Source organism: Conger conger, chromosome 13 (genome assembly GCF_963514075.1).
Source record: "Conger conger chromosome 13, fConCon1.1, whole genome shotgun sequence".
Taxonomy (NCBI): Eukaryota; Metazoa; Chordata; class Actinopteri; order Anguilliformes; family Congridae; genus Conger; species Conger conger.
Genome location: NC_083772.1, coordinates 22157755 through 22229843, shown reverse-complemented (window position 1 = coordinate 22229843; position 72089 = coordinate 22157755). Strand labels below are relative to the sequence as shown.

Genomic DNA, 72089 nt, shown 5'->3' with positions numbered 1-72089 from the left:
GCGGCGACCCCACGTGACCAGTTCGGGCTGTGCCCGGCCGGGCCCCATGGGATAAGGCCCGGCCCCCAGACGCTCGCCGCCGAGCTCCCCTCCCGGGTCTGGCTCCAGCAGGGGGCCCCGGTTTCCCTTTTCCGGGCGAGGTAACTGGGTCGATGCGTGGCCGTGTCATGGGAGTCTTTGAATCGCTCTTAGTCCGGCCCCTCCCCCGGGACCAATTTGCCTTGGGAGACCCTACTGGGGGCTAACAGTGCCCCCGACAACCTAGCTCCCAGGATCACCGGGACACACAAACCCCTCCACCATGGTAAGGTGGCGATTCCTCGGAGGGGACAACAAATAATTAACCTTTTAAATATTGTATTCAGTAAACCATGAACATTACACAATATTCATTGTTCTCAATGAGCAAAATCACAACTTCATTGCTGGTCAATGAATCTTAACATTTTTAACCTTAAATGCTATTTATTAAACTATGAACTTATTTATTCCTTTGTATTCTTATGAATAAATTTCAACAGGGTTACACTTGTTAAAAGACTGCTTTGTTTATCTGAGACTGAAGAGATCAATGCCCCAATTTAAAAGAATACAAATGCATCTGAATGAAAGTCTATTTCTTTAGGTGCTTGTATTACAGAACTGCTGATTGTGCCATCTAGTGGTTACGTAGGCACAGGGATGAAAGGATACTATTCAATGTTGACTCCACGACGTCTCCACAACAGACCCACACAGGTTCTAACTGAGGCAATAAAGCAATAAACCGGCGCAGTGTCACACAACCAGGTGTCAAAAATATTTTATTTTGAAAAACAAAGTATAATGGGGAAATGAAACTTTGAGCCTGGCTAACACCACAGGTCATAAAGTAATTAAGTAAAAGCAGACAGTGTCACAAATGAAAGAGGATGAGATATCAAATAATGGGTCTGATGGCCTGTGCTTTAAAAAGTATCTACCATCCAGGGAATGTCTCATACAATTTTGCTTCCTCTGAATTATCATCTTTAATTTAATTACATTTTCTTGGTACATTTATAATTGCTGTGTAAATACTTGCCACTTGAAAAACCTTTCTCCCAATGTACGGTAGACTCCAGCAATGCTGTGAGCAATTTAGTGTTTCTTAAAATCATTGCTTTTTGCTACCTTAGTTAGGTCTCTTTCACTGTTTTGATAACTTGGTGATAACGGATTTAAAAGAAAATATAAATTACAGAGACAAAAAAATATCACCTTTCCTGGACATTAGTGTATTCTTTTACCACTAAACAGTTTGTAAATCTGACCTCTTATGTTGTGAAGGCAAATTCCATAAACTACAGGATTAAATATTGGGGTAAATATCAAAGCATAAATGGAAAAGAATATGCGAGCTTTATGAGGAATGTGATTCATGCGAAGCCTACTTTGAGCAACCTCAAAAAACCCTGCCACTGCATAGCTAATCACAGCCAGGATGTGAGGGCTGCATGTCTGAAGAGCTTTGGTCTGAGAGTCCTTCGAAGAAAATATGCAGATTCTCAGTATTTGTGCATAGGAAAATAGTATCACCAGAAGCAATGGAATAATCATCAAAATGATTACAAAAAAACCAACTATGCTCTGAATTGAAGTTTGAAAGCAAGACAGTTTGATTAATGCAAAGTTAATACAATACACCTTTTCTATGATCCTGCCACAAAATGTAAGCTGTACAGTGAGCATGAAATACAGTCCAAAAACAATACAAGGATAAGTCCAGCACATTGAAATAAGTATGCCTACTTTTCTAGGAGACGTGAGGAGGTGATAGTGTAGTGGACGACAAATGGCAACATACCGGTCATAGCTCATCAATGCTAAAATGGTAAATTCAACTGAACCATATAGGTGAATGCAAAAGATCTGCAATAGACAAAATGTAAGTGATATTTCATAATTACGAGATAATAAATGACCAAGAATTGATGGTAATAAAGATGTGCTGCCATAAAGTTCATTCATGGCTAAATTACAAACAAACAAATACATGGGTTCATGTAGAGTTCTGTTAATGAAAATGACCATGATCAGAACTGAATTGGCCAATAATATAAGAATGTAAACCAGGAGAAAACATGTGAAGTATAAATATTTATGATCTTCCAGTTCAGTGTATGCTGTCAATATGAAGGATGTCACTGCTGATACATTTTCCATGATCACCTGGATGTAGAGGCAGCACTGTGGAGAAGAATGTGAGGGCTTATGAACACATTTTCCAACAATATTTACATTCTACTGATAATACCTGAAGTCAAATAACATTTTGCCATTGTTTACTTAATGAATTATCATTGTTGTTCGTTTCGCCGTTGTATACTTTGATAAAAGCCCTTGTACATAGCCTTGTTTTGTATAGGCTCTCTCGAACACGATGAGCCCAAGTACAACCTTCTCTGAACAGTATTTGTCATTTCATTGCAGAAAAAATGTGATACACCCATCCGTTTGCAAGAAAATTCTGTATAACTTCAGCTCATTAAAAAACCATCTACCGGCACGTTATTGAAGTGACGACTAAAAAGCATTTTCCCTAATGACATTATGTTTACAATGATGGATAATTTGTAGCCTTGCATAAAACAACACAGCATTTTTTCGCATGCGTTACAAAAATGTAGCGTTTTCAATACTTCAAGTCTGTTGCACTTCGGCAAAAACGATTTTTGAGATTTTATATCAAAGGTTGACGTTTTACCACACTTCCTTTGGAGGAGTTCCAAGGAATTTATTTTCTGAATGAATATTTCTGAGGAAGATATTTTCATTGACGTGGCCCCATTTTAAATCGCTGAGCATCTAAATACATTTTCAAAAATATTCAGTATGCTTATAAATAAGGAGCCTGCTTTTGAATAATAAATAGCTTTTTGATGGGGGTTGGGTATTTGACAAATTCAACCAGTGGACCTAAATGAATATATTAGTATCCTAGATGTTATTGTGATTATTGTACTTATTTTTCATGATCTTCTTAACCTGTTGCTATCTGAGGATAGCTACAAGGAGAGGCAGTTTGGTACAGAGAGGTAGGGCAAGGTGACAGGCGTGGGGAAGGGCAAACACTTCTGTTCAGGATAAAAAGTGTTGTATAGTTTAGAAAGCAAAATGCAGCATTTTACACATCATAATGTAATTTGTGTCCTTTTGGAGTCTCCAAATGTCATTTTGGAAAACTGCCGAGACATACATTAGAAAACACAATACAGAATGCTACATTTTTGGTGATATTGAGATTTGAGAAATCTTTCCAGTGAGGAAAAATAACTTCTGTAACTTTGTTTCAATAATATATGGAGTAATTCTGACTCTTGGAAAACATTCCCAAAATGGTTATTCCAGGACTATGCCTGTAGTCAAGAGGGTTCAAGAATAGTAACTATTTTATTTTGGGTATGTCATTTAAATCTTATGTGAAGAAAAGGGGCAATACTTAACAGACACAAATTAACCCAGTAGCCTACATTTATTGGCACATAATTATAATAAAGTATAATACATGTTTAAAAGTGTGCAGAATTGTGTAAAACCAGCTTTTAATGAATTAACTGAAGAATAGAATTATACATCTTTTAAATAAAATAATTTCTCTGGCATAACTGAAGTATCCTTTTGATATCCAACATTTCCCAACTGGTGTGTTGAGGTGAACGCAGGTGTGCTGCATGAAATCTTTTTTAAAATTTAACTGAATTTCAGAAACTTAAATGAACATTTTCCATTCACAAAGGATAAAATTCAATGTAATTCAAATGTGTTTTGCTTAATTAATACTCACCCCAAAATAGCATTTAGGCCTACTGTTAACACACCACATCAACACCAGTTCATCACTTGCTTTTGAGAGTGTGCCATGAGATTCTGTACATTTGGAAACTGTTTCAAGGAAGGTTTGGAATTGTTGTCCACATATCTAGGCCTATATATCACACACATGGTGGTTGTCCTTATCCTCAAAAGATACTCTAATTTGATTTGTATTCAATTACGTTATATTGATGTTAAGTACAGGATACAATTTGAGAACAAAAGTTATTATTAAATGTAATAAATGTGTGAATAATTATTAGAAAAATAATAGTAATAATAAAGTATATACAGTACAATACTAATCCTATTTGTTTATTTTACTTATATACATATATACTATATTATTATAATTATTATATTAATAAAATAATATCTCATTACCATTCTTATTATGGATTTAATCCAGGCGGTTGTACCAGACTGTATTAAAAATATGCAGAACACATATGCTACAGCTCTGACACAGGCTTAGTTATTTACCTTTTTCCTCTGAAAAGGTTTTGATAGCTTCAGCAAAGGAGTTCTTGCAGTTCTGCTGTTATACAGCACATCTGAATGACTGAAAGAGACGTCTATGTTGGAGTCTTTTATAATAACACAGCAAGGTAAAAATACACACCAATGTGTGTCATTACAGCTCCTACCAATGCGTTCATGCCTGTGTGATATTGCATCAGGATACAATATATCATATTAAGCTTGGTCATGCTATTAATACTGTGTAAATATTAATACTAATACTTAGACAATTTTAAAAAGTTATGTTCCTGTGTTCTGTCTGTTAGTTTATCATTGTTTATTATCATTATTCTTGTAATTTATTATTTTTCTTATTTCATGTCTGGTGTTCTGTTTACATTTATTAGTCTTTACACTCGTCTTCCCCTGTGATGTCTGAGTCTGAATGTTTACTAGCCCAGTCACTCCCCTGTCTGCGTGCCCCACTATTTGGGTGTTTACGGTAGTTCCGGGGTTCAACCTTCCTTCCAATCTTGCATTCCTTACTTCTGTCGTGTCTAGGAAACGATTTTCCCCTACACTTCCTGCTTTCTCTCCATTCCATGTTTGTACATAGCACTAATATACTAATCCCAACTAACATAGAAGTTGTACAGTACTAATTATACTAACACACTAATATGTTTGTCAAACTAAGAAACTAACATTCACTAGTTTTGGGTATTTGTAATTTAAATCACTTAACTAACTTACTAACGCATCTCCAGTTTCAATTCTGTTCTGTAACTCTGCCTCCCTATTCTATCACTGATTATTCGCACCTGTCTCTCCGTATCTCTGCATCTCCTGATTCTCTGCAAATTGTCTACTCCCTAGTCCGGAGCCGTTTGTATTACATGTCTGTCTTTGTGAATCCAGTCCACGTTTTTCGTTTCCCCCTCGTTATTGTCCTATTACCCTTTCATGTGTCTCACCTGATGTTTATTGGTTAGACCGCCCTCACTCCCATGCCCCGCCTAGTTTGTCTCATTTCCCTGTGTATTTATACCTGTCCTTTTCAGTTGCACGCTGCTAGTTCGTCTTATCCTGTTTTTTGTTCCCGAGTCCTTTATTCCTTCCCCCAGTTCTAGCCCCCAGTTCTAGGCTGCCTGTAGCGTCGTGGTTAAGGTAAATGACTGGGACATGCAAGGTCGGTGATTCTAATCCCGGTGTAGCCACAATAAGACCAGCACAGCCGTTGGGCCCTTGAGCAAGGCCCTTAACTCTGCATTGCTCCAGGGGAGGATTGTCTCCTGCTTAGTCTAATCAACTGTATGTGGCTCTGGATAAGAGCATCTGCCAAATGCCAATAATGTAATGTAATAATTGTTCCTGAGTCCTTGCCCTTGTTTTTCTGGATTTCTTGTTTTGAGCCCTGCCTGCTTCCCTGGACTCTTCTTTCGTTGTTGTGGATATCTGTACCTCTGCCTTGTTGGACTGACCCCCTGGTGTTTGACCCTGGCCTGTTTTTTCACATTAGGTGATCCATTTAGAAATTGCATCCCTTTTTATACAGTCCCCCCATTTTAGGGGGCCAAAGGCCATTTTGAGGCAGAGAAATAAGAAAAAAGCTGTCATTATCAATGAAGGAAAATGAGCCAGCACCTGTGGCAGCTATACATGCCCAAACTATACTGACTCCTTCATGTTTCACAGATGAAGAGTTTCTTTGGTATAGACCTGTTTCCAGAACTTCGCAGGCTCTTTTAGGTACTACTAACTGTAACCTGGCCATCCTGTTTTTGCAACATCTAGTGGCTTGCATCTTGCCTCTCTAGATCTGTGAAGTCTTCTGCGGAAATAATTGTTTCATTTCAAATCTTGCTTTTGGCTGCTTGGTTGTATCGCAACTAAAAAGGGTGAAAAGAGCCAGGAAGAGTAGCTTGAGGTGTACAATAAGACGAGGCCTACCAGAGCCTGAAAGATGCTCTGTGTTCACACCCTCCACACTCCTATTTCTTGCTTATCCAGACAGACTGGGTGACCCTGGCATCACAACAAACAAGAACATCCATTATATTACTTGACTTATTTAGCTGTTGCTTTCAGCCAAAGTGACTGACAATTGATTAGACTAAGCAGGGGCCAACCCATTACTCAATATCAACTTGCATGCAGCCACCAACTGTCTTGGGCTACAGCTCATCCTGCCCAGCCTCCACTTCCTATAAAAACCCTCATTTCAGGGAACCATTTATTAGTTACTATGTGTAGAGACTGGATCAGGCAATAAGTTGAAAAACCTGTAGTAACACTCTGGCTCCAGCATTATGCCTTTTGGTGTATTAGCACATTTTAAGGGATGGAATCCTATCAATATTAAGCATGCCCGCTTCAGGTTTGCTAGGTCACCCAACCACACACACTGACAGGTGTACATTTTTTCAAGGACAATTTTGCCCACATACTGTATGTGTTATGGCAGGGGGAAAATATCGCAAAAGGATAATACAAAAAACAGGCAGAGTTCGAAAACCGGGAGGTCAGTCCAAATAAGGCAGAGGTACAGAGATAACAAAAACCAAACAAGAGTCCAGAGAAGCAGGCAGGGGTCAAACACGAGAATCCAGGAAACATGACAGAATGCCACAAGGACAATTGTGATAGTTTATCAATTCGTTAGTTTAACAGACAGAACTCTGGAACATTGTCATGTTTCATGCTTGTCATGTCATGTTTGTCCTTATTGACCAAAGATTATTGACTTCTGTTTTGTTGACCATTGCCTGCCTGTACCATGACTTTGCCTGCTGTTTTTGTACTTTTGCCCCACGGAGCAGACTTCGGTCTTGACTCTTGCGCCATCATCGACCCTGAGCCTGCTTACCTCCCCCCTGTACTTCTGCCACGCTGACAGCTTTCCTGGCTACCGGACTTCTTGCATGGTGTTACCGACTACGAGACTCCCTTTCCCTCGGTACTGCGCTTTGGTTTTTTGGCTGGATTTTACGTGTACGAACATTGCTTGTTTTTGACGACGCTCTCTGGATATTCCCCGAATAAAGCCCTGACGGGTCTTTACTACACCATTGTTCCTGAGTTGTGCATTTTGGGTCCAAACACCCCCCCACGCACCCGTCTCAAACATAACAGTATGAAAGCATATTTTGGTCCATTAATAGAGGTGCTTACAAAGACTCTGGATTGCTGGGGTGGTAAAGAAAATGACAGTATTAAAAACGTGACTGAGTGTAATATGAGATTTACTGATGCAATACCTCACAGGTGTTGATGTATCTGAGCTGTACCGCCACATGTTTGTGTGTATTTTTACATAATTCAGTCGTTATAAAAGACTGAAAGGTAGACGCATCTCTTTCAGTCATCCAGATGTGGTGTATGACTGCAGAACAGCAATAACTCCGAAAGCTTCTCTGAAACTCTCAGAATCCTTTCAAAGGAAAGAGGTAAATTACTAACCAGAGCTGTAGCCATGTTCTGTTTTTCAGAAGATCTGACTCGTACAGCGTCCTGTTTTAAATCCATTATGATGGATGAGAGATGAGATATAATAATAATAAAATGACATAAAGCATATTAAAATATGCATCTTTATTTTTATTCATATTATCATATTAATAATAATAATAATTATAATGTATGATGATTTTATGTTTTGTTTACAAGCATGAGGATGAAAAGGTCCTCAATGCATAAAGGCAATTAACAAAATGAGAGGATTTTCAGTCAGCAGTTTAATAAGTGTAAAATATATTATACTTTATTCTATCTAGACAATATTAAAGAGGGAGACCTATGGGATGTTTGGCTGGATACAGAGATGCTGCTCTTGATGTGCCATCAACTGAGTTGGGCTGAATCATCTATCCTCAAAATTATAATGCATATTATAAAATAAAAGTTTTTAAAAGTACAGGTAAAAAGGGCTTCATAAACATAGTGGTTGAGATTAAAATCATCCAACTTACCAAATTGAGGTAGTGAACAAGAATAAGCATTGCATTATTTTTAAGTCAACAAGAGGACACGTTCTCTGAAATCAGGACAAAATGTTGACATTATTATTGGTAGAATGTTTTAAAATATGTTCACATTCGCTCTCACATTCTTCTCCACAGAGCTGACTCAACATCCAAGTAACCATGGAAAATGTATCAGCAGTGACATCCTTCATATTGACAGCATACACTGAACTGGAAGATCATAGATATTTATACTTCATTGGTTTCCTCCTCCTGTACATTCTTACATTATCGGCCAATTCAGTACTGCTTTTGGTCATTTACATTGAGAAGAGTCTGCATGAACCCATGTATTTTTTTATTTGTAATTTAGCAGCCAGTCAAATTTATGGCAGCACATCTATTCTGCCATCAATTCTTTGCCATTTATTATCTCATAATCATGAAATATCACTGGTCTTCTGCTTGTTGCAGATCTTTTGTATACATCTATACAGTTCCACTGAATTTGCTACTCTCGGAGTAATGGGCTATGACCGGTATGTTGCCATTTGTTTTCCATTACACTATCATCTCCTCATGTCTCCTAGAAAAGTGTGCATACTTATGTCAATGTGCTGGATTTATCCTTGTATTATTCTTGGGCTGTACTTCATGCTCACTGTACAACGTAAATTTTGTGACAGGTTTATGGATAAGATGTTTTGTATGAATTTTGCCTTAGTCAGACTGTCTTGTTTTGAAATTTATTTTCAAAGCATAGTTGGGCTTTTTGTAACTGTTTGCATGGTTGTTCCTGTGCTTCTCATGATATTATATTCCTATGCACAAATACTCAGAATCTGCCTGTTTGCTTCAAAGGAATCTCAGGCCAAAGCCATTAAAACATGTACTCCACACATACTGACTGTGATTAGCTATGCAATGGCAGGGTTTTATGAAGTGGTTCAAAGTAGATTGAACATGAGTCATTTGTCTGGTAAAGTTCTGGTTTTTTTGTCCCTTTTTTCTGTCATATTTATCTTGATCATTAATCCTGTAATTTATGGAATTTGCGTTCAAACCATAAGAGTTCAGATTCACAAACTGTTTAGTGGTAAAATAATAAGTTAACTCCAGGGGTGCTGATGATAAAATAATTGTCTGTCTCTTTTTCATTCATATTTTATGGAATCCCACTGTCGGTCACTCAGTGATCAAAACAGCGAAAGGGATTTTAATCAATTAGTAAAAAGAAGGAATATTAAACATCACTGAAATTTTTAAAAATGTGTTGATGTCTGAATGTTATCCATCTATTTTATAAACTGCTTATTCCTGGTCAGGATCATGGGGGACTGGAGTCTATCACAACAAAAGTCTTAGGCACCCTAGATTTATCATGTGAATTTGGTTCTTGGGTGTTTATTTAAATTTTAATTTCACTGAGTTTTATATTTTGTTTAATAAAGTGACATATGAAGTAATAGATCACTTTTCAGATTGAAAATTTGATCAAGGACGTCTGGCATTATCTGGAGAGCCTGAGGCAATGGAGAGGGACCAAGCCTGCAGAGAAACTCTGCCAAGATCTCCAAAATGTTTCTTACAACCTACCAGTGACCAACAAAATAATACAGTTTCAAGACAAAGGGTGGTCACAACAAATTTAGATTTCATTTAATTTTTATTGTATATACTATATATACAGTGAGGTCCATAATTATTTGGACAGTGGTACAGTGTCTGTTCTTTTGGCTCTGTACTCCAGCACATTGTATTTGAAGCAATGAGGTTGAAGTGCAGACTCACTTTTCATTCTAAGGTAATTACATCCATATCGGGTGATCTGTGTAGAAATTGCATCAATTTTTATACATCGTCCCCACATTTTAGGTGGCCAAAAGTAATTGGACGGTTGGCAGTTTTTGTGTGTGTCATAATAATTTACGAAAAACAAACAAAATCCATTTCAGCATACAGTGACATGGTAATAGTGCTTCACTGTGACATTGTGGTGGGGAAGCTGTTGCTAATGAGAGACTACGTACCAAGTAGGCTGAAATGGCGGTGTTCAGACCATCTAACCAGCTAACACGGTTTTCCAAATACAGGGACGTTGTGCAGTTACTTTTAGTTTTCTCTATGATTATTGGTCAAATTCACAAAGTGTTTAGTGTCTGAGATAGTCAGTAAGCAACCATAATCATAAACCCCATTCCTCAGGAGAAAAACTACCATTGAATGGACATTCAATTCTGGTGGAAGTGGTGGCTTCCTCGTATTCTGTTTACATTACTACATGTTGCCATGGGATGGTTGCCTCCTGATGTAGAAGCTAAAGGTTAATGGTTCCACTACTCCTGCTAAGGCTGTATCTTTATCTCAAATTAGTATTAGCTGGTAATTCAGACCAATGTAATATGTTAATTGGTACAGCCTCGGGGTGAGCGAGTACTGCATTACTCATATCTGTATCTGTATCTGTTCAACCAATTAAATTATCCGTAACCGGGTTACTTTTACTCAGAAGGGAGCGTGACAACCTGGAAGTGGTGCTGTTTAAACAGTCTCCTGTACTACAGTTTTGTACTCTATTATGCAGGTAAATCTCAATGAAATCTTTAATGAGAGGGCTATGTACTGTGTGTGTGCTTGCGTTTGTGTCTGTACGCAAGGCTCAAGCTGAGGTAGGCTTACGATCAGTCACGGAATACACAATAATACAAACTCTGGCCAACAGATCTAATGTATTGCTTAATAGGCAACAAAACATAGATGTAAATAAACAGACAAACAAATAATTACAAACTATCGCAAATTGTTCTGACACAACGACTGATTCCCTCAAATGAGGAAGTTAATAATTAAATTGTCATGTATGTATACCATGGTCTGAGTAAATTAAACTATTTGCATTTAAAAATTGTGAACCGATATGTAACATCTTCTTCTTCTTCTTGCGTATATCATCAGATCCTCAGCTCCGTTGCAGCAAGCCAGTCCAGCGTCTCGTCATCCAGGTTCATCAGGCCTAGGTCACCATGTGGTGGGCGGTGTTTCGGGCAGCTGGTCATAATGTGTTCCACAGTCTGTAGGGGGTCTCCACATTCACAGTGGGCACTGTCCGTGAGGTCCCACCGTTGCATTGCTTCACTGAAGCGTCCCACGCCTGTCCTCAGGCGGTTGAGGGTTGTCCACTGCTTACGGGGCAGGTGCTGACCAGGGACGTCTGTGGGATCCTCGATGTAGTTGTGAAGCCTAGATGGTTCTGCTGCTTTCCACTGTTCCCTCCACCTTGCCTTGACCCAGGACGCCTTGCTGATGTCAGCTGGTGTTGTACTGAGCAGTTCCTGGGCCTGTATCGCAAAGGGACGCCGGGACTGGAGGCGCTTGCGCTGCGGTCTCTCCGTGATGGTCTTGTGGAGGAGGTGGGATTCACTCATCTGTGCCTTCCGAACAAGGGCCAGCATGGCTCCTTCCCGTCTGACCTCTGCTGGGGCGATACCAGCTAGGACAGGTAGTTGGTGAGTTGGAGTGGCTCGTAGGCATCCAGAGACAGTCCGTAAGGCGTTGTTGAGGGCAGTGTCCTGTTTCTTCACGTGGGAGCTGCGGCACCAGACTAGGGCGCAGTACTCGGCAGCCGTGAAAACCAGGGCCTCGGTGGAGATGCGCAGTGTCTTCTGTGTGGCTCCCCATGTGGTACCGGCTAAGCGGCATATAAGTGCAGTGCGGGTGGTGGTCTTTGCCTTGGCACTGTCCAGGTGTTGTTTGAATGACAGTGTTCTGTCGAGCTTCACGCCTAGGTACGTAGGGGAGGCTTGGGACTGTAGCCAGGCGCTGTCAACCATGACGTTAATTTCGCGGGTTGCTTCCCTGTTGTTGAGGTGGAACATTGTAGACACGGTCTTGTCCACACTGAGCTTGAGGCGCCAGTCCTTCAGGTACGAAGACAGGATACTCATGTCCTACATTACATTACATTATTGGCATTTGGCAGACGCTCTTATCCAGAGCGACGTACAACAAAGTGCATACCCATAACCAGGGATAAGTTCGCTGAAAAACCCTAGAGGGAAGTACAATTTGAACTGCTACCTGTACAACAAAGATAAGGACGAGGACAAATAAACAAACAAACAGAGCAAAAGTGACCAAAGTGAACTATCCAAACACTGCTTACCTAGCCAACTAAAAATACCGATACACAAAGCACATCACAGAGACAACAATTAAGGTTCACAGGGAGGTAGGGAGGGACGGGGAGAGGTGCTGCTTGAAGAGGTGTGTCTTCAGCTTGCGCTTGAAGGTGGGGAGAGATTCTACAGTTCTGACCTCAACGGGGAGTTCGTTCGAGCCAGAACAGACAGTAGTCGTGAGCGTGAGGTGGAGGTTCAGAGAGGGGGAGGTGCCAAGCGGCCTGTGGAGGCTGAACGAAGAGGTCTGGCAGGGGTGTAGGGTCTGATGATTTTTTGTAGATAAGCTGGGGAAGACCCTTTAACTGCTTGGAATGCTAGCACCAATGTTTTGAATTTGATGCGAGCCATGACAGGCAGCCAGTGGAGGGAAGTAAGCAGGGGGGTGACGTGTGAGTATTTGGGAAGGTTGAAGACCAGACGAGCTGCTGCATTCTGGATGAGTTGGAGGGGTCTGATGGCAGACGCTGGGAGGCCAGCCAAGAGGGAATTGCAGTAGTCCAGGCGGGACAGAACCATCGCTTGGACCAGGAGCTGGGTCGAGTAGGGGGTGAGAAAGGGGCGGATTCTCCGTAAGTTGTATAGGAAGAACCTGCAAGACCGGGTCACCGCCGACAGTCTGCTGTCCATCACCACACCAAGGTTCCTTGCACTGGGTGACTGCGTGAGTGTGGTATCCCTGAGGGAAATGGAGAGATCCAGATGGGGAGGTTTTAGCAGGGATTTTAGCAGGTTTTAGCAGGGATGAATATCATTTCAGTCTTGCCTGGGTTGAGCTTTAGATGGTGGTTGTCCATCCAGCTCTGGATGTCCCTCAAACCTGCGTATCAGACGGCGGGAACAAGACGAAGAGTTGGGTATCGTCCGCGTAGCAGTGGTAGGATAGCCCATGTGCAGTCACAGGGCCAAGGGAGCGAGTGTAAAGAGAAAAAAGAAGCGGGCCTAGGACTGAGCCCTGGGGAACTCCTGTGGCAAGGGGCCGAGGTGTCGATACCGAACCAGCCCAGGCAACGTGGAAGGAGCGACCAGAGAGGTAGGACGCAATCCAGTCCAGGGCTTTGCCACAGATGCCCGTTGCTGACAGGGCAGACAGGAGGATGGAGTGATCCACAGTGTCGAAGGCAGCAGAGAGATCTAGGAGAATGAGGACAGAGGAGAGGGAGGCTGCTCGTGCGGCATGGAGTGACTCACTGACGGAGAGGAGCGCAGTCTCTGTCGAGTGGCCCGATCTGAAGCCAGACTGATGGGGGTCTAGCAGGTTGCTGTTAGAAAAGAAAGAAGAAAGTTGAGTAGAAGCGGCTCGTTCTATAGTTTTAGAAAGGAAAGGAAGAAGAGATACCGGGCGGTAGTTCTGGATGATGGAGGGATCCAGAGTAGGCTTTTTTAGCAGCGGAGTGATGTGGGCCCTCTTGGAGGATGCCGGAAAACAGCCGGAAGACAGGGAGGAGTTGACAAGGGAGGTGACAAATGGGAGAATGTCAGGTGTGATAGTTTGGAGAAGAGAAGAGGGGATAGGGTCAAGGGCACAGGTTGTAGGGCGGTGGCAGAGCAGGAGTTGAGAAACATCAGAGTCTGTAAGGGGGGAGAAAGTGGAAAAGGAAGGGATGGGCCTCGAGGGGAGGAAGGGCACAGTGAGGGGGGCGGTGGTTGTAAAGGATCTGCGGATGACTGTGACTTTCTCATCGAAGAAATCAGCAAAGTCATCAGCAGCGAACGAGGACTGAGGAGGAGGAGGTGCTGCGTTGAGGAGAGAGGAGAAAATAGAGAAAAGTTCCCGGGGGTTTGAACCGGAGTTCTGAATTTGTGTTTGATAGTATTTCGCTTTGGCGGCAGTGACAGCGGAAGAGAATGCCGCCAGGAGAGACTGGTAAGTAGTGAGGTCTGAAGCGTCTCTGGATTTCCCCCACTTCCTCTCCGCTGCGCGGAGGCTGGCCCTGGAGGTACAGAGGGGCCCTCCTCCAGTGCCTGCCAAGATGGTTTGCTGGTTAGGATGGCCAGGTCATCTGCATAGCCATACTTCCTTGATGTTGTTAGGGGTAGGTCATAGATGTAGATGTTAAACAGCATAGGTGCCAACACCGAACCCCGTGGGACACCGTTCTTGAGCTTTCTCACCCTGCTGCTCTGGCCGTTGCTGGTCAGTAGCCGGAAGCTGCGGTTGCTCAGCGTCTCCATTATAAAGCTCACCATGTGCTCATCTGGGATGGTTTCCAGAAGCTTCATGTGTAGCCCATGTAGCCAGACCATGTCGTAGGCAGCTGTGAGGTCCAGAAAGACGGCACCAGCCTTCTCTCCTGCCTGGAAGCTGTCCTCTATGTCTTGGCATAAGAGGGTTACCTGGTCTGTTGTTGACCTGCCACTTCGAAACCCTGCTTGTTCTTTGGGTAGCTGGGGGTCGATCACTGGGGTGATGCGAGCCAGAATGAGGCGTTCCAGGAGCTTGAAAGGAATGCACAACAGTGAGATGGGCCGGTATCCCTTGGGGCCGTCGCTCGGCTTGTTAGGCTTCAGCAGGGCGATCATCTTAGCACGACGCCAGATCTTCGGCAACTTCGAGTGGTGAAAACATGCGGAGAGGAAGGAGCAAAGCCAATCGGTTGCCTTCTTGCCTTGATGTTTAATATACTCCGCATGGATACCATCTATGCCTGGCACCTTGCCAGTCTTCAGGCATTGGATGGCCTGCTCGATTTCCTGAGCCGTGAAGTCAGTGGATAAGTTTAAGTCGCATCCTGGGTTCCTGAGCAGCTCATGGACTCTTGCTGATGTTGTTCTGGTGAAGTCCTTATCTGCATTAGGGAACCGGCCATTACTCAGCAGAAGCGACGCAATGGAGTTTGCTGTGATGGGACACTGTGCTGGGGTTGTTGACCTTCCAGTCAGCTTGTTCAGGGTCTGCCACGCCCGGCGGCCGGAGTGTGTGAAGTCGATTGACTCCACGGTCTCAGTCCATCTTTGCCTGCGATTCTCGTTCAGCCTGCTGAAGAGCTCATCTGCTGCTTTGTCCCTGTCCTCAGTGTTTTGAGCTTCTGCGTGGGCGCGAAGTAGGTGTTCACATTCGTCGTCCCAGCAGGGGACATAGGCTTTGCGGATGCCGCGGGGATGTTCTTCTTGGCAGCATTCAGAAGCATCTTACAGTATGACTCGTAGGCATCATTCAGGTTGTTGGGGCACGGGGGTGGCAGACTAGCAGCTGCCCTGTTCACTTCTTTAGAGAAACCTTCCCAGTTTGCTTTCTGGAAGTTCCATCTCTTCACATCCCTCCCTTGTATAGGCTGGACCACAGATGGAATGGTGATGAGGGAGGGTCAATGGTGTGACCGGGGAAACATGTCCAGGATGTGTCTCACTGGAAGTGACTGGTTGTTGTGCCATTTCGCAAAAGCCAGGTCTGGGTTGGTGGTACTGTTCCAGCATGCAGAGTAGAAGGTGGCGGGCTCCTTTGGGTCGTATAGGAGTGCCGCATTAACCGTTGAGGCCCAGTCTAACAGGGAATCACCATCAGCATTGGAACTGCTGTACCCCCAGTCAGTATGATGACTATTGAAGTCGCCAGCATACACGGCAGGGGCTGGGGCATCTGGTAGTGATGTTGGCACCAACCTACTTGGAGGTGGTTTGTAGATGTTGACGATGGTAATGTCTTGTACTTTGGTTGAGATCCATTCTAGCTCTGCGCCCTCTGGAGATTGTCCTGCAGCTGACCAGGCTATATCCTCGCGGACAAATGTGGCGATGCCGTGGTGTTTGTCAGTGGTGTGGCCGGCCGGTGTGTACCCAGGAACCCTTAGGATGTTCTTGTTTTCCTGGTGGGTCTCCTGCAGGGCGATCACAGTCACATCATTTTTGCTGGCTAGTTGCGCAAGGATGTCGATCTTGGCGATGGTGAGACCTTCGACGTTGAGCTGGAGGAGTGCTAGCGCTGGGGCTAGGGTCTGTAGACGCTTTGAAGACATTTGTTTCACTTAAGAGCATGCAACCTTGCAGCTACTCTTTAGCCACGTGGAGTCTGTCTTCATCCCCCCCATGTAACATCTGATATAACTGAATGTTTTTGAAGTATGTTAACGTTACATCGAGTTTGCTCATTTTATGTGATGTCCTGAAATGGTTGTTTGTAAATGAACAACTCACAATTAGCTATAATCTTTCCCTATATTGGCTATCACCAGCACAAAATGGAGAAGCTGGCTATGTTGGCTAAATTGTGTGATATGTGTGGTCCAAGACGATTTTTCCTCTTCTGTGACCCAGCAGGAAGTATGCGGAGGGCAGGACAAAAAAGCAGGGTAGAAGATGAGTGCTAGGAGTCACTGACAATGGTCACTGCTCTAGCAAAGGCACTGGGTGGGAATAGAATGTCTGTTGGCCTGAATTGTAAAAATATTTGTGGCAGCAGCCAATCAGTGTGGCACAAAAATGTCACCCAAAACAGAAAACATGCCCCTCCAATTGCACACCGGCGTGTTAACTTTGTTACCATTCGTCATTGATGTACAGCTACTGCAGCCAATGAAAAAAATAAAAATAAATAAAGCAGGCCAATTTTCTGATCACAGATAATGATCCAATTACTCGTACAACACTTGTGCTTGGAAAACAGTCAATAATCCTTACGGGTATTCGTCTAAAACAAGTGCTAGCCTTAATTCAAACATGTTGAAGATGTATGTATTACTGCTTGACTTCATTTTTGCCTATTTTAAAAAATATTTCTGTGTACCTAAATTATAAAAACAAACTGAACTAAGTAGTAGAAATGGACCAAGTGTCTTGCTTCATTAAAGCCTTTTTCCATGTCTCTGTGATGCTAACATCCAGAGTTATAAAGCCCTTAATTATCACCCTTTTTCTTAACACAAGCTTGAAACTGACATAATAAAATAAAAAAATGCTTACTATTCTTGAACCCTTTTGACTACACCAGGGGTGCACATGAAGAACACTTCACTCAGCTATTCATGATTAGCCAGGTATTCAATCATATAATTTGTGCAGGTAAACTTTCAGTATCTAGTCTTTAAAGCCTGGCATTAGAGCTTGTCAATTTGAGGATGAAAGATGTGCCAAGGAAGCCATTATGATCCAGTGAACTAATTTTTAAAAAGACACATACACCAAACAATCAGCTCACCAAAACTGCTTGGAACGAAAGAAGGAGTACTGATGAGCTCAGTAATTGTAAAGGGGCTGGTAGGCCAAGGAAGACCTCTACAGTTGATGACCTAAGAATTTTCATCATAATGAAGAAAAAAACCCCAACAGTGTGGACAGTTCTGGACAGATGAGACCAGGAGGTTGACCAAGTAACTGTGACCTAAAGCCAGTAATCAGCCGATCAAAATTCTAAATATGCGAATATGGGGGCATTGCAGTGATATAGCGGCAGTGAGTTTCATGGCATTGCAGACAAAGTTTGCTTGATGGGTATGGATGTACATACCTTCACATTAAAGGTGGCAGTCTGCACTTTAACCTCATACTCATAGTTTCATTTCAAATACAATGTGCTGGAGTACAGAACCAAACAAAGAGAAACTGTACCAATGTGGAAATACTTACCAGACTGCACTATATAGTGATGCAATACCACAGGTATTGACTGGTATGAGCTGTGATGTCTCACATTGGTATCAATTTTACAGGGCTGTTTCATTATAAAAGACTCAAAGGTAGACACACCTCGTTCAGTCATTCAGATGTGCTGCATGACTATAGAACTGCAAGAACTCCGGAAGATTCTCTGAAGCCATCAAAATCCCTTTCAAAGGAAAAAGGTAATTAATGAGGTATGTGGCTGTGTTATAGTAGTATGTTGTAGTTGTAGTTGTAGTATATGTTCTGCATATGCTTCAGAAACAATGTTTTGAATCAATTATCATAATGGTAGCGTTTAATATTATTATGAATAATAATCATAATAATCATAATAATTTTGACTGTTTGGAGAACAATATAGTTAGCCTGCCCATAATACCATCACAATTTGATACAATAACGGATAACTTGTAGTTTTGTAGATAAGATTAACCACTCGATGTTCAATATACTGTAGATATTTGTTTACTGAGCACTTTATTGGGTAGACCAGTACACTAGCTTGTTTTTTTGCAAATATTTAATCAGCCAATAATGTGGCATCAACTAAATGCATAAAAGCATGCAGACATGGTCAATTTGATCTTTGACTTTGACCGTGGAATGATTTATTATCGATGGATTATTATGAACCAACTAAGAAACTATTCAATAACTCTTATGCTTTAAAATATTGTGATCTAGTTGCTCTTAAAACTGCACAGATTATGTACAAACTGTATTCAGAGGCTGTTTGAAATTAGAAAGAGCCAGTTTGAATTCAGGGGAGTAGGTTTGTTTAAAAAAAACAAGGGTAAGGACAAATATAAACAATAGATGTATATCTGTGAAAGGGGTTAACTTGTGGAATATTTGATGTTTAAAAAAAAAGGGGAAAAAATAAGGTGTTTAACAACTATAAAACTGAAGCATGATTATTGTGTATGAAATATTTTGAACTTTTGTTTTTGTTTCTATTATGTTTTGCGTACACCTTTTCTATGTGCATTCATTCTGTAAAAATTGTTAATAAGGACTGAAATAACTACTACTACTACTACTACTACTACTAACTACAACTATTTGCTGCTGTCTGTCAATAAGGGCTACTTTGTATTACATTTAAGTAAACATGTTGACTGAATACAGGGCAAAATATTATTTGACTTTGAGTATTATAAGTAGAATGCACGTCTTGTTTTAAAATATGTTAAAAATCCCTCACATTATTCTCCACAGCACTGACTCTACATCCACGTGACCATGGAAAATGTATCAGCAGTGACATCCTTCATATTGATGGCATACACTGAACTGGAAGATCATAGATATTTATATTTCATTGGTTTCCTCCTCCTGTACATTCTTACATTATCGGCCAATTCAGTACTGCTTCTGGTCATTTACATTGAGAAGGGTCTGCATGAACCCATGTATTTTTTTATTTGTAATTTAGCAGCCAGTCAGATTTATGGCAGCACATCTTTTTTACCATCATTTCTTTGCCATTTATTATCTCATAATCATGAAATATCACTGGTCTTCTGCCTGTTGCAGATCTTTTGTGTGCATCTATACAGTTCCACTGAATTTGTTACTCTAGGAATGATGGGCTATGACCGGTATGTTGCCATTTGTTGTCCACTTCACTACCACCTCCTAATGTCTCATAGAAAAGTATGCATACTTATTTCAATGTCCTGGATTTATCCTTGTATTGTTTTTGGGCTGTATTTCATGCTCACTGTACAGCGTACATTTTGTGACAGGTTTATGGATAAGATGTTTTGTATGAATTTTGCCTTAGTCAGACTGTCTTGTAATGAAATTTCTTTTCAAAGCATAGTTGGGCTTATTGTAACTGTCTGTATGGTTGTTCCTGTGCTTTTCATGATACTATTTTCCTATGCACAAATACTCAGAATCTGCCTGTTTGCTTCTAAGGAATCTCAGGCCAAAGCCATTCAAACATGCACTCCACACATACTGACTGTGATTAGCTATGCAGTGGCAGGGTTTTATGAAGTCATCCAAAGTAGATTGAACATGAGTCATTTATCTGGAAAAGCTCGGGTTTTTTTATCTCTTTTTCCTGTCATATTTACCCTGATTGTTAATCCAGTAATTTATGGAATGTCTCTTCAAACCATAAGAGTTCAGATTTACAAAATATTTAGTGGCAAAATAATATAAGTTATCCCCACGGAATGTGAATTATTTTGTTTTTGTCATTTATATTTTCTTAAATAAAGGCAAAAGGGAATTTGAACAGTTGGTAAAGCAGAAACAATAAAAAAAGCACTGAAATATTTACAATGTGTTGATGTGTGAATATTATCTGGCCATTTAAAAAAACCGTTTACTCCTGGTCAGGATCATGGGGGGCTGGAGCAGGTCCCAGAAGACATGGGTGAAAGGTGTGTCATTCCATTTCACTAGAGCATAGAAAATGAGGTAATGAGCATGCAACATTTGTCAACCATCAGCATTGGAAAGTCCAAAGACCTGTCAGTTCAGAAGACACTGGTAGTAATTGACCATCACAAGTCGGGTGATCTCCATCTGTCTGCCTGGCTTCTGATCATCGCCCGTCCAATCGTTACAAACTTTTCCTTATCCTTGTTGCTACTGTTTGCCGGTTATTGACCTTATCACTGTATGGACTGCGGTTGGTTCTGCTAGAGCCGGATGAGTACAGATTTTAAAATGCTAAATTGTACAGCTTCTTTCGTGTAACATCAGAGGTCCAACTCGATGTCGTGCAGCCATGCCCTTCTCTGGTCCTACGTCAAAGAGGCTGGCTTCCGAGGGTGGTCTGTATCGGGGGCAGGTGGTAATTATGTGTTCGGCAGTCTGCTCAGGCTCGCCGCACTCACATGCAGCGCTGTCTGCCAGGCCCCACTTCTTCATAGATGATTTAAAGTGACCGACCCCAATTCGTAGACGGTTCAATAAGGTCCATTGCCGGCGTGGTAGGTCATCTCCTCCTATGGCACCACCTCCCGAGTCCCAGATGTAGCCGTGGATGCGGGTGGGCCCGGCCATCTCCCACTCCTGCTTCCAAGCTGCCACCAGCCATGCATTTCTGGACAGGTCCTGAGGGACAGAGTGAAGCATCTCTTGTGCCGCCTTGTTGTAGGGGTGGCGGGACTTGAGTCTACTTGGAGGCGCCGCTGTCGTTGTGGTGTTATGCAGGATGTGCCAGTCGTGTTTCTGTGCCAGTGCCAGGGTGGCAGCCTCCCACCGGAGACCGGCCGGAGCGATTCCCGCAAGGACTGGCAAGAGGAAGACAGGGGTAGGTTTCAGGCATCCAGTTATGATCCGGAGGGCGTTGTTAATAGCCACATCCACCTTTCTCGCATGCGGGCTCCTGCTCCAAGCTGGGGCGCAGTATTCCGCTGCAGAAAAGACTGGGTAGATATACGTAGTGTCTTAGCAGAGGCTCCCCAGGTCGTGCTGGCGAGGCGACGGATCAGCGAGACCCTTGAAGTTACCTTGGCCTTAACTTCTTCAAGATGTTGTTTGAAGGACAGTATCCGATCCAGACGTACGCCGAGGTACCTCGGGGCTTGCTGAAACTCCAAATTGTACAGCTGAGGTTGGAGCGTTGAGCTAGTTTGTTTTATATGCATGCGGCTAATCACTGAAACTGGTAGGCTACCTGGTGTCAGTGACTTTTATCAGTAGGTTGACTGTTGATTACTTCATACCACGGGTGTTTCTCACTAGATTAGCTTTGATTGTGGAATGTCTTTCAAGCGAGTAGCTAATAGTAAACTAATTAAGCATAGCCTATGGGTGTACTTAGAGCGACGCTGAGTCCTAGTTTGTTATGTTATGTGTCACCCCATTCCAGTCTGCTCTCTCCCCCACAGAACGCACTCGTTTACCCCACAGAGCCCCCACCCCCGCTAACCCCATTGATGAAGTAGACACCCTTGTCATCTCCTTCCCTGCTGCCTTCCTACTTTTACATCACTCCTATAACCTTCCCCCCAACCCACAAGGCCAGCAACCTCCTAGACCTGGTCTCCATGAGGAACTGCTCCTGCTCTGCTTGCACAGTTACCACTCAGATATTAGATTTGATCACCACTTCATTTCCTTCTCTCTCCCTCTGTGCCCTCCATCTTTTGATTTGTTTGCTATTTGGATTGTGACCATTGCTTCAACATTTTTTAGCATGATTCTTGTGTAGCCTTTTTTGCTTTGTTTGCCCCAGTATATCACTCACGCTATACTGTATTTGCCCACCTCGACTTGACTTGACTTGCTTTGCTCTCTGCTCGGCGTATAGTATAAAATTCTGTGGAGAATCCATACTAAATGTTGGCGTACATAGAAAGGAGGAAATGTACGTATGCCAAAAAATATTGTGATTTAATAAATTATAAAACCTTGCGTAAGCCTGCCAGTGTGCAATTTCCTTTTATAAATCCCCAATCAACTTGGAATTGTCCATACATGCACAAGCCCAACACACCCTAGTTCACTCCCACAATTACCCATAAATTACCCATTCAAGAAACGCCCTTAATTAATATTGATTGATAAGCATAGAAATGTCTTTGATAATCCCTATGTAGGCTATGTCTGTGAATGGCAATGTCATAAATGTGAGAAATTTAGAAAGATAAATAAGAAAGATAATTTGGACATTGATGGAATTGATTCACAAAACCTTGTTTAAACGTTTATTTCCTAACCAATAACAGACACTGTATTATACTGCATACTTACACTGTATATATATATATATATATATATATATATATATATTATGTATTGCAGCTATATTATTGCGGTTTCAGCAATATTGCAATACACTGTTTAGATTCTACACTAGCAATCAATCTGCGGCCATTTCAGGGGGTTAAGAATGCAAACTCCACAGGGAATGCAACAGTACCATAGTTATCAAAGAATGTCTGTGTGTTTTAAATCTGTAGCTGTTGGGTATCTACATAAAAATAAATAAAGCAATACATTATCATTAGGCTATTTATCCATCGGATATTGAAAGCGAAAATCTGACCATGTTAATCTCACAGCCACAATTGTCCCACGCCATATAAAATGCATTGGCAAAGTTTATCGTCACATAAAAATATATCAAATTGTATAGAGACATGTATTGGCATAAATGTAAAATCATTAGACCAGTCTCCTATGGTAAAATAGACTCCGTGTTAACATATTATATCAGGCAAATATTGCACTCCCAACAGAGTGCACAACCATGTCTATAAATTCTTAACAGCAGCATATTTACAGATTTTATGCCAATTTAATCTGGCAGGCAGAAGCCAAAAGGAAGAGGCATGAAAACATGAAGAATTCTTATTTTAACTGATGCATTTTTGAAAATGACACGCGATCATCTAGCATGCCTGGACATAATCTATAGGGATTTAACTAGCCTACAGACTGCTGTAAATGCGAGGTTACACTGCACGATGTCAATGTAAATGTCAATCTTTAATTTGGTAATTAGGCTATAATCTGGTTTACAATGCTGAATTTAACTATTAAGATGGCCCAAATAAAGTTTGAAAATGCTATTAAATTGTTCAGAGATGCACTTATGCATACCACTGTTGTAATATGTGGGTATTTGTGTTACTGTCACCTTTCTGTCAACTTTGATCAGTCTGGCCATTGTCCTCTGACGTCTATCATTAACAAGGCGCTTCTTGTTGCATTTATCTACATTCTGATGCTTGATGTAAACATTAACTGAAGCTCCTGATGATTGTATGCATTGCTCTGCTGCCACACGATTGGCTGATTAGAAAATCACATGCATAACTAGGTGTAATAAAGTGCTCAGTGAGTGTATTTTCTCCATTTTACTACTTTGCCTGCAGAGTCACTATTTCCCTCTGCCTCCATAATTTGCGTACGCATGGGTCAACGTTTCCGTAAATGTACGCCAATTTCCTTGTCAAGGTTTTTTTTTTATGCTTAGAAAGTGGCGTATGCACATTTCAAGCCCTTTGGGCATACACAACAGTTATAAACAAGGCCCCAGTTATTTCGAGTGAATAGCATCCTTTCATCCAGACACTATTTGTTATTTTGCTTTCTTATTTTTCCCACTCCCCATTCTACACTTAATCTCTCTATTCTTTTTTCCTGTTATGGCCTGACTCTAGACTGGGTCATAACAGGTGATGCCATGGGACGACTGCTAAAATTAAATTAAGTTGCTTTTATCCAAAGTAACATACAGTTGACAAGACTAAGCATATGCTTATATAAATAGCCTAACACTGTAAGGTTATGCTAAGGTTGAGTTATCATCCAAAACAAATGGAAAAAATCACAGAATCCTTGATACCCGTAACTTCCATGTCAAAACCTAGCATTAATAATTATAATGCAAAAGTGCTGAAGAGAAGGGTAAATTATTATTGAACAACCTGCAGCATAAACGCTGAGCATCAGTAGTCCTATCTGGCATGTCGATTAGAGGCCACATTTAAACAGAATTTCAGTGTCTGCATTGGAAATCATAAATAAATAACACGTAGGCAAAGGGCTTTGGTAAATCGCCACAGTTAGTCTAAAAAGAGAGCAACAAATGTTCAAACATGTCATGACTGGAAGGATTTCTGAATTTTCTTGTCGCTTTTTGCACCAGTTTTATACCAGGTTAAACTCAATTTGGCTAGCAGCAACTTTTCTCGCATGTTTTTGGTGGCAAAAAAAAGAATAGCTACACTAGCTCCAAAGGATCTTCATGTTGTTCCAATCATATGGTTTATGTAAATGTAAATAAAAGCTTTTTTCCTCCTGCCTGCGTCATTGGTTTGGTTTGGTGCTTCATGGTCTCAGTTAACGTGGACCTGGGGCTGGGGAAACATCCAAGGGTGTGTCCCATACATTTCACTCCTCAACTGCGTGGAAACATAAAACATGAAATCTGCCTTGAATGAATGCCAGCAAAATATGTATACTGATGCAATTCCACAAAGGTTTTGACTGGTATGAGCTGAAACATCAGTAATTGGAGTGTATTTTTACACACGGATGTGTTATTTTAAAAGACTGAAGGGTAGACACATCTCTTTCAGTCATCCAGATATGCTGTACGACTGCAGAACTGCAAGAACTCTGAAAAATTATCCGAAGCCATCAAGACCCTTTCAGAGGAAAAAGGTAAATAACTAAACATGTCTCAGAGCTGTAGTAGCCTATTATTATTATTATTATTATTATTATTATTGTATTTTTGACTGTTTTGAGAATAGAAGTTATCTTGTCCATAATATCATCATCATTAACATACAATACAATTCAAGTCAATTTAAAGGATCTTCAGTTTTGTCGATAAGGACAATCACTCTATGAGTGTAAGTATATAGACAGGGTTTCCCAACACTCGTGATGGACTGACATTGACACAGGTTTTAATTGAGACGTGTGTATTTTAAAGACATTTATTTTTGTCATTTGTTAATGGAATTTGTTAAAATGAATTTGAATTTCATTAGCATTTTTTTATTGCATTTCTTTATTCAAAAATGTTTTTCTGATGGAACATTCAATGTTTTTCCAAACCTGACGGCTGTATTAGAATGTGTCAATTATGCAGACAAACATTTTATTTACAAAAAAAAGCATTATATTTAACAGATTTATTTTGACTTCACAAATCAAATCAATTTGTGCAAATCAATTTATACCTCTGGTTTTGGTGCTGTCTGTCAATTAAGTAAGTAAATTAAGTAAACATGTTGACTGAATACAGGGGAAAGTGTTATTTGACTTCAAGTATTATCAGTAGAATGAAAATCTTGTTTTAAAATATATTCAAATACTCTCACTTATTCTCCACAGCACTGACTCTAAATCCAGGTGACCATGGAAAATATATCAGCAGTGACATCCTTCATATTGACAGCATACACTGAACTGGAAGATCACAGATATTTATACTTCACATGTTTCCTCCTTGTGTACATCCTTACAATATTGGCCAACTCTGGTATTTTTGTGGTAATTTTCATTGACAGAGGTCTGCATGAACCCATGTATTTATTCATTTGTAATTTAGCAGTGAATCAAATTTATGGCAGCACATCTTTATTACCACCAATTCTTTGTAATTTATTATCTGACAATTATGAAATATCACTCACAATTTGCCTGGTGCAGATATTTTGTATACACCTGTACAGTTCAACTGAATTTACTATTTTAGCAGTGATGAGCTATGACCGGTATGTTGCCATTTGTCATCCGTTACACTATCACCTCCTCATGTCTCATAGAAAAGTGTGCACACTTATTTCAATGTCCTGGATTTATCCTTGTACTATGTTTGGGCTGTATTTCATTCTCACTGTACAGCGTACATTTTGTGACAGGTATATAGATAAGATGTTTTGTATAAATTTTGCATTAGTCAGACTGTCTTGTTTTGAAATTTCATTTCAAAGCATAGTTGGGCTTTTTGTAACTGTCTGTATGGTTGTCCCTGTGCTTCTCATGATACTATTTTCCTATGCACAAATACTCAGAATCTGCCTGTTTGCTTCCAAGGAATCTCAGGCCAAGGCCATTCAAACCTGTACTCCACACATACTGACTGTGATTAGCTATGCAATGGCAGGGTTTTATGAAGTCATCCAAAGTAGAATGAACATGATTCAGTTATCTGGTAAAGCTCAGATATTTTTATCTCTTTTTTCGGTCATATTTATTCTGATCATGAATCCTGTAATTTATGGTATTTGCCTTCAAACCATTAGAGTTCAGATTTTCAAACTGTTTAGTGGTAAAATAATAAGTTAACTTATGGTGTTAAGGTGATGATAAAATTAATTTATATTTTATATTTTATCATTCATATTTTATAAAATCCTCTGATCACTCAGTGCTCAGTGAAAGAGAATTTAATCAGTATCAGCAATATCACTGAAATGTCTGAAGATGTGTTGATGTCTGAATGTTATCCATCCATTTTATACATTTTATGCATACTCCTGGTCAGGATCGTGGGGGTCCGGAGCCTATTCTTCAATACATTAGGCAGAAATACAACCTGGATTGCTTTGTCTAAATAATATTTTCTAGCATGTTTATTTTTAAATTAATATCTATTATAGTAACATGTGCTGTCATGGACTAGACTGTGTTGTAAGGCAGACCACACGCTCCAGTTAACTCCAACCATTTCAATAGTAAGTACTAACTTATCAGTAATCAAAGCATATTTATAATTCCACACAAGAACTACAGTATGTGCATGAACACAAGTTTTGAAAATTCAGTGGAAGCAAACCAATAGGGGAGTGAGACGTGCCCTTATTTTTAGAATCACTTTTTAAAGGAGAGGCTCCAGAACCCAGGACATAATGCCATCTTCATTAATACAGTGTATATCCCCACCTTCTGCTTGTTGTTGGAAGTGTGGGGAGACTCCAGTAAGGGCAGACTGGAGTGGCTGTGTGTGACATTTATGTTATGGTGACTGTACTTGGTAGGTTTTCTGTGTCTTTGTAGCGGTGTCTTATTTTATTAATGACTTTATCACACCTTGCGGTGTTGGCCAGGCCCAAACTGCAGCAGATTCACATTCCTCATTAAACTCTGTATTTTAAAATAAAAGCTTTTTTCTGTGTGTCATTGGGTTGGTTTGTTACTTTATGCTCTCAGTTAGAACCTGTGTGGGTCTGGAGTAGAGTTGTGGCTGGGTCACAATCTCAGCGTATCCTCATGTCCATGAATACCCACTGGGTGGCATGATCAGCAGTTCAACTTTTTCCTGGAATACAAGCGCCAAAACAAGGGAGCAGGGATATTGTCTGAGAAGCTTATAGACTCCAGTGGTCACTGTGGTATTGCAGTTTTGTATGCCTCATTTTCTTATTGAAGTCTTATTGAAAATTACAATGGCCAAATTATATAATTTGGGACAGTGCTTTTCTAAGTTGTTCTCCGTTATTTTGCAATGACATACTGAGAGTCACAAACCTACATACAGTATTTTCTGAATCATAAACTCTTTCACCAAAAGTGTGCAAAATCCGAAGGTGGTATGCTAAAGATATAGTTTCACGGCGGGGAGGACAGAGGAACCAGAAGCAGACAGGTGCAGAAAAAATGGCAGGTTTAATTGGTAAATGCAAATGCAGGGGCAGACAGAGCAGAGTCAAAAAACAGGTCAAGGTCAAAAGCCAGGGGGTCAGTCCAACAAGGCAGAGGTACCAATATCCACAATAACCAAAGAAGAGACCAGGGAAGCAGGCAGGGGTCAAAACCGGAATCGAGATAAACAAGGGCAAGGACTCAGGGGCAGGGGCAGGGGCAGGGGCAGGGGCAAGGGCAAGGGCAAGGGCAAGGGCAAGGGCAAGGGCAAGGGCAAGGGCAAGGGCAAGAAAACAGGACAAGATGAACTAGCAGCGTGCAACTGAAAAGGACAGGTATAAATACACAGGGGAATGAAGCAAACTAGGCGGGGCATGGGAGTGAGGGCGGTCTAACAAATAAACATCAGGTGAGACACATGAAAGGGTAATAGGACAATAATGAGGGGGAAATGAAAACGCGGACTGGATTCACAAAGACACACATGTAATACAAACGGCTCCGGACTAGAGAGTAGACAATTGCAGAGAATCAGGAGATGCAGAGCTAAGGAGAGACAGGTGCGAATACTTTGCTGAAACTAAGCAAGTAGTCAGTGATAGAATAGGGAGGCGGAGTTACAGAACAGAATTGAAACTGGAGATGTGTTAGTAAGTTAAGTGATTTAAATTACAAATACCCAAAACAAGTGAATGTTAGTTTGTTAGTTTGACAAACATATTGATGTGTTAGTATAATTAGTACTGTACAAATTCTATATTAGTTGGGATTAGTATATTAGTGCTATGTACAAACATGAAATGGAGAGAAAGCAGGAAGTAAGGAATGCAAGATTGAAAGGAAGGTTGAACTGCGGAACTACCGTAAACACCAGAATGGTGGAGCACACAGACAGGGGAGTGACTGGGCTAGTAAACATTCAGACTCAGAAATCACAGGGGAAGACGAGTGCAAACTAATGACTATAAACAGAACACCAGACATGAATATGAAAAATAATAAATAACAAGAATAACAATAGCAATGATAAACTAACAGACAGAACACAGGAACATAACATATACAAAGCAAAATTTAAGCAGTGTACCCTGGTTTCACTTAATGTAAATCCATTACATTACGGGGCTACATTTTATATTTCTAAATTTTATATTGCTGTAAATTATAAAATAAAAAAATAAAAACATTTTTAAAAATGTTCTAGCGGGAATTACTATATTTTCATTAGTATAGGGTCTAATTCAATTTCATTTTATTTGTATTCACTTGTTTCTGGTGGTGGGTATGCACTTTGTTGTATGTCGCTCTGGATAAGAGCGTCTGCCAAATGTCAATAATGTGATGTAATGTAGTGGTCCAAAAACCTCAGCGGAAATTAATACAATTATTTTTGTCCATTAAAAGCATATCACATCTGTATTTTGGATGAGACATTAAACTGGCTACAAAGAGTCTCCATTAGTGTGATTGTGATTTTATGATCAGCATACAATACAATGATAAATCACTATTCCCTCCACCTCCCCACCTCACTGTAACATTTAGGCATGTATGTTATGTGTAATGATCGCACTTGCATTTAATTATTTTAATATTTGTGGTGTTCTCATTGCCAAAACTGTGGTATTGCTACTTGTTCAGCTATCTGATTATTCAACAAGGGTTCAAGTGTTTATTGATGTGATCAGTCATGGAACCATACTTCCCTATTGGCTTGTCCCTGGTTATGATTTGCACTTTATTGTACATCGCTCTGGATAAGAACATCTGCTAAATGACTATAATGTAATGCATATAATGTAGTATTAGCTAGAACAAAGTCAAACAAAATGAATGGTAATAAAAATAATTTATTGTGAGGGCAAATGTGTCGATGTACCATTAGGTATTAGACAAACAGGAACAGAATGCTTTGAATTGGATGGCTGGTTATTTATTTATTTGTTACTCTCGGCAGGTTGTGCATCTGCCGGGACCAGAGTCAAAAAGTTCTGTCCACTGCTTGTTAGTTGTTGAACCCAGCTAGCCTAATTCCTGAGCTAAAAAATTATGAGTAAAATTTCAATATCAATGAAGTCCCTCTCCCATGGGTGAAGCGACAATAACTACAAAAAAGATTGTATTTTCAGCCATTAGCACAGTATCGTTTACAAAGGCTACCCGTTGTTGTTCATTCATGATTATTCTAGGCTCATAGTGCTAATGAAAGGGGAGGATAGGTGACTTAAGAGAGACCAAAATGTGGCACGTCATTGACTATTTTAGCTAGCCTAGCTAACATTAACTTAGCTTCCGTGAGAATACCTGTCATGTCACCTACATTTGCTACAAAACTAATTTTGTTGTTTTAGCCTATTTATACACAGTATGAAAGTAAAGCATATATTAAATACAAACAAAACTCCTCCTTACTGTCGCTGTCCCAATTCAAATGTCCCCATCTTCATGAACATCATCTGAACTAGGCTATTGTTAGCTCTTATTTACACTTTTATAATGACATTATATATGAAAATTACAGCCATACATTTGGACATCAGGTTATGGTTTATTTGGCTAGTAACAGAATTTTGATTGGATTTTAAAAAGTTCTCACTGTTTAGGCAAGTAGCCTACAGCAACAGCACATCCCCAAAGTGCTTAGGAGATTGCTGCTCACTGACAAAGCTGTCCGAAAATAATTTATTTCATTATCGCAATGTCTTTGAGATCTCTCCGCAGCATATTTATTATACTATTGAGTGAGGACTGTTTTTCATCTGTGTATTGGAATACCTTCAGGCTATTTTTGGCTTTATTGTTTTGCCGACAGAATATGATTTTTTGGCGGTGAAATGCTTGTACGTATCCTTGAATTCATGTTCTGAGATAGACCCTATTTTCCAATATGTCACGCTAGTTGCAGATAATAAGAGGTAGGGGGTGCTTATTAACTGGCCGAACTATGTGACAGTGCTGTCACTTAACATAACGTAACATAAGGTAATGAGGAGAACTGGCCAATCAGCCCAGCAATGCTTCCTTTTTCCTCCCCCTAAGTGTACCTACTGCCTAGTTTGCCTAGAAAGCTAAATTGAATCAAACACCGTATCAAGCCTGGTCTTGAAAATCCCCAGTGTTTCTGCCTCCACACATTGACCACTCGCTGTGTGAAAAAGTACTTCCTAATATCTGTATGGAAATTCATAATTTGCTTGCAGGAACAATGAATGTCTCAGTTGAGCAGTCACGTGGCACTGGTGCCACGGCCACTAGGGGGCTTGTTAAAAGGGGTTAAAGCTAATTGGTGGTATGAGTTATAACGTCACACGCTTGTGTGTATTTTTACATGGCTGTGCCATGATGAAAGACTCAGAGGTAGAAATATCTATTTTGGTCATCCAGATGTAGCATATGACTGCAGAACTGCAGGATCTCTAATCCTTCTCAGAACATTCAAGCCTCACCAAGAACTTTGGAAAAGGAAAAGGAAAACTGTAAATAATTGACCATAACTAACAAACGCTCTCAGTCATGTACAGAAGCCTGTTTTAAATCCATTATGGAGATGGCAATGAGAGATGATATTAGCAATAATAATAATACTAAAAAGAATATAATAATACCCTATATATTTCGGTTTTAATCTTTATTCAATTGATTTATTTTACATCGTGCTACTTATTTAAAAAACTACTTATTCTTTTCCACAGCACTGACTACATCCAGGTAACCATGGAAAATGTATCAGCAGTGACATCCTTCATATTGACAGCATACGCTGAACTGGAAGATCACAGATATTTATACTTCACGTGTCTCCTTCTTGCGTACATTCTTATCTTATTGAGCAATTCAGTTCTGATTGTAGTCATTTATATTGATGCAGGTCTGCATGAACCCATGTATCTGTTTATTTGTAATTTAGCAGTGAATCAAATGTATGGCAGCACATCTTTTCTACCATCAATTCTTTATTATTTAGTATCTCACAATTATGAAATATCACTGGCCTTTTGTCTGTTGCAGATATTTTGCATTCACCTATATGGTACAGTTGAATTTTTCATTTTAGCAGCGATGAGCTATGACCGGTATGTTGCCATTTGTCATCCATTACACTATCACCTCCTCATGTCTCATAGAAAAGTATGTATACTTATGTCAATGTGCTGGATTTATCCTTGTTTTTTTTTTGGCCTGTATTTCATGCTCACTGTACAGCTTACCTTTTGTGGCAGGATCATAGAAAAGGTGTATTGTATTAATTTTTCATTAGTCAAACTGTCTTGTTATGAAATTTCTATTCAAAGTATAGTTGGGCTTCTTTTTACTTTTGTTACTCTTGTTCCTCCGCTTCTCATGATACTTTTTTCCTACGCTCAAATCCTCAGAGTCTGCCTGTTTGCTTCAAAGGAGTCTCAGACCAAAGCTCTTCAAACATGCACCCCACACATACTGGCTGTGATGAACTATGCAGTGGGAGCCTTTTATGAAATCAGCCAAACTAGATTTGACATGAGCCATGTACCTGGTAAAGCTAGTGTATTCTTGGCTCTTTTTTCTTTGATATTTATCCTAATGTTTAATCCCATAGTTTATGGAATTTGTATTCAAGCCATAAGAATTCGGATTTACAAACTGTTCATTGGTAAAAAGAAGTGAGAAGTGAACTCCAGGGAAGGTGTGGATAAAGTTTCTTAAGCCCTGCACCGTTAATCACTGAAAGGACTAATAATAATAAATAGCAGATACAGAAAACAAAAAAATACTTTTTGTCAGGCTTGCTGTTAGGCTCACTGACAAAGCTCTCCGAAATAATTTATTTCTCTCATTATCGCAATGTCTTCGAGCATCTCGGAGTTCACACGCTTGCATGTATTTTTACATGGCCGTGCCATGATGAAATACTCAGATGTAAAAATATCTCTTTTGGTCATCCAGATGTAGCATATGACTGCAGAACGGCAGGATCTCTAATCCTTCTCAGAAGATTCAAGATTCACCAAGAACTTTTCAAAGGAAAAATGAAAATAATGAACCGTAACTAACAATCACTCTCAGTCATGTACAGAAGCGTGTTTTAAATCCATTATGGAGATGGCAATGAGAGATGATATTTGCAATAATAATAATTTTTAAAAATTATACTAATTATACAAGAATATATACCGTATATATTTCACTGTTTCATTTTTAATCTTTATTCAATTGATTTATTTTACATCATGCTACTTATTTAAAAAACCATCACATTCTTCTCCACAGCACTGACTATGTCCAGGTGACCATGGAAAATGTATTAGCAGTGACATCCTTCATAGTGACAGCATATGCTGAACTGGAAGATCACAGATATTTATACTTCATGTGTCTCCTTCTTGTGTAAATTCTTATCTTATTGAGCAATTCAGTTCTGATTGTAGTCATTTACATTGATGGAGGTCTACATGAGCCCATGTATCTGTTTATTTGTAATTTAGCAGTGAATCAAATTTGGCAGCACATCTTTTCTACCATCAATTATTATTTATTATTTATTATCACACAACTTTTGTCTGTTGCAGATCTTTTGCATTCACCTATATGGCACAGTTTAATTTTTCATTTTAGCAGCGATGAGCTATGACCAGTATGTTGCCATTTGTCATCCATTACACTATCACCTCCTCATGTCTCATAGAAGTGTCCATACTTTTGTCAATGTGCTGGATTTATCCTTGGCCTGTATGTCATGCTCACTGTACAGCACATCTTTTGTGGCAGGATCATAGAAAAGGTGTATTTTAATTTTTCATTAGTCAAACTGTCTTGTTATGAAATTTCTATTCAAATTATAGTTGGGCTTTTTTTTACTTTTGTGACTCTTGTTCCTTCGCTTCTCATGATATGTTTTTCCTACGCTCAAATCCTCAGAGTCTGCCTGTTTGCTTCAAAGGATTCTCAGACCAAAGCTCTTCAAACATGCACCCCACATGGTATGGGAGTGAGGCTGTGATGAACTATGCAGTGGAAGGCTTTTATGAAATCAGCCAAACTAGATTTGACATGAGCCATGGTACATGGTAAAGCTAGGATATTTTGCTATTTATCCTGATTTTGCTGTTTAATCCCATAGTTTTTGGAATTTGTATTCAAGCCATAAGAATTTAGATTTACAAACTGTTCATTGGTAAAAATAAGTGAGAAGTGAACTCCAGGGAAGGTGTTGATAAAATCTGTAAAAATGTTTAGGTCCTGCACTGTTAATCACTGAATGAACAAATAATAATAAATAGCAGCAGATTCTTTATGAAAGCGGTTTCTCTCTTTTCCTTACAATGCCCGTTTGCAGATTATTTATACTTTTAATTGAAATATGGTTCCGTAGGATAATTGACAATCATTGTGCAATTATTTTCCTTTCTGTTTGCTGCTTCCCTATGATCATACAATAGGATGACTTCAAAAGTCTGCACCTGTTAAGCCTGGACTGCAGTGCTGTTGGACATCATAGTGTTCACTTCGTACTGACAAATTCATCAAAAACAGGCGGAGTTCAAAAACCGGGAGGTCAGTCCAAATAAGGCAGAGGTACAGAGATCCACAAAACCAGGGAAGAGTCCAGAGAAGCAGGCAGGGGTCATAAACGAGAATCCAGGAAAGAAAAACCAACAAGACAGAATGCCACAAGGGCAAGGGCTTGGGAACTAGAGGCTAGAACTGGGGTAAAGAAATAAAAGAGCTTGGGACTCGAAAAGCAGGATATGATGAACTAGCAAAGTGCAACTGAGAAGGACAGGTATAAATACACTGGGGAATGAGACAGCCTAGGCGGGGTATGGGAGTGAGGGCGGTCTAACAAATAAACATCAGGTGAGAAACATGAAAGGGCAATAATACAATAACAAGGGGGAAACGAAAAGCGGACTGGATTCACAAAGACACACGTGTAATACAAACGGCTCCGGACTAGGGAGTAGACAATCGTACACAGAATTTAGGAACGTAGTGATAGGGGAGAGCAGGTGTGAACATTTCGCTGAATCGAGGCAAGCAATTTAGGGATCGAACAGGGAGGCGGAGTTATAGAGCAGTATTGAAGTAAAGGTAGAGTTAGTCTGTTAGTTACGTGATTAAATTACAAATTCCCAAAACTAGTGAATGTTAGTTTGTTAGTTAGACAAACATATTAGTGTGTTAATATAATTAGTACTGTACAAATTCCATGTTAGTTGGGATTGCCACTCAGGAACATTCGGTCGGGAATGGGACAGGAATGAGGCATAGGATCTGGGATTCCATTGTAGCGCTCAGGTGGAGGCAGATGGGGCTCCAGTCAGGACTGCCGCACCTCAATACATGGGTCACAAACAGGCCCATGCAGCTTTGATTACCTTCCAAGCTGCTGTCTCAATCGGTAGGCATTTATGGCCCACTTGTTTGTAGCAATGGAGCACAAGTGGGACACCAGCTGTCCTTTTGCAGTGAATTTTACTTGTACTGTGTATTTTACCTTACAGGTCTTAATGTAATCTGGCTAAATCCTATTTAGATAAAATCTGGATCCTAGATGCATTTATCTGCATGCTGCTGCTGGTACACTGGTACTGGTGTGAACCCAATACTGCAGAGAACAAAACGGAATTTCCTGGACTAAATGTCAACAGCATGTACATGTTCATAGTATGTCGTTAGGTGTCTGTGGAAAATGATTTGCATCACAACAGGAGTGATTCTGTTGACATTTGGAAGGCTACATGCGATTTGCCTTGTGGAATGTCATGTAATTTGGCTGACACGTTTATCTAACAGGACGTACAGTTGATTTAGACTAAGCGGGAGACAATCCTCCCCTGGAACAATGCAATGGCTGTGAAGATCTTATTGTGGCTACACCGGGGATCGAACGGCCGACCTTGCCTACAGGCCACCCAAATTACCACCTACCATTGCAAATGTCAGTAAAACCACCAAAATGATAATCTTACATATGGTCACTTTAGATACGTAGGCACATGGACAGGTGATGAGTCATCAACAGAAACAACTTGAGAGTAAACACAATACCACATGGTATGAGCTGGAACATCACACATTGGTGTGTGTGTGTGTTTTTTTTGTTTTTTTTTACATGGCCATGCCATTATAAAAGAAATATCTCTTTCACTCATCCAGATGTGGTGCATGACTGTCAAACTGCAAGAACTCAAGTCTTTCCCTGAAGCCTTCAAAACATTTTCAAAGGAAAGAGGTAAATGACATGAGATCTTCGTATCAATAACAATACTATGACTGCTACTACTGATAATAATAATAGTAATAGTTACTTTGTGGCGGCATGGATGGTGCAGTGGGTAGCACTGCTGCCTCACCGCAAGGAGGTCCTGGGTTCGAATTCCAGTCGGCCGGGGCCTCTCTGTGTGGAGTTTGCATGTTCTCCCCTTGTACATGTGGGTTTCCTCCAGGTACTCCGGTTTCCTCCCACAGTCAGGTTTGGCTGATTGGAGTCTAAATTGCCCGTGGGTATGAGTGGCTGAGTAAATGCTGTGTGTGCCCTGCAATGGATTGGGACCTGTCCAGGGTGTATTCCTGCCTTTCACCCAATGTATGCTGGGATAGGCTCCAGCCCCCCTGCGACCCTGTTCCGGATAAGCAGGTTAAGATAATGGATGGATGGATAGTTACTTTGTGATTTATTTTATACTGTGGGCTAGAATTACGTACATGAAAGGCTAAAGCTAATTACGCAATCAGTGAATCGGGCTGTCTAGTAATCATATTTTGTTAATTAAGCAGAGCTGAAGAGGTGCAGCTAAAAAACTCCTGTTTAGTGCCCTGTTAATTTTGTGCCATATAAGACTGTGTCCGGCACATCAAGCTACAGTGAAAGCCTCACATTCTTCTCCACAGCACTGACTACATCCAGGTGACCATGGAAAATATATCAGCAGTGACATCCTTCATAATGACAGCATACGCTGAACTGCAAGATCACAGATATTTATACTTCACATGTCTCCTTCTTGTGTACATTCTTCTATTATTTCTCAATTCAGTTCTGATTGTGGTCATTTACAGGGGTCTACATGAACCCATGTATTTGTTTATTTGCAATTTAGTAGCAAATCAGATTTACGGCAGCACAGCTTTTCTACCATCAATTCTTTGTCTTTTATTATCTCATAATTTTGAAATGTCACTGGCCTTTTGTCTGTTGCAGATCTTTTGTATACACCTATATGGTGCAGTTGAATTTAATACGTTAGCGATGATGGGCTATGACCGGTATGTTGCTATTTGTTTTCCATTACACTATCACCTCCTCATGTCTCATAGAAAAGTGAGCATACTTATTTCAATGTGCTGGATTTATCCTTGTTTTGGTTTTGGACTATATTTCATGCTCACTGTACAGCTTACATTTTGTGGCAGGATCATAGAAAAGATGTATTGTATTAATTTTGCATTAGTCAAACTGTCTTGTCATGAAATTTCTATTCTAAGTATAGTTGGGCTTTTTTTTACTTTTGTGACTCTTTTTCCTCCGCTTCTCATGATACTATTTTCCTACGCGCAAATCCTCAGAGTCTGTCTGTTTGCTTCAAAGGAGTCTCAGACCAAAGCTCTTCAAACATGCACCCCTCAATTACTGTCTGTGATGAACTATGCAGTGGGAGCGTTTTTTGAAATCATCCAAAGTAGATTTGACATGAGTCATGTACCTGGTAAAGCTCGGATATTCTTGTCCCTTTTTTCTTTGATATTTATCCTTTTGTTCAATCCCATAGTGTATGGCATTTGCAATCGAGCCATAAGAGCTCAGATTAACAAACTCTTTTTTGTTGAAAAGAATTAGTGAACCCCCAATTATATTTTCTTAAATCCTGCACCATTGATCACTGTATTTTTAAAAAGCAGCAAATATTAAAAATCATTAAAATATTTAGAATTTGTTGATGTCTGAATATTATTCATCCTGAACCTGGCCCTGGTTCTGATGCATTTAGCGGTGTCTCGTTTTATGAATGACTTTTATACATTGTGGTGTTGGTCAAGGCCCAAACTCCAACACATGAAAAAAAAATTAAGACCCTAAAACTGTCTGTGTGTCATTCAGTTGGTTTGGTCTCAGTTAGAACCTGTGCGGGTCTGTAGTTGTAACGACTGCCTCAAGTCGAATACAGGAAACCACGGAGACGCTGATGAAAGTATAAAAACAGGTTTATTAAAGCTATTACAAAGTCAAAAAATTACTAAACATGCTGAGTGTAGTTGGTTGCCCCCCCTGGTGTGCCGGTCTCCTAAGGCTTTGTCTGACTCGCCAGCCGCTGACAGTCCCGCAATCAGCTGGCCACACACTCCATCATCCACTCTGCAAGAGGAAAAAACACAGAGGGAGGGGGTAGACAGATAGACAGCGAGTCGTGACAGTAGTGAACCTCATGTCTCTAAATAACCCACACGGTGGTGTGATAAGTAGTTTGAACTTTTCTCCACGCAGAAGAAGGGCACCTCTGTCATTACACCATTTACTGCTTTCCTGGATTAAAATTTAAAAACTGCTGTTGAGATAATAGACCCGGTAAAACCTTAGAAACATTGCCCATGCGATCCTCATATTGTTACATTATGACATTATGTCTTATATAGTAGTAAGAGGAATTGCATGTAGAATGGTTCATCAGGAGGGAATTGTCATGACAACTACAACATAATAAAACATAATGTTAATCTGGTGGTCCAGATTTGACCACCCCTCTAAGTTAATTTATGGCACTGCCACCTGGTTCAAACGCATGATTTGGCATAAAAGTAAGGGAGACAAGCCAATCAGGGAAGATCGTAACCAACTTCCCACACTGTGCATATTCTGTGTCTGTGTATAGCTGGAGCAGGCTGGGTAAGATTATTTACTCTATATTTCCATTCTTAATGTCTGAATTATGTCATTGACTGCTGTATTCTAAGCTCATGACCTACCTGTCTGTGAATAAATTAGTTTTATTTTTAACTTCTCCATGACTCTAATCCATTTTATACCTTTTTCAGCCTAAATTATGACTGAATCCTCAGGGTCAATTTTGACCAAGAACCAATTGATCAGTGGCTTAGTACTTTAGTGGAGCTCCTTCTGTTCTAATGCTCACGTTAGAATATTGATATTTGGACGACAGATCTGATATATCCGTGATGACAACATGGCCCGTTTGCGAACGGAAGATATTAAGAATCTTACTGATCCGTTTCAGGCCTGTTTTAAGCGGGATATGGAGCAGGGCAATTAATGTCTGACTCATGGCGACGGACCGAGTATATTTCTTAATGGAATTGTGCTCTGTTCATGAACAGAGGATAACAACTAACATATTGTATTTACATCACAACAGTTGAGGGAAACAAGTTGCTCCTTCCCCTCCAGCTATTCCCTCATTGGTCTAGCTGTGTGGGTTCTACAATGGAAAATAAATTGAATTTCAATTTGCTCCATGTGGTTTGTTGATCACAGTGTGCACACTCTTTTACATGGGCACAGTGCACAAATGAGTATGAGGCAGGGATTGACTCATCCATCGATGGACTACGCTGAAAAAGCTATAGCTGAGGGCAGGGCCTAAGTAATTGGACTAAATGAATATTGACTGAATAAATAGATTCACAGACTGAACCAAAAGAATTCAATAAAAAAATCAACTGAAGGCTTTCTGACTGAGGCCCCTCTTCTGCCCTCTAAAAAGCCACAATTGGTTTATACTGTATTTTGCAGTGTGCGCCTCAGTTGCTAAAAATGAAATGACTTAAATTTCAAAGAAAGTAAATTAGATATTAGCTTAGAAATTGGACATTCAGTAATAATAGCGTATTATAGTACAATTTCTGAACGTTAGGATGCCCATTTATCTAATTTGAACTGAGTGATTAAGAAACAAGCATAAATACATAAATAAGTATTAATTATTATAATATGATAACACAATTTACCAGAATGTCATGTCCATATGTTCGTTGTGATGAAACTTGATGATTAAATGAACAATAATAAGTTAAATTGGCATAGGTTGCTCTTAAAGATGCTATCATGCGGATACAACACTGATACAACACTTTTACTTTCATACCACTCCTAAAAATATTATCAAATATTAGGCTATTTCCACCTATTTTGTACTAGTCCTATACAAGTGTCAATATCTCAAAAACTATTTACTGCACGCACATGGTTAAAGGCATGAATTAAAGAAGAGACTTGTAGCATTCAGAAATTTGAGACATACAAAAGTATACAAAAGTTTTGTATACAAAAGTTACACAAAAAAACAAATAAATTACAAAATGCCTTATGTTTTTATAGTTTAACACTGAATATCTCACTTTCTAATTCAAGGACCAACTCGGAACTCCATCCATCCATCCATTATCTGAAACTGCTTATCCTGAACAGGGTCGCAGGGGGGCTGGAGCCTATCCCAGCATACATTGGGCGAAAAGCAGGAATACACCCTGGACAGGTCGCCAGTCCATCGCAGGGCACACACACCATTCACTCACGCACTCATACCTATGGGCAATTTAGACTCTCCAATCAGCCTAACCTGCATGTCTTTGGACTGTGGGAGGAAACCGGAGTACCCGGAGGAAACCCACGCAGACACGGGGAGAACATGCAAACTCCGCACAGAGAGGCCCCGGCCGACGGGGATTCGAACCCAGGACCTCCTTGCTGTGAGGCGGCAGTGCTACCCACTGCACCATCCGTGCCGCCCCAACTCAGAACTATTATACTATTTATATTTGTGCACATACTTCATGTAAACTTGTGTACAAAATATGGTAAAGATATCCACAGGCTTTCAAATTCCGCATGATCTTTCCCAAAACTGCACTCAGATGTCCTCAAGTGTCCCTAAATCTCTCCAAATATATATTTGAATGATCAGAAAAGCTTATTTGTCAACACTAATTTTTTTATCATAAATATAATGAAAATTAACCTTCACATGTGTGTTATTCACATATATGAGTATGTTTTCATAAAGCATGCCCAAAGTGTTAAAAAAATTGTTTGCTTTCTAACAAATCTGCATCCCATTTAAAATAGAACTTTATTTCAAAATTAAACCTCGGCCTTGGGAACTCTTATGGTATTACCAGACATGAGAAGTATATATATTTTTTTAAGCAAAGAAATCACCAGTTATTAGCCAAAAGCATTTCTGCTTATTGCAGCCCCCCAGTGGTCAAATGACAGAAAATGTGGTGCTTCCTCACAATGGGGTCCCGAGTCCATGTACCAAGTTTGGTTTTCATACAAACAATGTCCTCAAAAGGCTATGCACGTGCAGAGTCTCAAGCTCCACCATTTCGTCTATGGTGACCTTGAAGCCAGACAGGAACCTGCACACAAGCAGGGAAGAACAAGAACCCCAAGGCATTAGTCGGTAGTTGCTGCAGCATATTTATCGGCCTCCTGAAATGATTGATATGTGTGTCAGCAAACCAGATACCTGAATGCATGTTAACCTAGCCTATTTGCTAGTTAGGGTGTTTAGTCAGCAGTAAATAGTAAGCTGTTACAGATACATATAGGTGGGTGATGAGTACGTGTGAAAGTTATCAGTCCTGATTACTCATAAAGACCCATCATGGGAATGCTGGTCATAAACCGAAGCAACTAGAGACCATTACATTACATTACATTATTGGCATTTGGCAGACGCTCTTATCCAGAGCGACGTACAACAAAGTGCATACCCATAACCAGGGATAAGTTCGCTGAAAGACCCTAGAGGTAAGTACAATTTCAACTGCTACCTGTACAACAAAGATAAGGACAAGGGCCATTTTTTTTTTTTTTTTTTTTTTTTTTTTTTTTTCGTCATTGCCTGGTATGGGCTGGAACGTCACATGTTGGTGTGTGTTTTCTTACATACCTGTGTCATTATAAAAGACTCAAAGGTAGGAATATATATGTTAGTCATCCAGATGTGGTGTATGACTGCAGAACTGCAAGAACTCATATCTTTCTTTGAAGCCATCAAAACCTTCAGAAAACAAAAAAGAAAAAGATAAATAGCTAACCATAACTAACAATCAGTCTCTTGTCTTGAAAAGCAGCCTGTTTTAAATCCATTATGATTGTGGTCATGATATATTATTATAAATAATATTACTACTATGACTACTACTGCAAATAATAATATTTATTTTTTCATGTGTTTTATACTGTGGGCTAGAGTTATGTACATAAAACTTGTAATGCAAAATGCGGCCTGAATGAGGGTATGTTGATGCAGCTTTCCTGAAATGAATGTCTTATTCACAAAGGCTGAAGCTAAAATGCAATGAGTCAATGGGGCTGCCTACTAATCAGGTTTTGTGAATGAAGCAGAGCTGAAAATGCACAGGTAACTCTTGGGTAGTGCACTGGATACCTCCATCAGATATGGGGAAATGAATGTATCTTCTGGTGCTGCATAAGCACTCAAGACTGTGAAGGTTTGACATGCACTTTCTTCTCCACAGCTCTGACTACATCCAGCCAACCATGGAAAATATATCAGCAGTGACATCCTTCATATTGACAGCATATACTGAACTGGAAGATCACAGATATTTATACTTCACGTGTCTCCTTGTGTACATTCTTATAGTATTTCTCAATTCAGTACTTATTGTGGTAATTTATATTGACAGAGGTCTGCATGAACCCATGTATTTGTTTATTTGTAATTTATCAGTGAATCAAATTTATGGCAGCACATCTTTTCTACCATCAATCAATTACTTATTTGCATGTAATTATGAAATATCACTGGCCTTTTGTCTGCTGCAGATCTTGTGCATTCACCTGTATGGTGCAGTTGAAATTATTACTTCAGCAGTGATGAGCTATGACCGATATGTTGCTATCTGTCACCCATTACACTATCACCTCCTCATGTCTCATAGAAAAATGTGCATACTTTTGCTAATGTGCTGGATTTATCCTTGCTTTTTTTTGGGCCTGCATTTCATGTTCACTGTACAGCTTACATTTTGTGGCAGGATCGTAGAAAAGATCCTTTGTATTAATTTTGCATTAGTCAAACTGTCTTGTTATGCAATTACCTTTCAAAGCATAGTTGGGTTTTTTATAACAGTTGTGCTTCTTGTTCCTCCGATTCTCATGATACTATTTTCCTATGCACAAATACTCAGAATCTGCCTGTTTGCTTCAAAGGAATCTCAGACCAAAGCTCTTCAAACATGCACCCCTCACTTACTGTCTGTGATTAACTATGCAGTGGGAGCGTTTTACGAAATCATCCAAAGTAGATTTGACATGAGTAATGTATCTGTTAAAGTTCAGATATTGTTGTACGTCGCTCTGGATAAGAGCGTCTGCCAAATGCCAATAATGTAATGTAATGTAATGTAATGTTGTCTCTTTTTGTTTTTTTATGTATCCTGATATTTAATCCCATAGTCTATGGAATTTGCAATACAGCCATTAGAGTTCAGATTTACAAACTGTTTGTTGGTATAAAGAATAAGTGAACCCCAGGAATGGTGATAAAACATTTCTTTGTCATTTTTACTTTCTTAAATCCAGCAGCATTGGTCACTCAATTGTCAAAACAGTGAAAGAGAAGTTCAGTTTGTAAAAAGCAGGAATTTTAAAATGTGTTGATGTCTGAATAGTATTCATCCTTCCACTTTATAAACAGTTTACTCCTGGACAGGATCGGGGTAGGGGGGACTTCCTTGAAGTTCCCTTTACTTTTGTCACTGATGCATTTAGCGGTGTCTGGTTTTATGAATGACTATCATACATTGTCGTGTTGGTCAGGCCCAAACTGCAACAGATTCCCGCTCCCCCATTTTACTCTGCATTTAAAAATAAAAGCATCTTTACCTACTGTTACGTCCCAGTGTTTTGGGATGTATAATGCTGCTGCTTTTTGGCTGTTTTGGGCTGGGTACTGCTGTGTTTTTGTGTTTCCCTATACAGGTGGAGGGGAGCATGCATTCCGTTGCTGAGAGACACACTTGGACGAAGAGGATGCAGCATCTCGTCACGTTGGAGCCCGGACCAGATGCAGCCGTTGCTAAGAATGCCGACGGTCGTCGCGGAGCAACACATGCCAAGAAGAATGCAACTATATAGGAGCTGCATGCTGTCAAGAGCGTGTCTACATCAATTCACATGCAGCTGGAAGCTACGCCGCTTTGACCTCCGTTACCAACAAGTTGTCTGTGACTTTAAGAGACCGAACTTTGGAGAAGTTTCACCCCCGTTGTAGAACAACTTAGACGGTGAGATTTCCGAATCACGGACCTTTAATTAACAAGGATATTATTATTATAGGACTCTGTTTAGCGTTGTAATTATTAAACATTCTCTTACTTCCTTATAACTCTGCGTACTGGTTACTTCTTTCTGAAGGGTTTGTGACAGTGAATGTTACGCCGTAATCAACTCTCTTTGTTATTGAAACATCGGTGAGTACCAGGTCGTAACACCTACCCTAAACCTGTCTGTGTGTTATTGGTTTGGTTTTGTCTCAGTTAGAACCTGTGTGGGTCTGTAGTGAACCTCACATCCCTAGATAACCCACCATGTGCTCAGATAAGCAGTTTGCCTTTTTCCCCTCACAGAAGATATAAAAATAATGTACTTCCAATTTGGTCCATGTGGTTTAATGTTACATTGCACATACTCTTTTACATTACATTACATGGCATTTAGCAGACGCTCTTATCCAGAGCGACGTACAACAAAGTGCAAATCAAACACAAGAACAAGTGCAAAGAGGACCTGAGAGGACAGTACAGTTCCGAGTCCTAGTGTAAACATACAGAAAATCTGAACCCTTGAAGAGTACAATCAACTTTCAAACTAGCATACCACAGTTGGCAGCTAGAATAAAACAATACAATAGCCAATAAAAAAACAACAATACCTATACACGTAACAATACAATCTATACATAAGTGCCATTACAGTCTAAGGCTAATCATGGTGGTGAGTTGGGGAGGGAAAAGTATAGCCTGAAGAGATGGGTCTTCAGTCTGCGCTTGAAGGAGGTCAGAAACTCTGCCGTTCTGACATCCACCGGGAGGTCATTCCACCACCGTGGGACCAGGACAGACAGCAGTCGTGAGCGTGAAGTGCAGGTGTGGCGAGGGGGAGGCGCCAGACGGCACGAAGTGGCAGAACAGAGGGGTCTTGTTGGTGTATAGGTCTTGATAAGGGATTGAATATATACAGGGGCTGATCGTTTAACTGCCTGGTATGCGAGCAGGGATGAAGATTACCTCCATCTTACCTGGGTTGAGCTTTAGATGGTGGTTGCCCATCCAGCTCTGGATGTCTCTCAGGCAGGCAGAGATACGGGTAGAGACCTGTGTGTCTGATGGGGGGAAGGAGAGAAAGAGTTGGGTGTCATCGGCATAACAATGATAGGAGATGAGCCCTGGACTGAGCCCTGGGGGACTCCTGTAACAAGGGGGCGAGGGGTTGACACTTTTCCAGCCCAGGACACCTGGGAGGACCGGCAAGAGAGATAAGATTTGATCCACTCTAAGAGGATGGAGTGGTTGACCGTGTTGGTTGGAGGCAGCTTGTTCAATAGATTTGGATAGAAAAGGAAGGAGAGATACCGGATGGTAGTTTTGAATGCAGGAGGGGTCTAGAGTGGGTTTCTTTAGGAGCGGGGTGATGTAGACCCTCTTGAATGATGAGGGAAAACAGCCTGAGGACAGAGAGGAGTTAACAAGGGAGGTGACAAATGGGAGGATGTCAGGCTTGATTGCCTGAAAGAGGTTTGAGGGGATGGGGTCCAGGGCACAAGTAATAGGGCGGTGGGAGAGCAGGAGGTGAGACATCAGCATCAGTAAGGGGACAGAAAGAGGAGAAACAGGGGGCAGACACAGAAAGGGAGGCAGGCATAGAAGTGGTGGTGGTCGCGAAGGTGCTGCAGATATCTGCAACCTTCCCGTCAAAAAATACCGGAGTTGGAGTTATGGAATAATGGAGTTGACGAGGGTTAGAAGTGGAATTCTGGATTTTTGTTTGGAAGTAATTTATTTTGGCAGTGGTGATAGCGGAGGAGAATTCCGCTGGTAGGAAGACAGGTCCGATGGGTCTTTTGATTTCCTCCACTTCCTCTCAGCTGCACGTAGGCTGGGCCTGGAGGAACATATAAGGTCAGAAACCCATGGGCTGGGAGGGGAGGATCGAGCAGGCCGGGAGACAAGAGGACAGAGAGAGTCAGGGGCTGAGGAGAGAGGGCCTGGGGGGTGTGTGAGAAGGAGAAGGATGATAAGAGGGCAGCGGGGGTGGCAGTGTTCTCTGGTGTAATCCAGATCTCGGTGAGGGCAAGGAACTGTAGGGACAGGAGGGAGGCATAACCAGTAATGAAGTCAGCCTTCCGTGTGGCAGTTTGGCAGTTCCATAGCCCCCCTGCAACTGTGAAGTTGTCACAGGGGGTCAGTGAGGGGTAGCAGAGGTTGGTGGGGTTTCGTCGCCGTGGAGGGCCACATCGCTGGAAGCGCGTTCTGAAGGGGAGAGAGCAGACTGTAATGGGGTGCTGACATACCATACCATTCCAAAATGGGAGGGAGCTGAGCACGTCTATATAAACTGCATCTACATAAACTTTTACAAGGGGACAACAGCACACAAGAGTATGAGGATTGACGATGCTGAAAAAACTTAAGCTGAGAGACTTAACTTACATAATTGAATTCAAGTCATTATTACTGCTACCACATTCTGTTGTATGCTCAATATCTAACTTAGCCTAACATTCTACACGTCTAGCTTGAGACAAATGCATGTATTTATCTCAAGAAAAAAGATAAATAAAATAAAATAAATAAAAACAAATAAAAATAATAATTTTTAATTGAAAAAGTAATTACTTTTTCCCCTCTCCATCCTGTCCATTTCTCACAAATAACAGTACAAAAAGAATATAATTTTATATGAACAACGAAGGTTTAAACTTATCTGAGCTGGATCAATCTGTATGATTCAGGATTCACCATTATGGAATGGTCATAACACAGACATGCCGCACCTAGCTCAAGCAAGACAGACTTCAAGTTTAAATTTAAGATTTATTAAGCCTGCGATATCTAAACACTGCTGTGTGTGTGTGCGTACTGCAGAGAACAAAACTGAATTTCCTGGACTAAATGTCAATAGCATAAGCAAGTTCATAGTATGTACTCATTATGGGTATGGATTACATCCTCTAGTGTAGAAGTTAAGGTGTTATGTTCCTATTATCTGTCTGTTAGTTTTTATCATTATTATTTTTCATATTCATGTCCGGTGGCAGCACGGATGGTGCAGTGGGTAGCACTGCCGCCTCACAGCAAGGAGGTCCTGGGTTCGAATCCCCATCGGCCGGGGCCTCTCTGTGCGGTGTTTGCATGTTCTCCCCGTGTTTGCGTGGGTTTCCTCCGGGTACTCCGGTTTCCTCCCACAGTCCAAAGACATGCAGGTTAGGCTGATTGGAGAGTCTAAATTGCCCATAGGTATGAGTGTGTAAGTGAATGGTGTGTGTGCCCTGCGATGGACTGGCGACCTTCCAGGGTGTATTCCTGCCTTTCGCCCAATGTATGCTGGGATAGGCCCCCCGCGACCCTGTTCAGGATAAGCGAGTTAGGATAATGAATGAATGAATATTCATGTCTGGTGTTCAGTTTACATTCCTTAGTCTTTGCACTCGTCTTCCTCAGTGATGTCTGAGTCTGAATGTTTACGAGCCCAAGTCACTGCCCTGACTGCATGCTCCACTATTTGGGTGTTTACAGTAGTAGTTCTGGGGTTCAAACTTCCTTCCAATCTTGCATTCCTTACTTCCGGCTTCTTTCGCTAGTTAATGTTGTAAAGCACTATTCTTGCTAACAACTACTAATTTAGATATTGTACAGTACTCGTATTAATACACTTACTGTCTAACTAACAAACTAACAGTCACTTAATTTGGGTAGTTTAGATTTAATCACATAACTAACATACTCACGCATCTCCAGTTTCAATTCTGTTCTGTAACTCCACCCCCCTATTCTATCACTGATTACTTGCTTAGTTTCAGCGACGTGTTCGCACCTGTCTCTTGTATCTCTACATCTCCTGATTCTGTGCAATTATCTACGCCCTAGTCCGGAGTTGTTTGTATTATATGTGTGCCTTTGTGAATCCGGTCCGCGATTTCGTTGTTGTGTTATTACCCTTTCATGTGTCTCACCTGATGTTTATTTGTTAGACTGCCCATGCCCGCCTAGTTTGTCTCATTCTCCTGTGTATTTATATCTGTCCTTTTCAGTTGCACCTTGCTAGTTCGCCTTGTTCTGTTGTTGAGTCCCAAGCCCTTTATTCCTTTACCCTGTTCTAGCACCTTCTTCCCAAGCGCTTGTTTCCCGAGCCCTTGCCCTTGTTGCATTCTGCCTTGTTTATTTTTGTCTCTGGATTCCTTGTGTATATGACCCCTGCCTACTCTTGGCTTGTCTTGTTGGATCATGCCTCTGGACTGACCTCCCGGTTTTTGGACTTTATCTGTTTTTTTATTACGCTCCGTCTGCCCCTTTATCTGCCATTCAACCTGCCATTTTTCACATCCCAGTGTCTGCGCATGGTTCCTCTGCTCCGCCCTACCGTGACATAAGGTGCATGATTGGGTCCCACAAGGTCGGCAGTTCGATCCCCGGTGTAGACACAATAAGATCCACACAGCCATTGGCCAAGCCCTTAACCCTGCAGTGCTCCAGGGGAGGATTGTTTCCTGCTTAGTCTAATCAACTGTATGTCGCTCTGGATAAGAGCGTCTGCCAAATGCCATTAATGTAATGTAATGTGATGCATTAATTACAATTGACTTAATCCTTATACTCCCTCCCGAATACTCCGTTCCCAGGGTGCAGGCCTCCTTGTTATTTCTAGAATAACTAAAATCCCATAGGTGGCAGAGCGTTTTCCTATCGTGCTCCTTTCCTGTGGAACAAATTGCCTGCTCATGTTCGGGGTGCAGACACTATCACCTTATTTAAAGCTAGGCTAAAAACGTATCTATTTCGCCTGTCCTATAGTTGAGGGGCAGGAGTGGGTGACTGGCATAAGCTATAGAGTCTCTGCTTTGCGACAAAGGCCCTTTGTAAAAAGCGCTATACAAATAAAATTGAATTGAATTGAATTAATGGCAAGTTAATAATCAAGTAATGCATATCATTTCTTATATAAGGTCCAGTTGATTCCAGACATTCTCACTTTAGATGTGTATGTAAATTGATTTGCATCACAACACGAGCGATACTGTTGACATTTGGAAGGCTACATGGGATTTGCAGTGTGGAATTACCATCTACCATTGCAGATGTCACTAAAACAACCATAAATGACAATCTTACATATGGTCATTTTGGATAGGCACCATAGGCACATGGACAGGTGATGAGTAAAACAAGAAGGGTTTTGAGGGTTTGCGCCCTGCCCGGGCCTTTCTGTGTGGAGTTTGCATGTTCTCCCTGTGTCCGCCTGGGTTTCCGCCTATTTCCTTTATATAAATAAATAAATTCCCCTCTGGTGCTCATCAACAACTGGAGACCAAACACAATACCACGTGGTGTGTCTGTGTGTCTTTACATGGCCATGTCATTATAAAAGACTCAAAGGTGCAAATATATCTTTCAGTCATCCAGATGTGGTGCATGACTGCAGAACTGCAAGAACTCAAGTCTGTCTCTGAAGCCATCAAAACATTTTCAAAGGAAAGAGGTAAATAACTAACCAACACTCTCAATCTTATACGGCAGTTTTAAATCCATTATGATGATGATAATGAGATATTATCAATAATAAAATTGATATTACTACTAATAATATTTATTTGATCATTTATTGTATATAAAACTTGCAATGCCTGTAGCATAGCGGTTAATGTGCATGACAGGGACCTGCAAGGTCGGTGGTTCTAATCCCGGTGTAGCCAAAATAAGATCCACACAGCTGTAAGGCCCTTAACGCTGCATTGCTCCAGGGGAGGATTGTCTCCTGCTTAGTCTAATCAACTGTACGTTGCTCTGGATAAAAGCATCTGCCAAATGCCATTAATGTAATAATTTGGCCTTGATGCGGTTTTCCTGAAATGAATGTCTTATTTACGAAGGATATGTGACTGTCTACTAAACACATTTATGAATGAAGCAGAGCAATTAAAATTAAGTGCAGGAGGAGCCGTGGACCGAGGACCAGGTTCGATTCCTGGTGCTGCCAAAAGCCAAGTTTGGCCAGCTCTCGTAGAGCAGCACAATTGACTCGCTGCTCCAGAGGGAGGGACTTGGCAGTCTGCGGATTGTCGCATACAACAGCAGCCCGGGTGCCTCAGGTCACGAGCATGGGACGAGACGGCTTGAAGAAGGCGTCACGGGACGGGGTGTGGGCCGTATATCCCCAGCTAACACAAATTGGATTAGATAGGGTACAATTGGCTACCAAATTGGGAGAAAAAGGGTCAAATGTGAAAAAAATGCGGATACCTGGAATGGGATGGGGAAATTAATGTATATTCCGGTGCCACATTAGAGTGTATCCAGCACTACAGACAGTGCACGTCAAACCTTCACATTCTTCTCCACAGTTCTGACTACATCCAGCCGACCATGGAAAATATATCAGCGGTGACATCCTTCATATTGACAGCCTACACTGAACTGGAAGATCACAGATATTTATATTTCACATGTCTCCTTCTTGTATACATTCTTCTAATATTTCTCAATTCAGTTCTGATTGTGGTCATTTACAGGGGTCTACATGAGCCCATGTATTTGTTTATTTGTAATTTATCAGTGAATCAAATTTATGGCAGCACATCTTTTCTACCATCAATTCTTTGTAATTTATTATTTCATAATTATGAAATATCACTGGCCTTTTGTCTATTGCAGATTTATTGTATACACCTATATGGAACAGTTGAATTTATCACTTTAGCCGTGATGGGCTATGACCGGTATGTTGCTATTAGTTTTCCATTACACTATCACCTCCTCATGTCTCATAGAAAAGTATGCATACTTATTTCAATGTGCTGGATTTATCCTTGTATTGTTTTTGGAATATATTTCATGTTTACTGTTCAGCTTACATTTTGTGGCAGAATCATAGATAAGGTGTATTGTATGAATTTTGCATTAGTCAGACTGTCTTGTTATGACATTTCTATTCACAGCATAGTTGGGTTTTTTGTAACAGTTTTGAATCTTATTCCTCCACTTCTCATGATACTATTTTCCTATGCCCAAATACTCAGAATCTGCCTGTTTGCTTCAAAGGAATCTCAGGCCAAAGCTCTTCAAACATGCACCCCTCACTTACTATCTGTGATGAACTACGCAGTGGGAGCATTTTATGAAATCATCCAAAGTAGATTTGACATGAGTCATGTACCTGGTAAAGCTAAGGTATTCTTGTCTCTTTTTACTTTGATATTTATCCTTATGTTTAATCCCATAGTGTATGGAATTTGCATTCGAACCATAAGATTTCAGATTTACAAACTGTTCATTGGTAAAAAAGAATAAGTTAACTCTGATACAGTAATTTAAATGGAATGGACCCAAGACCACCCATTCTGTGGCTAATTCAGAATACATTATTTTTGTAATTTCAAAATGATAGATTTCGACAATTCATTTTCCATAGACGAAACACAATGCTAAACATGAATGTTAATCTGAAATTCTAAACGGACTGTTCTGTTTGGCAACGTTATTGCGTGCAGGTAATAGCTAGCTAGATGACAGTATCACACTGACAGTCTAGCATGCCGCCAGTCTCAAAGTGGCAAGCGTTCAATTTGTGAAAACGTATCGGATACAGTAACGCCAAGGCGGCCAAAATTGGGGCCAGCTAAATCGGCGCACATAAACAGAAAACTTTGAGCTATGTTAGTTTATTAGGCTATTCATAAAGTGAGTTCACTAGGCTAGCCAGGTAGCTCAAGCTACACGATAAAATGGCAATGACAGTGTTAATGCCAGCTAGTCAAATAGCTAGCAAGCCTATAGTTAGACTTTTAAAAGTAGTTATACCTTGCTAGCTAGATTGCTGACTGGCTGATATGGGATATTTCTCATTAACATTAGCATTACAGATGAGAACATACAATCTCACTAGAAAAGGTAACGTAATATGCAAATACCATGTTGATGGCAGACAGTTGGCATTTCCTTAAGATTTGACTGAAGAAATGCGTTTCAGACTGCAGAATTATCGTTGAAATGGAAAAGAATGACTCAAACTATACTTTTAAATCATGCATCGTAGAAGAGCAGAAAGAGTAGAAGCAGATTTATTGCCTACAGTATATATGTGCCTATATATATTTATTAACATTTGTCAAAGTAATTGAGCAATTAAACAAAGTCATGTGCATTCACAGTCACTCAATGTCTCACCCACAAACCACTTTGATCCTCACTGTAGAACTAAGTTAAAATGTTGTGTGTTAGAATTCAGGTTAGTTAATTTTGTATCTGTTGAATTTATCAAAATAATAATATGCTGCCATGTTAATGCGATGCAAATCATTAGAAATGAAAGTCTTGTTCTGCACACACTGAATATGCTGTATGCTGAAAAAGTGCTATACAAATATAATTATTATGATTATTATTATTATTATTACCCATCCATTAATTTTATAAACAGCATACTCAGAATGGCGCAACCACTGTGTCTTCCTCCGTATTCCCCCACTGCCACTCATCTCCTGCCTAGAAGTATGTAGAAGAGGCCAGCCCAACAATGCTTGCTTTTTTTCGACTCCTAAGTGAGAATCTAACTCTGTATCAAGCCTGATCTTGAAAACCCCCAGTGTTTCTGCCTCCACTACATGCACTGGCAAGCTATTCCACACATTGTGAAAATACTTCCTAATATCTGTACAGAATTTCTCCTTTGCCTATTTCCATTTGTGCCCTCTCATTCTGCTAACCAAACTCAACTTGAAGAATCCCCTATAATTCACTTTGTTAATCCCTTTCATGAATTTAAAAGCCTCACCTCCTGTCAAGAATCATGTGAAAGAAAGCCGGGGAGCAGATGAGTGGAGGAAAAAAGAGAACGAGGTGGTGTGAAGATTGGGCCAAATTATCTGCTTCTCCATCATCAAAGCTGATGGTGAATGTTGATGAAGTAGCCCTATCATAACTTGATAGTGACCCCCACAAATAGTCTCATGGTCACAGTCACAGATCTTACACATGGTCAGCCCATTTACAGCTGCAAATTATCAGCAAAAAAGTACAAACATGTACCTGATATTGTGGTTTACGTCAAGACAATAAATAAGGTAGGCCTAATCACCAACATTTCATTGGAGTAAGGAACTCATCTTATATGCAAAACACAGCAATTTACAGCAAAATTCAAATGCGCCCATATACTGTAGCTGTGACAGCCTACATTCTCTTGCCAGTTCATTGCATCTCACATTGGCTAATTCAGATCAGTTCTGTAACTAATTTGTCATTTCATAATTGTTAGCATATTATGCCAGTGTTCACACTGAAAAACAATGTTATCACTGTAACACCTGAAATCAAATGTATTGGTAATAAATACGTCCTTTGGAAATGGTTGGTTGAATAAGTTAACACATACAATACATATTTACATCCCGAAATAATAGTAGCGGCCATGCTTATTTGTGTATTGCATAATGTTCACCCTTTATTCAAGCCTCCTAGTGGCCATGGTGCCAGCATTGCCCAACTCAGACATTTGGTGCTCCTGCAACCAAACTAAAGATAATGTGATCTGATAACCTGCAACCACATTATCTTACACCAACAAAACAATATGTTTGTAAGATGCCATCCCATCCCAGTGCCAAAGAACATTACTCACTTTAGAGAACTGGAAATGTGTACAAAATTGAATGATGACATATTTTGGTATGTATACCACCGTGTGTCACACTGCTTTTCATTAGTTTTATATTTGATACCAGCATTAACTTAAAATTTCTTCTTTTTTTTTTACATAAGTTAAGGTGGAAAAATCTGAGAAAGAAGCAGTCCCACAGCTTCACAGCAAATGAAATGGAGATACTGTTAGAGAACAGGCGTGGAAATGATTTCCCAGTTTTTGGACTATAGTGTCCAACAAAACGAAAAAAGAACTATGGTTAAACATCGCTCCAGCTCACAGAGAGAGTGGGAGTTTATAAATATAATTTAAAAGGCAATTAGGCAACATGTTCATTAAAGTGCAACTTGCATCTTTCGTAATGTACACTTTTATTATTTGCATGACAACAGTCCCATGAATGTGGTATTTCAGTAATATTATTTAACCACAATTGTAGAATTGTTAGTGTACATATTTCTTAGCAGATTGAGATGTAACTAAGAAGAACAGCTGATTTCAGAGGCTTGCGGTAGTAGTAGTGTTGGCCACTAGCGGAGTGAGCTGACAACATTGATGAGGTATAGCTAAGAGTGGTCCAGACCAATCTTACAAAAGTACCACTTACAGAAGGTATACTTAGCTAAGAATGTTTCGGTAAACACGCGAAACGTTAAGGTAGAGCTTAAGGTATAACTTACAAACAACGTAGCGTAAAATAGGTGTAATCCCCCCACTAACCCAATGACGAAGTTAGCTGTTTAGGGCGAAGGTATCTGCGTCTGTGTCCTTCAGGTGCTGTTTAGGAAGAGGTTGATGTTATTACATAATGAGCCATTCCGTGGAGAGACTAGATCAGTCAGGAAAATAATACCAAGTGACAAAGACAGTAGTACCACTCTGCCTTCCGCTTTATACTGATATGGACTGACCCAGAACCTCTAGAATGGTGCGCCTTACAGTTCCTATAGACCTTGACTCTGTTTCAATATAATTGACTCCAATTTTATAATATTTTCATTATCTAAATTTGGACTTGATTGCTACAGGAATCCTGTACCGTAACAGGCTCCCTGAACAGTCCTCTGCTGGCACCGCCGACTTTTGGGTATATCCGTTTACAGCCTAGGGACCCAAGAAGACCAACATTAGCTACGGCTGTTCTTGACATGAATGAACTACCATGCGGAGGCGAGTGATTTACCATCAGAGGTCTACGGGTGTGATACGCCGTGATACATTAAGCGTAAATTTACATCCTCCCTAGACCAGTTTGAGGGGGTAACCAAGCATTCCCTGTGTAACAGTGAGTGTTCTGTAAGCAAAACCAAACAGATCAAGTTTAACTATTTATTTTGCCAGGTAGGTCACTTCTTCAAATTATAACCAAATCACAAAGTTACAAATCTTAATACATAATACAATTTCACACAGAGTACAAAGTAAAAACATTGTCATACCTGGCAAGGGTTTCTACACACAGGTGCAGGAGTCTGGCAACAGATCTTCCTGACCCCTTGTATCTTCCCCTTAAAAGCAAACCAGGCCTTTGATGTTTGACCATAAAAATGGGTTAATAATTAACCATTTGTAATTTATAACCAGTTGGGATTTAGACAGGGGGGTCCAGCCAAATGACTTCCACTGGATCAGATTTCCGTCGTTTTCCCTAGGTTCCTGGATATCCTTGGTACATTGCTACGGAACTGAGACCATTGTACCAGTCACACTGAGCCAAGAAAAATGATACCAAACATGAATATTATTTAAACTGGCCTTGCCATGAATCATCCAGTGCTGTACGCATAGCATAGAGGGAGATGTAAGAGGGAGAGAGTAATGAAGGGGGGTTCAGGAGAACAATGTCAGGGCCCTGCAGGAGGTATTTTCTCAAACCTTCCTGTGCCGTAAAGGATGTTGCCCCCTGTCGTAATGAGTTTTACGGCTGAGGCCTGATTAGAAAATGGGACGAGAGAGGGGGTAACTTCGCAAGAAAACAGATGCCTTTCTTGATTACCCTTCCGGCTTCCTATGAGAGTGCAGAGTAGAGATTCTAATTTCCTGGATTTGGAACCATGTGCGGTTGTAAAGTTTTATGGTACCGTCCCAAGAGGAAGGCAACTTCACCCGCTCACTAGTAATATTGTAATGTTTCTGTATTTGTTCTGTATCTTTTCATGGTTATTATTCATTTTTCATAGTTACCTGGTTTATGTTTTCCATTACAGTTCTCTATTGTCCTCCCCTGTTATGTCTGTGTCTGAATGTTTACCAGTCTAGTCACTCCCCTGTCTGCGTGTCCCACTGTTCGGGTGGTTACGGTAGTTTTCAACATTTCTTCTAAAACTCGCGATTCTTACTTCCTGCTTTTTCTTGGTAGTTAAATATTGTAAAGCACGATTCTTACTAACTACTACTAATCTAGATTTTGTACAGTACTAATCCGATTAATACACTTACTATCTGTCTAACTAACTAACTAACAATCACTTTTATTGGGTAGTTTAGAAATATTCATGCAACTAACTCACTAACGCAATCTCTTTCTGCACTGTTCTGTAACTCCGCCTCCCTATGCTATCCCCGATTACTCGTTTAGTTTCAGCAAAGTGTTGGCACCTGTCTCTAACTATCACTACGTCTTCAAACTTTGCAAATGTCTACTCCCTAATCCGGAGCCGTATGTCTTACATGTTTTGTTTCATGCATCCAGTCCAGGTTTTTCAACGTTTTCGCTTTGTGTTTTTGACTACAAGTTTGTTTCTGCCCTTCTGTACCTTCGCCCTGTGATTTTCTGGATTTTGACCTCTTGCTTGTTTTTCGACCATTCTTTTGATTTTCGTTTTTGGCTGTGTACTGGGTCTCTTGGCCTTTGACTACTGAACATTAAAACTATGATTTTGGATTATCCTGTGGTCTGCCTATCCTGTGGTTCTCTGCACCGTACATAACAAATATGGAAAAGGTGAGGGGATCACAGTCAGTCAGCCTTACAAAGGCTTCGGGAAAAGCAGCCCAGAGTCATTAAGCATTTAATAGAACATTAAATAGAATTAAATAGGCAGGGATTGGCCAGATTTGGCATCTGTGTGACAGGGTTAAAAACCAAAACTTGGAATCTCTTTCAGATTGCTGAAACTGCTTGCAGAATTAGAAGTCATGAAAAGTGCAATTTGCCCTCATACTTGAACATATTTTATTATACACTTGTCAATGAATGGAATCATTGGGGTGTTTTCAAAATACACACTAAATATATGACTGAGCATACCAGAAGTTATGTGAATGTATTTAACAGCTTGAATTTGTATATTTTAAGTGTACATATTTCTTAACATCATCCATTTAACACTTTGTGTCTTATCTTTAATTTTTTTCCTTTCTTTTAATAAAAAAGCCCAACTAGGGAAACTAGCAATTGCTATAATCTCTGTATGCAGAACATCAGCTACATGACCCTGGTGTAAACTGGCAGTAATGATGCCATGTCTCTTGGCATTGTCCCTACTGAAATAAACATTAAATAATAAATCAAAATATACTGATGCAATACCTCACAGGTATCGAATGTTATGTGCTGTCCTGTCTCAAAGGGTTTTTTGGTGTGTATTTTACGGGGCTGTGTCGTTATAAAAGACTGAAAGGTAGACATCTCTTTTAGTCATTCAGATGTGCTGCATGAGTGTAGAACTGTAAGAACTCTGAAAGGTTCTCTGAAGCCATCAAACCCCATCCGAAGAAAAAAGGTAAATAACTAAACATGTGCCAGAGCTGTAGCATATATGTATTTCTGTAGATTTTTCAGAAACGTTCTCAGTCTGGTACAGCAGCCTGTTTTAAATCCATTATGATGATGGTAATGATGAATATTATTATCAATAACAACAACAAAAAATATATATTTTGTTTGATAACAATAGTTATCCTGCCCATAATGCATCGTAACGTCATTTTACACAATAACAGAAATATTTTAGTATCTTGAGTACTAGAGATAAGGTCAACCAACTGATGTTTCATCTACCATATATTGTAGATATATAGACAGCATTTTCCTGGCACAAAGCAAGTGACATTGATCTGACGTGTCAACAACAGGCCTAAATGATCTTTCAAGGTTTATGGAAGAGACATGCATTCGAATGATGTTTATTTTTGGCTTATGGGAAATGCTGTATTAGGATGTCTCAATTATGCAGACAAAAGATGCCAAGTTAAGTATAGTGAATTATAAGCTGGTTAATTTAGTTTTTTTTATTTAAGAATAAATTAACACTTCTGGATTTTGTGCTGTCTGTTAATAAGGGCTGCTTCATATTACATTTAAGTAAACATACTACTATGAGTACACATGTTGACTGAATACATGGCAAAATGTTGTTTGACTTTGAGTATTAGAGTATTAAGTAGAATGCTAATTCTGTTTTAAAATATGTTCACAAACCCTCACATTCTTCTCCACAGAGCTGAATCAACATCCAAGTAACCATGGAAAATGTATCAGCAGTGACATCCTTCATATTGACATCATACACTGAACTGGAAGATCACAGATATTTATACTTCATTGGTTTCCTCCTCCTGTACATTCTTACATTAACGGCCAATTCAGTCCTGATTGTGGTCATTTACATTGAGAAAGGTCTGCATGAGCCCATGTATTTATTTATTTGTAATTTATCAGCCAGTCAAATTTATGGCAGCACATCTGTTCTACCATCAATTCTTTGCCATTTATTATCTCAAAATCATGAAATATCACTGGTCTTCTGCCTGTTGCAGATCTTTTGTGTACATCTATACAGTTCCACTGAATTTGCTACTCTAGGAGTGATGGGCTATGACCGGTATGTTGCCATTTGTTGTCCATTACATTATCACCTCATCATGTCTCATAGAAAAGTGTGCATACTTATGTCAATGTGCTGGATTTATCCTTCTCTCATTTTTGGGCTGTATTTCATGCTCACTGTACAGCGTAAATTTTGTGACAGGTTTATGGATAAGATGTTTTGTATGAATTTTGCATTAGTCAGACTGTCTTGTTTTGAAATTTCAATTCAAAGCATAGTTGGACTTATTGTAACTTTCTGTATGGTAGTTCCTGTGCTTTTCATGATACTATTTTCCTACGCACAAATACTCAGAATCTGCCTGTTTGCTTCTAAGGAATGTCAGGCCAAAGCCATTCAAACCTGCACTCCACACATACTGACTGTGATTAGCTTTGCGGTGGCAGGGTTTTATGAAGTCATCCAAAGTAGATTGAACATGAGTCATTTACCTGGTAAAGCTCAGATATTTTTGTCTCTTTTTCCTGTCATATTTTTCCTGATCATTAATCCTGTAATTTATGGAATTTGCCTTCAAACCATAAGAGTTCAGATTTACAAACTCTTTAGTGGTAAAGTAATAAGTTAACTTCAGGGAAGGTGATGATAGAATTATTTTCTCTTACGTTGTCATTCATTATATTACATGTATCTGAATCATATTCACTAGCATATTGGTTTTTAAATATACACTCAGCACTTTATTAGGTATTTATTATTCTGTAGACTTATTGCTGCTGTAGCCTATCTGCTTAGATGTTTGATGCCTTGTGTGTTCAGAGATGCACTTCTGCATACCACTCTTGTAATGTGTCCTTATTTGCATTATTGTAACCTTCCCATCAGCTTTGACCAGTCTGGCCCTTCTCCTCTGACTACTCTCATTAACAACAAGTTTTTGCCTGCAGAATTGCTGCTCACTGGATGTTTTTGGTTTTTTGCACCATTCTCTGAAAACTGTTGTGTGTGAAAATCCAAGGAGATCAGCAGTCTCTGAGATACCCAAACCTGGCACCAACAATCATTCCGCAGTCAAAGTCACTTAGATGTGTGAGTGGGTTGTGGGGAATTGGAGTTGATATGGCCACCAATGTAAGGGAAGGGTTGCCTAGTACCTACAGTATGAATGGGTGAATGAGAAGCATCGATTGTACAGACCTTTGAATAAAGGCGCTATATAAATACCAACCATTTACCATTTACCTTTTGACATTCAGTGAGGATTCTAGAGTACAAGACAAAGAGTAGTAATAGGAGGGATCTTATCTGAGCAGGGTATGTGGGAATTTCCAGATTTATATAAATGACCTTGAAAGAGACATTGAAAGTATCAAACGTGAGCCAAACAAAATTCCCCTAAATTCTTTGGAAATGCATTTGCACAAACAATGTGGGATTTTTCAAAGTTTTCGGATGTAAGTTTTCGTATTGTGTGTGGAAATGAAAGTGCATGGTAAAAGCGTGCTTTGTGCATTTATTTTTGCATTAATTTAATTTGATTTAGATTGAGTGGCAAAATTATTTGAATAAGCCAAGTGAATATTATAATTATTCCTATCATATAAAAACGCAATAGGATTCAACATTAAAATGGGTGAGGTTTCATTCCAGTAATCCTGATTAATAAATGCTTGAGTGGAGTTGAATATAAATTCCATAAAACACATAAAAAATTTCTAAAAGTACTATAAATATGGCGTGGTTTATATGTCGGGCCTCTCTTACCATTACATGTAAATGTATTGCTTTAGCCTATTAGAAGATTTGGGGCATGGCGTAGCCTACTTCGGAAAGAGCGCATCTTTTTTGCCTCACATTTCATTTCAGAAATTGATGTGAAGTTTTGTCCAGTCAGAAGGTGGCAATTCGGTCATTCCGATATGATCTGTAATGTCGGGGCAGGGCGGAGAGCCAGAAGCGACCAAAGGTAAAACCCCTTCTAAACGAACACTAAAAAACGAGTGTTCGCCACTAAATTCCGGGAGGAAGGGGAATAGGGATACACAGCCACGAAAGGAACTTCTCCTGGAACAGGGGGAGGAAAAGAAAATAACAGGACAAACTTTTGAATAGAAACAGAAATGAAGCCCAAAAATGGCTATTAGAAAATAAATCAACCCTTTGAGAACAGGGCGAACCACCCAACCAAACTAAGTGCTAGTACCTGAGCACTGACGGTCGCAGACCGAGAATCAAAATAAAATACAACCTAGTGAAAAAACTAGGCACAAAAATAAAACCTTGAGGCGCAGCTCAGGACAAAATGCAAACCAAAATACATACCGGGGACAACGTCCCTCAACCGGTGGCTCACACAAGCCCAAAAGAAAAAGAAAACCAAGACCCTTGAGGAAAGCGTCAGTGAACACAACACTGCCAGCTGAACACCTTCCTTACCTTTTAGTTTTTTAAATGAATTGAGAACCACACACCAGCACAGTACCTGACTCGTAATTTCACAGTGTCTACCTAATGCTTTACCGGCTTTGTGCAAGAGCGAACAGTTGAACACAAAAGCGTTGACAGACTGCCAGAACTGGCCTTAAATACTCTTTAGGAGGAGAAATCCTCTGGCACTAATGAACTCCAGGTGAAACCAATGAGCCCCAGCCCTCTGGTGGTCACCTTGGGTTCCTTGATAATCCCAGACTGCAACGTCTCTCATATAATTTTCTAACTTTGCCTCCAGTTTTATCTCAAACTATGTTTGCTTTACCTGCTCCACAGTATGTGAAATGCAAGACAGAGATAAAAAAACAGCAATAACTCTGATGCGTAGGCCAATGCAGCATTCCAGTCCTATGTGGTGCATACATAGTTTATGTAGCCGATATAAACATAACATCTAAACATAATTACCAATGTTTAGATGTTAGTTTGGATGAAAAGAAGGAAGCCTGCACACTGATATGCTCCTTACACACCTTTATTGTAGACAACATTTTGTTCCCAGTGGATCTTCGTCAGTTTTGGCACATCGCTTTATGTTTCACTACGAGGATCAGTTTAATTTCCTCATCTGCTTTTGAACAGAATAAATAACGAACAATAACGGCGAGTTCAAATTTAAGTATATTCTAAGAAAACATCATGGTATAAAGCCTAAATAAATAAGTTTTACATACAGTACTGTGCAAAAGTCTTAGGCACCTTTATAACATTCTGTACAGATAAGATTCTTTCAAAAATAATTCAGTGTCAGGTCTTAAAATAAACGTACTATACATTTCACATTACATTTGAGTAATAGTTAAAAACTGAATCAAATCAATATTTTTTGTGACCACCTTCGGTGTTAAAACTGCATCACTTCTCTGAGATAGCCAACGCTGTCCTGCAGTTCTATAAGACATTGAGCTGGGAGGTTGTTCCAAGCATGTTGGAGAACTTGCCACAGTTCTTCTGCAGACTTTGGTTGGCTCATTGCTTCTGATCTCAGACAGCCTTGATCAAGTTTTTATGTAAAAAGTAGTAAATTGCTTACAGTAATAGGTTAAAATTAAATACAAAAATGTCTCTGTAAAAGTAAATCTTTTGGAAAATGAATATTTGGAAATCTCAGATGTGTTCTTTTATACTAACACACACAAAAAAAGAAACATATATATCGTAAAGTCTAGGGTGCCTAAGACTTTGGCACAGTACTGTATATTTTCATGTTCGCAAAGAGAAGTTACAAAGTAGCTGTAGCACACACAGTCATATAATGATTTTAAAAAATCAGATAATGCGTACACATTATTTTTTGTCTGCCATTTATTTAAATTGCCTGAAATTGATTTCTGTGGTCCTTATAAGGTATTTTATGGGCGTCCATTTTATGCTAATTATTCATTTTGTGCACACGCTTTTTGTTTACGATTGATTGGTAATTATGAACAAGTGGATATGAAAAAAAGCTGGGCGTACTCTTTCATGAGTCCCGCGGAAATGTTTAGTTCATTTTCGATCGCAAACATTTTCACACAGTTTTCCGAAAATATTGATAAATGAGGCCCAGAGAGTGGTCGCTATGTGGAACAACTTGCATGTAGTTGAGGCAGAATCACTGGGGGTTTTCAAGACCAGGGGCCTCATTTATAAAACTGTGCTTAGGATTCACGTCAAAAGGTTGTGTAAGCATGAAACCTGAATATTCTGATTTATAAAACAGTGCATACGCACGTCCCACGCCAGTTTTCCTTTATAAATCACAATCAACTCTAAATGTGGCGCAACTTTGCCAGCTTCATGTCCCGCCCACAGTTGCCTATAAATAGGCAGTGAAACACCCCTAATGAATATGCATTTCACGAAGACGACAATGGCAAACGCTGAAAAGAAGGCCAAGAAAAGGGATTTCAGCCATTTGATTGCCTCTGAAAAGCTACAGGTGTGGGAATTATCCTGATTGATTGTAAATGATGAACAGTTCTGCACAATGAATGTGATGATGACGATGATAATAATAATAATAATAATACACGTTATTTGTCTAGCACCATTGAAAACAAAGTTACAAAATTAAGAGATAAAACGAACAAAAATGTATAACAATAAACACATTATAAAACATAATATATGAATATGATAACAATATATGAAACTCGTATCTGCCCGACTGACGCATTGTGAACGGCATCAGTGCAGCGTAATTTGTCCGACTGTTCACCATATTATTTATGAGAATACATTTAATAACATGAAGTATTGTTTAACAATTCGTCTACATATTCGAGGGATTATTTTACAACAACATCTCCGTTTATATTTATAATCCTAAATCATATTTTTTGGGCACTCCAGGGAACATCAATCAAACAGCTGTTTGTTTATTCGTTGTAAGAGAGGCTTTTATCCGTTTTTGCAAATTAACTCTTCGTATATGATACGTGAGAGGTAATATTTCATTACATTACATTACATTGCATGGCATTTAGCAGACGCTCTTATCCAGAGCGACGTACAACAAAGTGCAAATTAAACACAAGAACAAGTGCAAATAGGACCTGAGAGGACAGTATAGTTCCGAGTCCTAGTGTAAACATGCAGAAAATCAGAACCCTTTAAGAGTACAATCAACAACAATCAATTTCGATTTATTTTACACAGTGGTATCTGTTGTATATCATTTTCGACTTCTCTCGTCGCCAAATGTTGTGTTGCACTTAGGAAGGGAGAGAACCCGTATAGCGAGATTATAGTAATAATAGTAGATTATAGAAGTATAACAGGGACGAAGCACGTCCTTACAGCAGCCATACCCAGCCACAACTCCCGGCAAATCTTTATACCTTTTTAAATTCTGTTTCACTTCCCGTTTTCCTGGTCTTACATCACGAGCATTAAAGGCACAGTTTCTCATTTCTCCAGTTAATGTGCGTACACATGGGTCAGAGTTTCCGTGGAGGACTGCACATTTTCCGGTCAAGTTCGTTTTTTATAAATGCCAAAGTTTGCTTAGAAAGTGGCGTACGCATTATTTTGTGCCTACGCAACGTTTATAAATGAGGCCCCAGGTTTGATACAGTGCTAGATACTATTTAGCTATTAAGCAAACTAAGCAGTAAGTACCCTTTAGTGGTAAGAAAAGGCAAGCATTTTCCTGGGTTGAATGGCCTGTTCTCGTCATTATGTTATCTTATGCTATGTGGTGCTTACAGGGTATTGAAACTGCCAGCCAATGAAAAGATTTATTAAAATGCAAAAACAGCTTTCCGACTTTTTAAAGTAAATTTTCTTTGACTGCCGAGGGCAGACCTACAATCAGGGAATGAGAACAAAGTTAACAAAGTTAAGTTCTGAGGTTAAGAACAAATGCACAAAAAGATTTGTTTCATGTGTTAGAACATAACAAGTATAGTAAGTTTGTTTAGCCAGAATTAACAAAATGAACATGCCTACTGTTTACCCATACAGCTCTCCTGCTGCTTCTCCATTAACTCACTTGTACTCAATGCTGTTACAGTTAATGACTTTTGGGATTTGTGTTTAACTGTAGTGTCACTACGGATGTAAGTTTATTGAACATAGCCCAGGTATGACATCGTCAAGTGATTACAACAGGCGTGTGTTTCTGAGTGTGTCTGTTAGTTTATCATTGTTTATTATTGTTATTCTTGTGATTTATTATTTTTCATTATTATATCTGGTTATTGTTCCCTTTACAGTTTTGCATTCGTGATCCCCTGTTATGTCTGTGTCTGAATGTTTCTGAGCCCGAGTCACTCCTCTGTCTGTGTGCTTCACTATTCGAGTGGTTTCGGTAGTTTCTGGGTTTTCAACATTTCTTCCAGCCTCACCTTCCTTACTTCCGGCTTCGCTCGATAGTTAAACCTTGTAAAGCACTATTCTTACTAACTACTACTAATTTAGATATTGTACAGTACTAATCCGATTAATGCACTTACTTTCTGTCTAACTAACAAACTAGCAGTCACTTTAATTGGGTAGTTTAGATTAATCACGTAACTAACTCAACGTAATCTCCTAGCTTTCCACGCTGTTCTATAACTCCGCTTTCCTATGCTATCCCTGATTATCCACTTGCTTAGTTTCACTGAAGGGTTCACACCTGTCTCTTACTATCACTACGTCTTTACTCTATGCAAATGTCCACTCCCTAATCCGGAGCCGTATGTTTTACATGTGTTATGTGCATCCAGTGCGCGTTTTCGCCTCCCCCCGTTATTGTATCATTACCCTATTATGTTTCCCACCAGTTGCCTATTTGTTTAGCCCAACTTTCTCCTGAGCCCCGCCTAGATTGTCACCTTCCCTCATGTATTTAAACCTCAGTCTCTGCAGTAAACTTTGTCAGAAGGTTTGTTGTACCTCTGCACTTCTGAGGTTTAGGTTTTGAGCTTGGACTGTTTATCACTATTCTTTTGGCTACTCAATTTGGAACTGTTGTTTATTGGATCTCCTGGCTTTGACATCTGGACTGTAAAAAACCACGTTTCTGATTATCCCTTTGTCTGCGCTTAGGTCTCCTACCGTACGTAACCGCGTGTTTACATGGGAGAATCCTTTATAAAAACCTTGTGTGAAGAATCCATTCCATCAGTGTTTTGTCTGCAGAACACCATCAGGGTTGTAAGTTAGAACATATAATAACAATAATTACAAATAAATACAAAAGGAAGCCAACATTAAATGAAATACGGCTGGGTATGTATTTATTTATATATTTGCTGAAATGTTATTTCTAAGACATTAGACATGGTGGGAACTTTACGATGCAAGGATTTTTATTCCCCAGTATAAAACCAATGTGGGTGACAATAATGATTACTAAATGTGCTGCAATTGTAATAATATACATATATACTTTTACATATTTAACATGTTTAATCACATTTTTCAAATTTAAGAAAAAAAAAAGTATTTAAATTGTTTGGTGATTCAATTTCATTAGTTTGAAATTGTGGTCATCTGTGACCCCAGTTGGTCATTAGTGTGTGCAAAATATGTCACTTAATGTCATTTTTCACTGTCGCAACTTGGAAGATAAATCCTCACATTCTAGTTTAAAAAAAATATTCAGTCCTTGTTCGTCTTCAAATAAAATTGTTAATAAATCCATGTTATTTTTCTCTGCAGGGTTTATTGTACAACTACAGCATGGAGAATGGATCAGTGGTGACGTCATTCATATTGATGGCATACACTCAACTAGAAGACCATAGATATGTATACTTCACAGGTTTCCTGCTTTTGTTCATCATTATGGTATTAGCAAATGTAATTCTTATTTTCGTAATTTACACAAACAGAAATCTACATGAACCCATGTATTTTTTTATGTGTAATTTAGCAGTGAATGGAATTTATGGCAGCACACCTTTATTGCCATCAGTACTTGGCTATTTAATGTCTCAGTCTTATGAAATGTCTCTAACTGCTTGTCTTTTACAGATCTTTTGTATACACACATATGGTTCAGTTGAATTTAATATTTTAGCAGTGATGGGCTATGACCGGTTTGTTGCCATTTGTCAGCCATTACACTATCACCGATTAATGTCTCATAGAAAAGTGTGTGCCCTTATTGCATTTTCCTGGATTTATCCTTGTATTCTTTTTGGACTCTATTTCATATTAACTGTACAGCGTACATTTTGTGACAAAGTCATAGAAAAGCTGCATTGTATGAATTTTGAATTAGTCAAAATGTCTTGTTTTGAAATCTCCATTCACAGCATAGTTGGCCTTGTGGTAACTGTTTTTTTAGTTACTCTGCAGTTCCTTGTGATACTATTTTCATATGCACAAATACTCAAAATCTGTCTTTCTGCTTCTAAAGATTCTCAGAAGAAAGCAATTCAGACATGTACCCCACACTTGCTGGTTGTGATTAACTATGCATTGGGATGGTTTTTTGAAGTAATTCAAACTCGTTTCAACATGAGTCATGTACCTTATAATGCTCGGATATTCATGTCCCTTTACTTTCTGATATTTCCCCCATTGTTTAATCCTGTTGTTTATGGAGTTAGCATTCAAGCCATGAGGGTTCAGATTTTCAAACTCTTTATTACTTGTAAAAATAACTTATGTAGGTGATGATGGAGTAGTCCCATACGTTTAATTCTTTAACAACTTTTTTAAAGCCAATGAGCTCAAATAAAATGTTACTGTGTCATTAATGTCTTTACACTGCTTTGCAGAAGGACAAGAATATGTTATCTCTGCCTGTAGAATTAAATACTTTTTCCGATCTACATTTAGCATTTTACATAAACTGTAATTCATTGCAATACACAGAGGTACGGGGGTCACAGATATGACACCGTGTACAGGGTACCTTTTTCTCTGTTTTTAACCATTTTACATTTTATTTGATGTCTGTTACACAATGTTGCAAAACATAAATTTAATTTATTTAGTATTTTAACTAATAATCAGCTCATCAGTAATTAAAACAGGTTTCAACAAGATACTTCATAATCATTAGACAGTATTAAGCAGTTATGGAATGGTTGTTGGTGCCAGACATGGTGGTTTGAGTATCTCAGAAACTGGTGATCTTGTGGGATTTTTCACACATAACAGTCTCTAGAGTTCACAGAGAATGGTGTGAAAAACAAAAAACATCCAGTGAGCAGCAGTTCTGCGGGCATAAATGCATTGGTAATGAGAGAGGTCAGAGGAGAAAAGTCAGACTGGTTGAAGCTTACAGGAAGGTGACAGTAATGCAAATAACCACACATTACACCAGTTCTATGCAGAAGAGCATCTCTGAATACACAATGTGTCAGACCTCTAAGCGGATAGGTTGCAGCAGAATGTTTTAAGTCTAAAAAATAAGTCTAATAAATACATAATGAAGTGCTCACTGAGTGTAAAATGAGCCAAAACCATTAGCCAGCTGCTCAGCTTAACATAAAATGCAAAGCTTCAGAACGTGCCAATGTAATATTCAAACAATTCACAATACGTTTTATGACCCAGATTTTGGAATCACTTACTTAAGAAAATTAATAAAAAAGTTATCTCGCTAACAAGGCTGGCCTTTAGCTAGCAACATGTGTGGCTATGATAGCTAGCTGACTTACCTCAGTTCCAGACAGAAACGTGGGTAAAAGATAACAACAAAGCCTGGCTCCCATGGATCAATAGTCAGGTCGCTAATTAAAAAGTACCTGACCATCAAAGGTTGTACAAATGACTTACAAACAACGCAATAGCCTACAAATGATATGTAAATGTTTAATTTACATAATATCATAATATTAAAGTAAACTATAGTTTACTAATCATGTACAATGTTTGACACTTGTTATTCTAAAATAATTTACAAATGGTTGTATTCAACATGACCATTTCATTCATCCATGTTGTACAAATAATATATAATGTACAGTAATCCACATATCAGATGTAAATCTTTAATTTCCATAATAACTAAATGTTTACTAATTGTGATTGGTTAATGATGACTGACAACTATACAAAAACAAATTATGCATCATTTACAAATATATTTAAATGATTTGCTAATGATGACTTCATCATTGACAAATAATTTCAACATGACTTGTAAGGGATCATTAAGTTACCAAAGCTTTTTTCGACTATAAACCTGTCTAGGTGTCTTTGGGTTGGTTTGGTGCTTTATGGTCTCAGAACCTGTGTGGCTCTGTTCTGGACCTGTAACTGTGACAAAATGTAAGGCTGCATCCCATTTTTGTCACTCCTGGGTACTGGAATCTATCATTACAGACAAATTGGAAATCTTTTTTGAAAATAAGAGCAGTCGTTTGGCATTTGGAGGGTTGCCAGTTCGATCCTGCCCTGGGTGTGTCTGTGTGCCTGAGCAAGACACCTAACCCCCAAATGCTCTTGACGAGCTGGTTGGTGCCTTGCATGGTAGCCAATCGCTGTTGGTGAGTGTGTGTGTTTGGTAGCGTAGTGGTTAAGGTAGTGGTTAAGGTGGCTAAGGTAAATGACTGGGACACGCAAGGTCGGTGGTTCTAATCCTGGTGTAGCCACAATAAAAAATAAAAAAAAAATCTGCACAGCCGTTGGGCCCTTGAGCAAGGCCCTTAACCCTGCTTTGCTCCAGGGGAGGATTGTCTCCTGCTTAGTCTAATCAACTGTATGTCACTCTGGATAAGAGCGTCTGCCAAATGCCAATAATGTAATGTAATGTAATGAATGGGTGAATGAGAAGCATCGATTGTACAGCGCTTTTAATAAAGGTGCTATATAAATGCCAACCATTTACCATTTACTTTTTGACATTCAGTGAGGAGTCTACCAAGTGTTTTGATGTTAGCAGGGCTTAATAGTATATATTTAGATTTCCAAAAAGCATTTGATAAGGTTCCACAAGACAAACTCATTGTCGAAATGGAAGGAATTTTGGGAGGCATTTCATAGTGGGTTCGGAACTGGTTATGGGATATAAGACTACTAATAGGAGGGATCTTATCTCAGCAGGGTAATGTGGGAGGTGGAGTCCCACATGGATTGGTGCTGGGACCACTGCTCTTCCAGATTTACATAAATGACCTTGACAGAGACATTGAAAGTACATTACTTAAATTTGCAGTTGATACAAAACTGGGAGGTTTAACTAACAGTTTGGAATCTCTGAAAGTAATCCAGGAAGATTTAAACAGAATCCAGAGGTGGGCAGAAACCTGGCAAATGAAATTTAATACAACCAAATGTAAGGTTCTACACATGGGAATAAAAACATAAGGCAGGCTTACTTTATGAGTGCTACAAAGTTGGAACGTGCTCAAGAGGAAAAAGACTTGGGGGTAGTCGTTGATCAATGCCTTTCAGGGTTCTAGTCAATACTGCTGTCACAATAAAAAAGGCCAACAGGATGAATTCTGCGCAGAGATTAGGACATATTTTTTTAACAGAGAGTGGTCACTACGTGGAATAGCTTGCATGTAGTTGAGGCAGAAACACTGGGGGTTTTCAAGACCAGGTACGGCGCTCAATACTATTTGGCTAACTAAGCAGTAGGTACACTTTAATGGTAAGAAAAGCAAGCATTTTCCTGGGTTGAATGGCTTGTTCTCATTATTATGTTATCTTATGCTATGTGGTGCTTACAGGGTATTGAAACTGCCAGCCAATGAAAAGATTTAGGAAAATGCAAAAACAGCTTTCCGACTTTTTAAAGTAAATCTTCATTGACTGCCAAGGGCAGGCCTACAATCAGAGAATGAGAACAAAGTTAACAAAGTTAAGTTTTTAGGTTAAGAGCAAATGCAACAATAGATGTGTTTAATGTGTTAATTAGAACTTTCAAGTATAGTAAGTTTGTTTAGCCAAAATTAACATGCCGACTGTTTACCCATACATCTCTCCTGCTGCTTCTCCATTAACGCACGTACTCAATGCTGTTACAGTTAATAACTTTGGGAATTTGTGTTTAACTTTAGTGTCACTGCGGATGTAAGTGTACTGAACATAGCCCAGGTATGACATCACCGACTGATTACAACAGGCGTGTTTACATGGTACAGTCCTTTATAAAAAGCGTGAAGGATTTATTCCATCAATGTGTTGTTTGCAGAACATCAACATAATCAGGTTTCAACATAGAACATAGAAAAACTATAATAATTTCAAAAGGAAGCCAATAGTAAATTAAATATCAGCTGGGTATGTATTTATATTTTTGCTGAAATGTTATTTGTAATATGTTACACATGGCAGGAACTTTACGATGCAAGTATTTTTTATTCTTATTTTTATTATAAATATATATATATTTATAATAAAAATGTATTGTATATATATATTTATAATAAAAATAAAAGTGGAATGGGGATAAAAAAGTGTAAATTGTGGAGCTATGAAACTTGGTGGGCATCAGATGTAAGCAGCCATTTGTAACAATCACAGATCATCATGAAACCTTGTGAGTATGCTGATCTCTTACCTTGGTACTACCATATTGGATCAGTTGGCCATTTGGAAGGATAAAGCAAAGAAATGCACATTTCAAAGAGTGCATCTTTGGCTATGTTTTTCTATAAAATCACATCATTTACATCAATACTACTGTGTGATTAGGCTGAGCATCACTAAGCTAGGCTTGAAATAATCTGTCTGCAACTCAAAAATAACATAACATCCAATCCATGTTATTTTTCCCTGCAGGGTTTATTGTACAACTACAGCATGGAGAATGGATCAGTGACATCATTCATATTGATGGCTTACACTCAACTGGAAGACCATAGATATGTATACTTCACAGGATTCCTGCTTTTGTTCATCATTATGGTATTAGCAAATGTAGTTCTTATTTTCGTAATTTACACAAACAGAAGTCTACACGAACCTATGTATTTTCTTATGTGTAATTTAGCAGTGAATGGAATTTATGGCAGCATATCTTTATTGCCATCAGTACTCGGTTATTTAACATCTCAGTCTTATGAAATGTCTCTAACTGCTTGTCTTTTACAGATCTTTTGTATACATACATATGCTTCAGTTGAATTTAATATTTTAGCAGTGATGGGCTATGACCGGTTTGTTGCCATTTGTCAGCCATTACACTATCACCAAATAATGTCGCACAGAAAAGTGTGTGCCCTTATTGCTTTTTCCTGGATTTATCCTTGTATTCTTTTTGGACTCTATTTCATATTAACTGTACAGCGTACATTTTGTCACAGGTTCATTGAAAAGCTGCATTGCACCAATTTTGAATTAGTCATACTCTCTTGTCTTGAAATTTCAATTCACAGCATAGTTGGCCTTGTTGTAAATGTTTTTTTAATTACTCTGCAGTTCCTCATGATACTATTTTCATATGCACAAATACTCGAAATCT

The 72089-nt window shown here is 39.6% G+C and overlaps 3 protein-coding genes across 3 annotated transcripts in view; all 3 read left to right on the top strand.

Moving 5' to 3' along the window:
- The first annotated feature begins 25876 nt into the window (after positions 1-25876).
- LOC133107395 (olfactory receptor 1M1-like) lies at positions 25877-44210 on the top strand. Its single transcript, XM_061216387.1, has 2 exons — positions 25877-26470; positions 44055-44210. The coding sequence occupies exons 1-2, from the start codon at positions 25877-25879 to the stop codon at positions 44208-44210; spliced, it is 750 nt and encodes a 249-aa protein (XP_061072371.1).
- Positions 44211-65829: 21619 nt separating this feature from the next.
- On the top strand, positions 65830-67342 carry LOC133107394 (olfactory receptor 51E1-like). The gene is made up of 2 exons (XM_061216386.1): positions 65830-65947; positions 66380-67342. Exons 1-2 carry the CDS (start codon positions 65933-65935, stop codon positions 67340-67342), a joined length of 978 nt encoding a protein of 325 aa, XP_061072370.1. The 5' UTR covers positions 65830-65932.
- A 4086-nt stretch (positions 67343-71428) lies between these two features.
- LOC133107393 (olfactory receptor 52E4-like) overlaps positions 71429-72089 on the top strand; it is a 957-nt gene continuing 296 nt past the window's right edge. The window contains exon 1 of the mRNA XM_061216385.1: positions 71429-72089. This exon is cut by the window's right edge and continues 296 nt beyond it. Within this exon, the coding sequence (XP_061072369.1) occupies positions 71429-72089 (661 nt within the window).

Coding starts and splice junctions, on each gene's coding strand:
- LOC133107395 (XM_061216387.1), top strand. CDS start 25,877: ATGGAAAATATATCAGCAGTGACATCCTTCATATTGACAGCATACACT. Junction 26,471..44,054: donor AAAGCATAGTTGGGCTTTTT/GTAACTGTCTGT, acceptor TTCCCTATACAG/GTGGAGGGGAGCATGCATTC.